The 72,089-nt window shown below is 39.7% G+C and overlaps 1 protein-coding gene across 1 annotated transcript; it reads right to left on the reverse strand.

Moving 5' to 3' along the window:
- Window positions 1-702: 702 nt before the first annotated feature.
- Window positions 703-37,958, reverse strand: LOC150089850 (H2.0-like homeobox protein). The gene is made up of 4 exons (XM_090368862.1): window positions 37,580-37,958; window positions 18,365-18,592; window positions 15,366-15,586; window positions 703-993 (listed from the first exon to the last, which is right to left on the reverse strand). The coding sequence occupies exons 1-4, from the start codon at window positions 37,929-37,931 to the stop codon at window positions 757-759; spliced, it is 1,038 nt and encodes a 345-aa protein (XP_090224988.1). The 5' UTR covers window positions 37,932-37,958; the 3' UTR covers window positions 703-756.
- Between the last annotated feature and the right edge of the window lie 34,131 nt (window positions 37,959-72,089).

Raw genomic sequence — 72,089 nt, forward strand, 5'->3', positions numbered from 1 at the left:
GATATAATCAAGGAGTATCCGATACTCCAAGAGGTATAAAATAAGAAAGTGAAAAATGTAACTGAATTTGTTTCTTCAAATTCAAACTACCTACTTCTACACCAGCAGATGGAAGTTTGTACCAGCAATCAACTACCCGCTGGCTGAAAGCAAATTTCCTTGCGGAAGTCCTGGGTCACATTGCATGTTGAAAGGCGCTAGATAATCCTTAATGACGAGTGGCGATTCTGTTTGATAGTTAACAACGAGCGCACTTGCATCTGGGGACACATGAACAATTGGGGTTGGGGATTGGTCATCCTGTATTAAAGAGCACCGTATCTAAACTTAAGAAAACTACTTGCCATTGGTTTCTTGGACATTTACAGAGAATAAATAATACTATAATACTAAAAAAAATTGAGCTATATAACACACACACACACACAGAGTGTAGCCCAACTTCAAATATCAACTTGTTTCCAAAAGCTCACAGCCAATTTCCCATTTCCGAAATTTACCTAAGTTAAGTTATGTTATTCCTTGTAATGGTTAGTAATTTTTTGTAATTCGAGCTATAAAAGTTTTGCAATTCGTTGTATTTCAGTATTGCTTAATTCAAACCAATAATTACACTCCGCTTTATTTAAAACATATTTATTGAATAAAATAAGTTCACATTTATAAATGCACAGGGACTGCATCATGATGGGAATGAAATTACATTGCTAGCGAGGATCTAATGAATGCTGTTTTAATGACAAGCCTTGGCGTCTATCACAAGATGTTCCTGCACACGCCCGTACTTTTCACTACTGTTTGCCTCGTCGTGGACTCCACTGTACGTTCTGTTGCAGCTCGAGAAATATTTCCCACGTTAGCTTCGGGAACTCGATGTTGGGCTTCTTCACCATTAGGATGCTTTTCACTGTGAGGGACAAGTCTGCCAATTTCCTCTCTCCCTTCTTTAGAATGTCGCCATTTCATTCTCCTATTCTGGAACCACACTTTGACCTGTAAATTGGTAGATGTACCATTACACAATAGAAATATTGAAATCATGATAAATAAAATGAAGACAGAAATCTGATTAATTTAGTAATAGGTGGTTGGATAACTGTGACATTGCTAAACGGCTCTGTCGGATAACCGAAATTATACACTCACTGGCTAAAAAATTAGAAATTTTTATTCAATATCTAGTAGGGCCACTTGTTACCTGAATTACAGTCCGTACAATTGTGGTATGGATTCCACTAGGTGTCTGAGGGGTCGAGCTCCAGATTTGATCACTCCACCATCAGAATATTAGTCAGCTGCTGTTGTATTGTGGTCAGTAGAGAACTGCGAAGCCCTAACTGCCCTTTCCAACATATCCCAGACATTCTCAATTGGATTCAGATCTGGGAAATCAGGAGACCAGAGTAAATGTTAGAAATCTTGGAAACGTTCCTCGAACGGTTCAGATACAGTCTTTGTATGTTGGATAGCTGCATTGTTGTCCTCAAAGAATCCATCGCAGCCGGATAAAAATGAAGCATTGCAGGGTGAAGTTGTTTCGATACGACAGAAAGATATTCACTGGAGGTAATAAGACCTTCTAATGGTATGGGCGGGCTCTGTCCGTATCAATAGAACCTACTCTAAACCATGATATCGCCTCCAGCCACTTGAGTAGTAAACATGAGACATTCTGGATGCATAGCTTCATGAGATCTATGCCACACTTTCACCCTACCATTGGTGCAAAAGAGTGTAAACAGACACTCGTCAGACCAGATGATCTTTTTCCACTGTTCCACAGTCTTGGTGTTGGTGGCACGGCTCCAGTCGAATCTTTAGATTTTTTAAAGAAAGAAGCACACGGCTATCGAATCCTAGATTTTTTTTTCAACTCCCCCCCCCCATATAATTCGGTTGGAAATGGGTCTTTGCCTAAATTGAATTTTTCACTCATTTTCACACGCTAGACCTTCTATTCTCACTCACAGTTTGCTCCAGTCTCGTTCTCCAGTTTCGTTCTTGGAGTATCGCCTTTCTGCATTTTTAGAGCAGCATTCTCCTTTCGTCTTCCACTCATTGTATACTTTTGAGATGGTTGCTCTCGCCATTTTTCTTTGATTTCTCAATTTTAGCTTCTGCTAAACGTGCTCCAACAATAACACCTATCTGAAAATCGCAAAGATCCCCTGTCTTTCCGATGTCCTGATCGACTAAGAAGCCGTAAGAAAGAGTAACAGTATTTATATAATATCAAGTAGCTTGTGATTATACCATGTGACAACTTATATAATTGCATACCATGCGTTTAATTATCTGTTAATACCAAAAGATTTTTAATTTTTTGGGCACTGAGTGTACATAATTTGAGTAAATGAAGGAAGTAAGGAAGGACGGAAAGAAGAAAGGATGGTTTATATCCTATGGATGGTTAATATCCTAATTAAAGGATGGTTAATATCCTAATTTTTAACAATGCCAGTTACCCAACAAATAAACATTTTCATGAGCCTAGTTTTGCCATAAATACTGTAACAAAGCAATCAAAATGCCAAATAAAATTTTATTGCTATACCACAGTTTGTTTTTTAAGGATTAACTGGATCGAGTTTTTAGAAACTGTGTCAAGAAAACTAGTTTTCTGCATTGTGTTTTAGATTGAGTGTATTTTATGGTCGGTTTGCCTGTTTTGAGACATTCTGGGGAAAAAATTTATGCAACCCGTTCGAGACTAATTAATTCGGCCACACATAGGAAATACTTCTATTTTTTTTTTTTTTTTTTTTTTTTTCCCTGTTCCTGATGTGCCCAGCGGATGAATTCTTTATACAGAGTCGTCTATAAAAGACAACAGTTTTAATTGCCTACATTTTTTGTGTTGGGCTGTCTGGCGTTAGTGAGTCTGGTGTCATTAAACGTAAGACACGCGAGAATATTTACACTAGTCAGTGATGCACCATAGTGGGGAAATTCTATAAAAATTCTGAATAATATGGTTTTGCGATAAGACAATGGAAGTGAGTTGTTGGCAGAACAAACTTTAGAAATGTTGGTTGCCAGTCACTGCCAAGTAGTTTTTACACTGTAAGCAGGAGAAAAATCATGTTTAAATATCGCGTATCTTTTCCTTCAGGGGGTTCATTCAATTCTGCACCATTTTGCGCTTGTCTTAAATCATTTTTTTCAAAAAAAATAAAAAAAGTTTAAAAGTTTAGGCAAAGAAAAGAGTTCTCTTTATTGTCTCACTCCATCGCCATATTCGCTATTCAACGCAAAAAGCTCCATTAGATATTTGCAAGCACTCATAATCAGAACTTATGAAAGTCTTACTATTAATAGATCATGGAGTATTTAAATTTATACGCTACTGTACGAAACTTTAGGACCAACATTATTTCTAAAGGTTACAACCACAAAATCAAACGAAACAGCCTGTGGCGATTTGCATAACTGTGGCGGTTCAGTAGAAAGCTGGTGCACATGCAAAAATTTGAATCGTGATGAGAGGGCTCACATAAACAGATAAAAGCAGCAGTTCTGCAGTTATGTGCAAATTACCGAATGGTGAGCAAGATAGTTACAGACGTTCTATTGGTTTCATGCAGTGCTGCAGACAACGAAATGGCCAGTAGACAATATCTGGATGACTTTACCCGGGGTCGAATAATTGGGAAGCTCGAGGAAGGTCGAAGTGCGAGGAGTGTGGCTGCAGAGTACGGTATCGCCCATAGCATCCTCTCACGTGCGTGGTCGGCCTTCAAAACGACAGGTACAGCTGTTCGAAGGACTAGTGTGGTCGTCCACGAAAAACAACGCCCAATGATGACCGCTATATACAGTACTCCTACAGGCCAAGAGGGACCAACACCAGACAGCGGGATCCATTGCAAACCAGCTGCACAAGACGCAGGATATCGCGGTTAACTGTGGCCAGGCGACTCCACAAAGGTGGACTGTTTGCCCGACGGTCAGTACGTTGTGTCCCTTTAACACCTGCCCATCGGAGACACGTTTACAGTGGTGCATCGAACACAAGGACTGGACAGCAGCGCAATGGGGTATTCTTTACTGATGAGAGTAGATTCAGTCTCAGCAGCGATTCTGGACATCAGCTCATCTGGCGAGAGGTTGGCACACGGTATCACCCCGCAAACATCACTGAAAGGGATCGATATGGCGGTCGAGGTGTTCTCGTCTGGGGAGGCGTTATCTTGGATGGACGTACACAACTCCAGATACTGGAAGGCGGTACTGTAACCAGTGCACGCTACTGTACTGAGGTAATCCTTCCCCATATGCGAGGTGCCATTGGCCCCGAGTTCGTGTTTTTGGATGATAACGTCATACCCCATCGCACTGCAGCTGTTAATATGCTTTTGGAAAGTGAGGACATTGTTCGTATGGATTGGCCTGCCCGTTCCCCGACCGATCTAAATCTCATCGAACACATATGGGACGCTCTGGGGAGACGCCTAGCGGTACGTCCACACCCACCAGAAAATGTTCACCAGCTGAAGATGGCGCTGACAGAGAAATGGACGATGTTAAGGCAAAAACTTATCAAGAACATTGTTCTAAATATGGACAGGCGGTGCAAACCCTGCATCGACATTAGGGGTGGCCATATCTCCTACTAAGGACCACCTCTTCCCTTTGTTCCATCTTTGGCAATGATGCATCTGTATCATGGCAGCCAGTGCTATGTTGCCATTTTTGAATAAAGTCCCTCTGTACCGTTTTGTTTCCTTCTTCATTTCTGTACCTCACAAGATTCCTTTGGTATGTATTTCCCATATCCAGGCCACTCCTGTGAGAAGCTACAGGTGAAAACCTGATTGGTCCTTAAGTTTTGCACACGTGTATATTCGGTACATGTTTCGCTACCTACTTGAACATTTTGAGAAACGAGCATTGACGGTATACCACAGAATTAACAAACAAAAAAAAACAAAAAAAATCAGTTTAACTCCATGACCATTACCAATATTCCAAGAGCCTCTAGCATAGAATTTTGAATTGGATAAGATTAATAAGACGTATTTGAATTAAATAAAAAATCGAAAAATGCTGAGCGAAATACTTGTAATTTATTCTATGGAAAAAAATAAAAAAGCGTGAGTGTAACGTTACGTAACTATCAATACGTGCTGCTCAAGACCTATAGCTTCTGCTAGTTTTTCAGTGACTTGTTCATCTTCAAGTCACTGAAAACTGTATAACAGTTTTCAGTGACTTCCCTAAAATTCCACTTCCCCATCGCATAGGCTGGATATAGCCGAGTGATCAAGAACGTGAGTGCCGTGATACGCGCTCTTTGAGTAGACCCTCGTTTAATCTTTGAGAAGACTGTTGTTTTCATCAAATATCCGGTTGTCTGTTTTCCTCTAAGCACTCTCCCTGTGACAGCAAAGTCTCTTGCTAAATGCCAGGAGTTTCTGCTTGAGGGTATCACGGTATTCTTCGATCCTCTGATTATAGGTCTCCTGTTTGCTGTAGATGTTGTCTTTCTTGAGGATGGCCTTCACTTTTCTGATCAGCTTCTTACTTCTGTTACCCCGTTTGTACTGGACTGGTTCAGTTGGCCTAATTTCACTCATCTCCCTTTCTATCTTCTGTTGTAGCATTCTTTCCCAGGCTGGTGGTTCCTTGTCGTTGCGTTTTGTGTTATGTGTTCTCTGGTTTATCTTCCATTCATCCTGGTTGCTGCTACAACAGCATAGTAAATGGCTGTGCGGATGGTGTCTAGTGTTACTTCGTTGTTGTTGAGATAATCCGATATTATCTGCCTATTCAGGTGGTCTGTGACTTGTCACAGGATCCTGTTGGGTCTCTGCTTCGGTATGATATGAGTCCTTGTGGAGTCCGTTCCCTCGAATTCTGCTAGTGCTTTCTTCTACTCTTCTTCTATTCTGGATATCACGATATTGTCTATTTCCATTTCGGCTGCTTCGGGTTGTAGTTCTTGTATTTGTTCCGTTGTGTCCGTATTCGTTGTTGTTTATAGTTGGTCGCTCACATCCTGCTTGATTTTTTTCAAGATTGCAGGAGCTATCAGGCTGTTCTTGACGATGGTCCGTCTCTATTCTGCTATTCGCTGTTGGGTGACCTAAACAGTCGGGAACCATTCCAACCATTTGGCGTGTAGGTTCGTCCTGTACATTGTCATGTCTGTCTCTAGCTTCGTTACTTCATTAGTATCGAAATGAATACATACATCATGCTCGCATGATGAATGTATTCATTTCGATACTCCACTTTTCGAACCGACTCCTCTGTGTAAGGCCTGAACGCGAGCGACTTTATCCTGTGCCACACTCAATGCAGTATGTTCAATAGTTCTACTTCTCATTTTCATCCAGCCATGGAGGTGGGCCTGCTTTAGCTTTGCCTTTTTGCATCCAGTGGTAGGTGGCAGTTATGGGCGCGACACTAGATGGCGCCACTCTTTGCCTCAGCCGTCACTTCGACCAATGGGAAAATTACAGCTGAAATAATAATAATAATTATTATTTTATTTAGGCTATCCATATACCGCATATTGCAGCTGAAGCCGCCGTAGCCTAGTGGTCAGGCGCGCGGGTGCCTAAGTACACGTGCCTTGAGTGACTGGGGTTCAAGCCTGTGACTGCTGAATACGGTGCTGTTTCTTGTATTCTGTTTATCTTGTGAATTCCTCTGACCGTCCCGGCGTATAAACAGTAAATTTAATTATGTATGCTGATTGGAACATGAGGGCCACGTCCAGTTCTTTTTTTTTTTTTTTTTTTTTTGTGAATCGGTTACGTAGTTTATGAATATTGCATTTTCTATAGTGGCAACAAATAAAGAGATTTCTTATCTCCTCCCCACCTCCCAGTCATCATTGCATTACATTAAATTTCATGAGCGCATATCCAATGCCATAGCACTCGTGGGCAGTATAGTAAGCATAATCGCCGTCCTTCCCACACTAGGCAGGAAAAACCTGCGTTCGCATCCATTTAATGGTGCCAGGAGTTTTTATTGTTTTTTTTTTTTTTTTTTTTTTTCGCAACGTGGCTGAGTAGGTTTCAAGCGAGTGAAGCATAGCTTTTAATTGTGTATAGTCGGGTTTTTCGTCCAGAAAATAAGTTCCGATAAATATCAAATCGACCACAGACATATTATATTATAGTATAAAATATGTTTGTAAATATGTCCTAGGTTGCTGATGCTTAAAAACTCTACAACAACCCAGTGCAGTGTACATAAGTTACCAGCTCCTATGTCGTTAAAAACTTATATCAAAACTGGGGAGGGTGGAAAAAAAAAAAGACACTCCAGCGACCATCCTTCAACCTTCCGTTGCAGTATAGCTGTTCCGTTATTTCCCCTCTTGTTTGGAAAAATGTATATACATTTTTATGTATTAAAATGTATTATACCAGATCGAAGCGGTTGCAGAGTTAGTCCATCATCAGAAGGTATACTCTGATTAATGAAGATCTGCAAGAACGGTCTACATCCTAATGATTTCTTTGTTAGCTTAATGTTGAAGAGGTGTAATCGAATAACTTTTCTCGAATAAATTTGGGGTTTGGAATTTTCGCCTGTGCAACTAAAGCCACGAGGAGTCAGTTAATCCTGTTTGTAAATTTCTCATATTCCTTTACTGCTACTGTTCTACATGTTTTACTAGGCGCAAACGGTAGGCATCAGTGGAGGGGACCCTAAACACTTAATTAAAAATGTTCATTGTCATATATCTGTATATGAATATTTTTATTAGTGAGAGACGTTTCCGCTTAATATATAAATGCATACAATCAGAACAGGCTCTTGTCCTGAATCATTTCACGTTGGTCGTGTGTTAAAAAAATAAGAAACAAGAAAGAAATCTGATTTCCTGCTTCTTGTTTTTTTTTTTTTTTTTTTTAACACACGTTCCGATAAATATTAAAAGAATTGTATTTTATTTTATGTTTTAGAAATCTAATGGTTAAGTTGACAATTGTATCTAATGTTCTTTTCCTGTAATGATATTCAATACGCACGATCACTACCGATTGGTCAGTACAAAATTACTCAGGCCACACGCCTGAATTTATACAATACCACAAGTTACAGTAATACTGTATTTCTGTACTTTCTATGCTATAAACTCATCTGACACTATGTGGACGTCTTGGAGTATAAAGAGAAAATTTGTTTTTATTTATTTATGTCTGTTATTTTCATTTTACTTTTTATAAGAAAAAAATCATCGGCAACACATATAATAATAATAAAAATAAAAAAACTAGTACTGCATTTACATTCTTATACACATACGCACGCATGTACGCACATTAAACAGCATATACATATGTAAGGGACAATCTGTGCTAGGTACTGATGATCCTAGAACAACCCAAGTAGCGAAGCCATAAAAGTGCTCTTCCGTTTATCTATTTGTATTTACATGTTATACTACAATGCATCCATTTCCATATTAAAGTTTAATGCTTCTAAAAGTTTTATACCTGGAAACAGGAATCCAGAAGTTACTTATAAGCTGGGGGAGGAGTTAAAATTTGTCTAAATATTTTTGATTTTGATGTCATTTTCCTCCGTACAAAACAACAGTGAAACCTCATTTGGAATATTGTGTTCAGGCAAGGAGGCCACACTTTAAAAAAGACAAAATTTGTAAAGACAGTTAAAGAAATGCGACCAGTTCAGTGAGCAGCACTAATCGATGCCCATATGAAAAACGACTTAGAAAGAGTAAACTTGATACCTCCGAGGGGGGGGGGTAGCTGATTGAGCTCTGTATAGGGCACTGAAGGGAATTAGTAAATTAACGAGGGAAAGAATATACTGTCACTGGTGGGAGTATATTCGTTCAAGAATGTACCCTTAAGAATATACTCCTCTCACTCCAAGAACTCGTTCTATTGACAAGAACCAAGAGGAGGTATAAATTTAAAACCTTATGGAGTAACAGAAAGCTGGATTTCATGAAGTTTACCTTTGGGCAGTGTGTTGTTGACTATCAGAATAAATTGCTGCCACGTGGCCGAGTTGGAGAGCTTGATTTGGGTGATTATTCAACTCAAAGTGGATTCGTATAATCACTTATTGGTGATGGGACCTTACCCACCGAATAAGTGATTGGATTTATTTTTGGCAGATGCAGAAAAAGTTCCTTGTCTTGCATTTTAGCAGTTCTAATACAGCAGGGGAGCTGGAATGTGCCATTGCTCGAGACGAAAAAATACCCCGTTCGGCCCTGCATTTCCATAAATATTGTTACAAAATCTATGTCGTTAAAGTGAACTTCGGTTGAATTTAACACCCATTAGAAACTAATTGATAAAGAAAATAAAAGTTTCTAGAAGCTCTTTTAGGGACGCGAAGCCCATGGGCTGCCTACCAGTTAGACAGCTCTAATCTAAATAATTCTAAATGTGATGCGAACGTGCGTAACGCAATGGCTTTGCTGCTTGCAACCTGTTCGAGGGAAGCGTTGTCTTGGTTTTCATCTCGTCGCTTACCGGAAGAACTCTATGAAGTATTTTTCTGCACGTTGGGCTGTAGTTAGCAGATATCAAGTGAAAGCATTGGTAAAACTAGAATTTCTGGACCTCTTGGCGAGATTTGCGAACAGTTCCCTCCGTAATTCCGACCTGCAGGTATGGTAGTTTCGCCACTCGAAGACAGTGTTTTCTGATGAGATTTATTTTATATTTTTCATCCCACAAAAATATGAGTCCCAATTTTTAGAACTAAAAGGGCTAAATTTGAGATCGCTCCTAAGGGCCCCATCAGAATAGGTGAATCCAAAATGCTCTAACCTGTAGGTTATCTTAACTTAGGATTGCTTGGGGTGGGTTGGGTTGGGTAATTGTAGAGAATGAAAGAAAGCTTTGCATTACACTTGATAGAAGTCTAAGCGGTCAGCAAAGATAGATGAGGCCATAAATTATGACGTAAAGTCTCGAGTTAATGGATGTTCTGTTTATGGAAATGATATGAAAGCAGAGATGTATAAATGAAGCGATCCATATCAAATACCTCGTAAAGTCATTTAAGTAGTGAAACTTCTCTGAATATCTCATTTTCCTTTTTCGCTTTCTTATTCGTAAAGAATAGAACTGCCGTTTTTACACTTAAGATGGTACTTGCTCACTAACACCACTAAGCTACTTTAAAGTGGAGATCGGATTACTGCACAGAGGTTTCTGTATTTAATGCGATGTTACAGGGGTCAGCGTGATAATAAAGGGACACAAATATTTTTATGCAGTTATAAAACTGTAAATAGGGTCATTAGGTGTGTGAGGGGTTTCTTTGTAACTGCACTTATCATGGTAGTATAGTCTGGAGCAGTAGCCTTGGCTCCCTGAAAGTGGCCAGCACTCGCGTTACATGCCGACTGGCCACAATAGCTCGCCCTCTCAAACCGCCCTGATTATGAATCTGCTGTCTTAGTCAAGGAGGAAAGGCGTCTTTGGGTCGGGTACTTCACAGTAGGATAAACAGTTTTTGTTCCTCTGTTGCCGAACAAAACCGCATTTCTGTCTGATAAAAGCAAAACAGGAAGAGTTTTGTGTGGACGATTTCATAGCGGTCTGCATGCCTTTTGACATCATATAGAATCGAAGAGGGACTGGCATAGCTACCTAAAATTTAAAAGCAAGGCGGTCAGACCTGCATTTGCGGAAATGATGCTCTAATTGGTCACTACAATTTAGTAAATGGACTAAGAGGTGATTATAATTAAAAAGCTAAGTCGAATAAAATATAATTATTTAATCACATGGGGTCGTGAATACGCTCTGTGATCTGAGATATGAAGAGCAGTGAGATTTGGAGCAAAGGAAAAAGGGGTTACTACGTAACTTAAGATTATTTCGTCCACTGAGTAAGAAAATAGTATGTGTAATAATCAATTGAGTCCAGGTGTGTACAGAGGCATTTTTCTCCACCTCATCCCACCCTGCCGGGAGATTTGTCCTCCTTGTATTCATCAATGGCAAACTTATATGAGTTGGGTCGCACTGTTCAGATAGGCGGGTATTATTGAAATAATTTAAATATCTTAGGTTATTGATCTGCTGAAAATTTAATGGTGATTCGCATAATTTATTAGCAGGATTAGCCCTGATTCCTTCTACCGGAATCAGGAATTTTTTGTCTTATAAAAAAAAAAAAAAAAAGCAATGGAATACACCCAATACGGGATATGCTGACGCCTCACAGTCTTGGCTAACTTTACAAAATTCCCATTGGTGAAGCAGGCAAGTCAGAATTCAACAATGGTGTTAATGCGTTAAATCTCATTTTACGTTCCGATTGGTCCAATTCTGGCCACGATTTTTTTTTTTTTTTTCTTTGAGTACACCACTTTCTGTGCCAAGTAAACAAACTAAATCAAAACACGCAAAACATGCAATACACGAATATACGGGAAAATACCAAGACTTAATTTCAACCATTAAAATTCTATAGCATTAATGCGAAATGGAGACTGCAGATCATGGTAATTATTATCTTCATACTTTTTTAAGCCTCAATCGAGATTCAGCAACCATCAATAGTTGTTTACAGAAATCTGGAAAAGAATGCTGGTTCGATTGTCCTTCGTACTTAGTGAGTTACGCTAACGAGAATATTGTCTCACAGAAACGAGCCCATTACAAAGCAAGAGCCGAGGAACACGATCATTTCACGTGATCGAGTGAAAAAGTCATCATGAAAGATGGGCTGCTAATTGGAAGTCTTGTAGGAAGTAACGTGTCAGCAGCTGTTCTCCGTGTCAAGCCCTTTGCCCTGGAACCATAAACACGATGTCTGACTGGCATTGCTTCTGAGGAACGTAGCTGTCACCAATTCTGAGAGACACGTGGTTCCTATCACGCGTAACCTTATCGTAGATTTATCCGAGTAAACGGCGTTCCCTGAAGACAGAACCAAACAAGGTCCGTGGCAATTACTTGCTTCGGATTGTTTACTGAAGATGAATCCCAAGTTAACACTCTGCACAGTTACAAACCATTCATCTATTTAATCTATCAATCGATCAAACTAATTTATCTTCCCATCTGTCTAAATTATTTCCACTTATTTGGTCGCAAAACTCTACACTGTTTAGACCAAATTTTTGCAAATGATATTTGTTCTAGAACGATGATTATGTTTCGAATAATTTGAACATTATTGTCTTTAATAGACAGAATACCAGCATATAAAGGGGTGATAAACCTTTACATGAACATGTAAAGATTTATCAACCAATTTGTATTAAGTTGTATTCAAACTTCCGTAAACAAGTCTAAAGCCGGGTTTGGGACGTAGCATCCTTGTGTCCCTTTCAGCCTGGACTAAAAGGGACACAAGAATTAAGGGATTTTATGGTGAAAGTTCATATGATTTGCCTCCATTTAATTTCTTTACCGCAAATCCTAGATATGCATGATAATTAAAAATTAAATTAATTAAATTAAAAATTCAATTAAAATACTAATAAATTGGAATTTTCATTTTCTGAAATAACAAAAAATAAAGGAATGGCAATAGAATAACAAAGTTTCTTGATTCATGGCCCACCGCGTTTTCATGTTATGTGAAAAAATATTTGTCGTAAAGTATTATTATAATGCATAAAAGGTTAGTTTATGTTACTTGAAAACAAATAAATAAAATTTTAAAAAATACATAAAAGTATATTATAATGAAGACAAAATAAAGTGATCAGTAGGCCTTATGTTGCCTAACGAAAAATTCAGGTTAGATAACATAAAAAAAATAAAAAATAATAATAATAAAAACAAACACAATAGCTATTTAGAAAATTTACGTTTACTGTTAGTACAGCAAAAAGATATACTAGCAGTGTCCATAAGATAAGGCAATTTTTGCATAATCATGAGGTATTTATCGGATGATTTATGCTTACACACAGCAAGATGCCAAAATATCGAATAGGCAGAAATGAGTATGGGAAACATCCGATAATACAAATATTACCAATAAATTGTTGGAAAACAGCAAACATTGAAGTAGATTCTTTGACTATTATCTTTATGAATTTCCTGGGTCATATTCTATACAGGATGTTCCAAAAGTTACTGCGTATTATCGTGAAATCCGGCGAATTTGAGACGAATGACTTAATAACACAATTATAAGTTTATTTTTATACAATATCCAGTTTGAAACAGAAAAAAAAAAATTGTTACATACAGAGGTCAAGTATTTAATTATAGCTTTCCACATGTGCCCCATCAGTGTCCCTGCAAATTTCAAATCGCTCAGCTGCGTTGCGGAACACATTTGCAAGCATTTCAGGGATAATTTCCTGTACTACCTCCCCAATGCATTGTCTAAGATCAGGTAAATCTTGAATCTTCTTGCGGTAAACCTTTGATTTTATGAAACCCCAAGCAAAAAAATCCAAGGGAGTTTTAAAATCCAAGAGAGTTAAAAATCCAAATCCGGAAAACGCGCCGCCCAAGGTCTAGGTCCTTCACGCCCTATCCACCGATTCGGAAAACGCCTGTTAAGGTATTCCTGGACAGTTCGAGCGTAATGACATGGTGCCCCATCCTGCTGAAACACTACACTTGAAATAACACCATCATCAAGAAGTTGGGGTTCAAAAACTGCTGAAGCATATCAAGGTACACTGTTCTTATGACTGTTGCGTCTGCAAAAAAAGTAAGGTCCATAAATTTTTGACTTCGTCATCCCAAGCCACACATTTCGTTTAAGGGAGTCTCTTTACCAACTTGTGAACTCAGATGGTTTTTTGGGAAGCCCAGATATGACAATTGTAGCGATTGATTTTACCACAAGTGTGAAAAGTCGCCTCAAAACTCAACAAGATGTGGTCCATTAAGCTGTTATTTTGGATTTGATCGACAAGTTCTGCGCACATTGCTACTCGACGTGGAAAATCTTCTTCATACAGGCACGAAACAGTTGGATGTGGTAAGGCTTTTTCATGTGTCGAACGCAAAATTCTGTGATGTCTTGGGTATGTTCAGTCTTCGAGATCTTTCCCTAACTGATAATTTTAGGTCTTCTTCGAACATTTCTAATTAATTCAATGCTTTCATCTCTCCTTCACGCACAGACCCAGTTCTTTTAAACTTATTCACTAATGCACGAATCGCATTGTCTGTAGAACCGGGACTATGAAATCTCCTTGAAAATCTTTCCCTAATTCCACAAAACTTCATTCCTTTGATGAGGGATATTACAACAAAAATTCGCTCTTGAATTATGGGTCTGAAAATAAAGCATTAAAAAATTAATAAAAATTATAATAACATCTCTAACACATTACAAATACAGTACTTCTGTATTTTGGAAAAAAAGAATACGCTTGTTGTAAAAAATTTATTTGAAAATCACACTGTTTCGCCAAAATATGTAACGACTTTTGGGACATCCTGTATATCATTTTTATATAAGCATGTAAATAGGTTTGCAATTCGAATTTAAATTCAGATATAGGGCTCTTTTTGCTTTTAATACATGTTTAAACTATTGCTCCATTCCTCATAGCAGAACAATTTTTATTTAAGCAAATAAGGAAAACCTGGGGCACAATGGAATAGATTTTTTCTTGTTGTTGTTGTTGTTATAACTATTATTGTCTTCAGAATTTTTTTTGTTGGGTTCTTTTTTCTTGTGAAACATGCTTTCAGATATAACTCCTGGTCCCCTACGTTTATAATTAGTTCACACCAGAATCCTTAATAAAAGAAAAAAAACCTTATTAGGTGTTTCATTTTACCCCTAGTGTTAGACATCTAACGCTATGTCTCATCCGTGAAAACCGAGGGAAAAAAAATTGATCATCGTGTGTATCTTTATGGATGACTTAGGCAGTAAAAAACTCTTTGCATGAAGCAAGCGGAGGGAACATTGAAGCAATGAGATCTGGTATGATGAAACGTTTCGTTGTACCCCAGTCTCTGTTTATAAAGCTATCGACGTCACTCTCCTGGGACAAACGGATTTCGGTTTATGCTTCAAATCATTAAAAAACAGATGCAAACATCATAAGCTTCATAAAAAGTCACACACACATAAATAGCATAAACAAACATGACAATTTAAAACAGGATCGCTTATGGATGTAACTTGTAAATGATATGCGTTAATCTTATGACTTCAGCAAGTAATTGAACTATTAGCCACTGAAGCGCTCCTGCTCTCCTATTGATTCCACAGAAATTAAACCATTTGTTTCATTGTGCCCAAAGTTTCACTGTGCGCATGTTCCTCTAATAATGGGAAACATTGCCACATTTTCCCTCTACTTTTGCTTACAAAACGATATAATGAAACGCACATCGCATTCATTCATTTTTCTGATTCATTTTTTTTTTAAATATCGGGGTGTCCGATATATATATAAATCTAATTTAACTGACCTGGGCATCTGTTAGTCCAAGGGTTGCTGCTAATTGTCGACGGTCTGGTTTGGTGATGTACTTCTGAATTGTGAACCTTTTCTCCAGTCCCTTTCTTTGTAGGTTGGAAAACACTGCACGTGACCAGGACCGTTTCCGTTTGCTGCCCGTTGTGTGACCCGACGATGGGTTGTCGCATGCAATATCACTGTCAGCTGATGTAGTTCCTGGGTGTGGATACACTGTCAATATACAATAACAGAATTGTTATACAAGTTATCATGCAATTAATTTTAAAACTTTAAACAATAAATATCACCGAACGAACTAGGGTGGCACGCTTCAGATTAGCAGCACATTAATGTCTTAAGGATAGGATTAATAGTCATGGTAAGACGTTCAGAGCGTTTAAGAATCAGGTGGGGAGAGGGGACTTCTCCCCGTAAGTTATTCTTTGGTTTTCAGTCTGCATAACTTATATCTGTGAACACACACACACACACACACACACACACACACACTTGTATAGACATAACACACTGCAAAATCGTATTAGTCCTAAGGACTGGTGCGCTAGGGTCTGAGTAGCCAACGCACCAAAATTTTTCAAGAACAAGACATGATAATGAATTTACGAAAGTGCGCACATCACGTGTGGCTAGGAGGACTCATAGAATTTTCGGAGTGAGGTACAAACTAACTATGCGGGCTGGAGATTAATATTCAGAAACTAGTCAGAGTCCAATAGGATTACCAGCTTGGAGCAATAAAATTCGATCCAGCAAACAGCGAAATTTAAGAGGCCACAAAGAGACCTATAAGCTTACAAATATGTGGGGGGGGGGAATGTTTTTGGATAAAAATTACCCTAGGATTCTATGAAAAAAGATTTTTGGCCCATTTCTAATGCCAACTGTTCCTGCGTATGCTGTTTACAAACTTGTTCATTATCCCAAAATTAATTAATTTAAATAAAATTACGCATTCCTTTCTCGTATACATCTTTGCAGAGGAAACATAGCACACTCAGGGAAGACCCTAAGTGTGCTATGTTTCCGATATCATTGAGTTGAGTGTAGCCGATTCCCCAAAATCTTCTTGAATGTTTATTTACACCATTAAACGTATTATCTACTAGACAGCGTTGTAAAAGAAAATTCAATAATGAGGTACAGTATTTCGTTTTGCAAAGAACTATGGCGAATAACTTTTTTAATTTGAACTCTGATGAAATAACTCTGAATCATTTTAAATTACAGTACTTTGGTTTATAAAAAAATTCAATTTTTGTGGGATTCTTTATTGCTAAAAATTAATTTGTTCAATGCTGTTTATTATGAAAAATTACTACAATAACTTGTTTGTTAACTGTTTACATGTAAGGATGTATGCCTCGGCAACCAAAAGTTATTAGATATTGATACTGATGAAAATAGATCTGCGAAAATCTCTTAATCAATTTTCTGGTTTAAAATTAGGAAAAGTATCCTCAAATAATGCCGCAACTATTATTCTTTGTTTTTGAAATATTATTTTTATGATAAGCTTAAAAAATACAAATATTTTCCTTAATTTTACTTTTAGGATTAGTATTAGTAGTGGTAAATGATGAAAGAAAGCAAGCTATTAGTATTATACACAACCACCAAAATAAAAATCAACAACACATTCAATTTCACCAATCCATTCCCTTCAATAGTTTGTCTAGTTCTTTCTTGAATTTATTCAAACTATCCACTTCCATAAAAACAGGTGGAAGTTTGTTCCAGCTATCCGCTGGCTGAAGGTAAACTTCCGCACATCTGTTCTGCAACCATCCTTCCTCAATTTGAATTTTTACCCTCATGTGTACAGTCTGAGCAAGAGGAAGAATCCCATCAGCATTGAGCTTGCTCAAACCATTCAAAGCCTTAAACACCTCAATCAGATCACCTCGCAGGTGCCTAGTCTCCAGATTCTGCAATTTGCAGAACTGAAATCTTTCTTGATAAAAGCACTCCTTTGTTCCCCTCACCAATCTCGTTGCCCTTCTCTGTACTCGTTCCAGCAGCTCTTACATTCTAAAATGAAGCTTCCACACCTGAATGTAGTACTCAAGATGTCACCTGACTATTGCCTCATACAGTGGGATAATCACCTTCTTATCCCTGCTAGCAAAATTCCTGTATATCATTGACAAAACCTCTTGAGCTCTCCTGGCAGCCTGTGCGAATTAATTCTACCCATACATACCATGCATTTGTCAATGTTCAACTTCCTACCATTTATCACCCCATCTGTCTAACTTTTCTTGTTAGTAGCTTAAGTAGATTGGCGAGGAATGGCAGTTGAAGTTTATATTTAATAAGCAAAAATAATTTTTGTAGCAAATAAAAAAAAAAACGATACAAAAGAATTTCTTCCTGATGTTTAAGACTGTAAATATCTGAATGGTCTTTTCTTTTTTTCGTTGTTAGCTTTTCAATTTATATAACTTGTTAAAAGACAAATAAATGAGCAAAAATACTATTTAAGCTGTCCTCATAAAAATTTCTGATAAAATTGTGGGGGGACGCTAAAATGGGTCATTGCTTGATATACCAAAATACTGCGACTAACTACACAGTTATAATAATATGGTCTTTCTTGATTACAGTGACACTTCTCTATGACGTAGCCCAGTGGTCAGGAGCGAGAGTGCATAGCACGCGTTCCATGAGTGGACTGGGGTTCAAGCCCGTGACTACTAAATACGATAAATATTTGTATTGACGATTTATTGTAAACTCTACTGACTTGGTTGTCGTGCCGGAGTATAAACAGAAAATTTATTTATTTACTGATAACCAAAATCAAAAATACTCGTGGAATAATTTGTGATCTGAAATGATTTTCTGTCCACTTCAAATTTATATGGAGGACAAATTATGCCTGAAAACATAAATTCCATGTGTATCTCACAGTGACAGAATGAAACATATCATCATTAGTAAACTGATAATGGAAGGATCTTGGGATTTTCGAATATTTCTTATACTTACCATGGCTGAAACTGGAAACGAAGTGAGTACTACAAGGAAAGGAATAGCGATAGCTTGTTCGTATAATATCATTGTATGGCTGTCCACAATGGCAGGAACTGATGTCTAGCTGACTTGGGACGGTCAGGACTGTGGATCTGGCAGCAGAGTTGATGGCTGTTGTAAAAAGGACGGAAGGCGATGGACAAATTGGACAGTGGCTGTAGTCTACCAGGTTACTTTTGGACACTGAGGGAAAAAACAATACCTCTAATTAATGAAAATTAATTAGTTAATGAAATTAATAGAAATTAATAAGTTAATGAAATCAATAAAAAAATACCTCTAATTAATGAAATTAATGAAAAATACCTCTAATTAATGAAAATTTATTAGTTAATTAAATTGATGAAAATTGATTAGTTAATGAAATTAATGAAAAATACCTCTAATTAATCAATACTTCTAAATGCATTAATAAAATGTAATTAATTAATTAATTACAGGATCCATTTCATTCATAACTTACACTTTCATGAGTCGCAGGTGAAGCTGATTGGAACATAATGAGAATACTTCTATAGCTTTGTGTGATAATGGAAAGTAAGTTCTAATGTAATTTTTATCTTTAACAGTTAACAGTCTTACAGCTTAAACTGAACTAACTATGAGTTAACTAACTATTAAATATGAACTAACTATGAGTTAACTAACTATTAAATATGAACTAACTAACTATTAAATATCAGCTAACTAACTATTAAATATGAACTAACTAACTATTAAATATCAGCTAACTAACTATTAAATTAACTATGAGGAAGGCTTCTGCCGAGATGGGGGTAACTGCAAGGCTAAAGTGTTGTTGCTGTATGCTGTGTTTTTAAGCTCTCTAGAGAAGAGGGTAACATCTCAGCATAAGTTGCTGATAATGAACGTGTACTTTAAGGTAAGCATCCATTGGCCCTCGTGGGCAGTACAGTTGGTATTCAGACCCGAGCTCGAATCCCGTCAATGATGCGAGGAATTTTTATAGGTCTTTTTTACGAATGTGGCTGAGTTAGTCGGTCTCAGGCGAGGGTAGCATGATGTTTTCTCAGTAAACTCGGATGTTTCGTCCATCAAATAGCAAATCGACCACAGGGCAGACACACGCAATTTATAGACATTATATTCAGCGCAATATGGCCTAAGTTGCTGATGTGCCTAAAACCCTACAACAACCAACCAACCAAGCATCCATTTCTAGCTCGTGGGAGTTTATGCTTTGCATGGGTTTTATGCTTTGCTGGAGTTTATGCTCCAGCAAAGAAGATGATGTTCAGGGAGAAGATACTGGAACCTGCAATGAAGATGATAATGAAAGGTGGACAAATGGCTGAATGCATGAAATCGGTGGCTAAAGTAGTGGGAGTCCAAACAGCAAAGACATACACAAGAGCCTGAATGGCGGCTGAGGAATTGCAAAAGCGGATAACGATCTCTTCTCTTTGATCTTGTTTGGCAAAGATCAAGAGAAGTGGAGGATTTGGAGAGTATAGGAGCGCTAAGAAGAAGAAAGCAAACAAAACAATGAACGAAGCAAAGTAAAAAGCATAAATATAATAAGCTGACAATGCAGGAGGAGGAGGAGGCAAAGAAAGGAAAAATGGAGATCTTGAACAGATTAGGTGGATCGAGAATGAAAATGAAATAATCGTGAAGAAATGAAAGAAAATAAACAACGTGTAGAAGAATTACTTCCAGCAATTGCTGAGAGACGACAACACAAGAAAAACAATAAGTGAAGTAGAACTGAATACGGGTTTGATTAAACAAGTTTCAGCTTTCAAAGTTAAAGATAAAAACAGGAAAAGCTGTAGGTCCAGACGGTACATGTGCGCAAAGTATGGAGAAGAAGGGACTGGTTGTTTGGTTAATTAGTCTGTTTAACAAGGTACTGAATGCATAAAGAATGCCCGATGAATGAAGAAAGAGTGCAGTGGTTCCTATATATATATATGTGTATGTATATATAAAAGGATATTCGGCGTTGTGTCAACTGCCAAGGAATTAAGCTTATATGTCATTCAATGAAGTTGTGGGAAATAAATTTAAGGCACGACATTTAAGGCAAATCTCGGAAAACAGTTCAGTTTTATAGCAGGACGGTCGACTATTGAAGAAACTCTTATATTGACCCAATTAATAGAGAAATTTAGAGAGAAACGGGAAAGTTTCCCTACAGACACTTCCGGGTTGCATTAAATCCATATCTGTTTATTGCGATTTTGTGTGGGTAACAGGGAAGATACAGAAGGAAATCCCATGGTGTTTGATATTTGCCGATGATATTGTACTAATCGATAAGAGCGAAGAGGGATAAAATAAATTAAAGAAGTGGAAGAGTCTAATGGTTTGAAGATTAGTAGAACAAATACAGAGTATGTGGAGTTTAAGTAGAAATAGGAGAATAGAGCATGCAGAGTGTGATGAGAACGGAAGATCAGAATGTGGCACAGAAGAATAAATTTCGGTATTGGTGGTACAGCTGGGTGGAGAGATTAAATGGCGTAACGAGTAGAATAGCAGCAGAGCGGATCAAATGGATCAAGACAAGTGTGGCGCTCTGAAATCGGCGGGTACCAGTAAGCTTAAAGAAAATTTTGTAGGACAGTGGCGAGACCAGCACTGACGTATGAAGTGGAGTTGATAGGTAAAGCGACAACAGGAACAGGGGTAAGATGTAGCAGAGATGAGAATGCTAAGGTAGATGTGTGGTATTACAAGGAAGAACGAAGTCAGGAATGGATATGTCAGACTGAAGCTAGGCGTGAGGTCGACTGAAGGGAAAATGCAGTTATGTAGACCAATATAGTTTAGTCGCATAAATGGCCAAAGATGGCTGAGTGAATAATATCATAGAGATGCTAGTGGAGGAAGAGGCGCTGTTGTTGTTGTTGTTGTTGTTGTAGGGTTTTAGGCGTGTCAGAAACTTAAGCCATATTGCGTTTATTGTCATATATATTGCATATTTGTATTATGCTTGTAAATGGCGTGTGTTCTGTGGTCGATTAGCTGTTTGCTGGACGAAAAACCCAAGTTTACAAAAACCATCCTACCCACGCCTGAGACCGATTATGTTGCGAAAAAGACCCATAAAAATTCCTCATGTCATCGACGGGACTCTTAACTCAAGTCTTTTCCACCCAGTGTGGGGAAGGTTCTACCAACTGTGCTACCCACGAGGGCAGGAGTTGGCGCAATATTATTATTATTAGTAGTAGTAGTGACAACTGATGCAAGTAAGCAAGCTTATACAGCATCAGCCATAAAAATTAATAAATAAAGAAAGAAAGAAAGAAACCCAGTACCCACCTCATCTGTCTATTCCTTCTAATAATAATGTCTAATTCTTCCTCATTTTTATTCAAACTACCCACTTCCACAACACCAGGTGGCAATTTGTTCCAACAATCAATTTCTCTGGCTGAAATCACTTTTCGCACATCTATTCTGCAGCCAATCTTTTGAATTTAAATTAATGTCCCCTTGTGTGTGTGTTGTCTGAGAAAGAGTTAGACTGCCATCATCATTAAATGCATCGCAATCCATTCAAAGCCCCAAATGCTTCAATCGAGTCTCCTCGATTGAAGCATTTGGGGCTTTGAATGGATCCTTGAAGCGTTTTAGGCTAGTTTCCTAGTTTTCTAGCGCTGCAGTTTGAAGAATGAAATATTCCCTAGTAAGAGTTGTCCTTTTGTGTTCTTGACTTAGTTGCTTCTTTGTATCCATTCATTCCAAAAAAAAAAAAAAAAAAAAAAAAAGCTATTATTTTTAGGCCACCCGAATAATTAAATTCATTTGCCGTGCTGTGTCTTATGTCTGTTAATTGCGTGTGCGTGTGTTCTATGGTCGATTTATCTGTTTTGCTGAACGAAAAACCCGTTTTTGGGAAAAAAAAACTGCTATCTACGCCTGAGACCGACTAACTCAGCCACGGAGTGAAAAAGCCCATTAAAGTTCCTCGCGTCATCGATTCGAACCCGGGCTTTTCCACCCGGTGAAACAATACTCCAGACGAAGCCTAACCATTGCCTTATACAGTGGGATACTTACTTCTCCGTCCCCACCGCCCTCGTGCTAGCACAGTTGGTAGAATCGTCGTCCTCCCACAAAGGGTGGAAAAGTAATTTTTATGGGCCTTTTTCATAATGTGGCTGAGTTAGTTGATCTGAAGCGAGGGTAGCATGGTTTTCTCCCGAAAACTCGGGTTTTGAGTCCAGCAAATAGAAAATCGACCTCAGAACACACGCAATTTACAGACAGTACACACAAATAATTCAAATTATTATATTAGGGCCACCTGTAATTTCTTACTATACCTGTATATGTATTATGTCTGTAAATTGCATGTGTTCTCTGGTCGATTTGCCTATTTTGCTGGACGAAAAAAAAACCTTGCTGTCAACTCTTGAGACCGACTAACTCAGCTACGAGTGAAAAAAGTCCTTTAAAGTTCCTCGGGTCATCGACGAGATTCGAACCCAGGCCTTTTGCCTTTTCCACCCGCTGTGGGGAGGGTGGTGACGATACTACTGTGCTACCACACAGATAGAGAATATAAACATTTTCATTATCTACAAGCACACTATTACTGCGCTGCAAGGGCAGCGCAGTAATAGTGTGCTTTTCCATTACAAGAGCTTTATTGCTCTTGTAATGGAAAATATTAGTTTTCGATCTTTAGTCGCATTCTCCCATCTGAAAAGTCAGACATTGGAGGGCACGTTACCGCCCCTGCCCCGTGGAGGCCAATCTCTACTATCTAAACTTTAACTCTCTTTTTTAAACTTTTAATTTAAAGCATTTGAATCTCAAAATCATCATGAACTCAATGCATTTACAACTCGTTGAGACAATTTGTTTCTAAAAAAAAAAAAAAAAATGTATAAAACTTTCAACGCTATAAAACCCACATTTTATTATTTTATAATGTTTTTTTTATATTTAAAATTTTATATTTTTGCATATTTAAAATTTTATACTTTTTATATATATTTTTCTATATCATAAAACTCATAACATAAATCTGTAAAGTTTAAAAACTCACAAACTTCTAAAATATAAACTCACTATTTACATATATACATATTTACAATTCCTCTCCCTTCCTTCTCAAGTGAACGGCACCCATTTCACTTTACTTTGAAAATGCTCATGGCAGCTATATAAGTCCGTGCCAAGCCTTCCTACAAATTCTCTTCTTATATCATCATACCTTGGACAATATTTCATAATGTGCTCCATATCCACAGTGCACCCACATGTAGATTATTCATTAGACTCTACTCCAAGCTCTATCAATCTTTTTCTAAGCCACAAACATGCTGAGACTAGGCCAATGTTTTAACTTCATCTTATTAATTGTGCCAACTCCAGGAATAAACTCGTGAGTGACACGGCCGAACTCAGAACCGTCCCACCTTTGGCTACATAATTCAACTTGTAACCTCTTTTTCTCCTCCTTTAGATCTAACCTACTATACTGTCTTGTCATATCTATACAAGACTTCATATCCATAATTTCAATACATAAGTTTTTCTTAGTGGCATACTCTAAAGATTTCTTGGCAATTACTAAATCAATAGGTTCTTTGCCTTCAACAAGTTGCAAGCATCGTTTGAGACAGTTCTATAGGCCCGCTTCACTCCGAGCAGGACAAATCTCTGTGCAGAAAGGAGACTCCTTCGAACTTGGCTATTGTTCACTCTATAACCCCACGCCCCACAAACATATACCATGATAGGTATACAAACACATTTATATAGACGATCAAGAGATTTTCCCTTGATCCTCCAATCGACTCGCATTACTTTCTTTAACTTCATATAAACCGATTTCATTTTATCCTTTATATACCGGAAATATACACAAATAAAAAATCTAATTACAGTATTATATTAGGGTTACCCGTAAATGATTACATTAACGCGTATTCGTGTCTGTAAATTGCGTGCGTTTTCTGGTCGATTTGCCTGTTTTGCTGGACGAAAAAACCTTGAGATCTACGCCTGAAACCGACTAACTCAGCCACAGAGTGAAAAAAGCCCACTAAAGTTTTTCGCGTCATCGATGGGATTCGAACCCGGGCCTTTTCCACCCGGCGTGGGGAGGATGGTGACGATACCACTCTGCTACCCACGGAGACTACCGGAAATATACACAGAGCAATATGGCTTTAGTGTTCCTAAAACCTTATTACAACAGTTGATGTTCCTAAAACCCTATTACAACAACAACAACCGTCCTCACCTGCAAAGTTCCTGTATATCATTCACAGAACCACGTGAGCTATCCTAGCAACCTGTCCACAACTCAGAGAACGTCATGTTGCACTGCACAATTATCTCTAGGTCTTCCCTATTCTCCACCTCCTTGAGTGTGGTATTCCTGCCTATAAGCAGTACCTTGCATTTACCAATGTCAAACTCCAATGGCCAACTCCTAGCCCATCTGCCTAATTTTTGCAGGTCTTGCTGCTGTAATTCCTGTCATTAACCATCATGCCAACCCTTGTATCATCTGCAAACTTAGACAATAAGCTTGATATTCCTTCATCAATGTCGTTTGTAAATATTGTAAACAATGAGGTTCCTAGCACTGAACCTTTGGGGACTCCACTAATAACATTAGTCCACGAGGAGTACAGCCCATTTATAACTATTTGTCTTCTGCCGCTCAACCGTCCCTTTATCCATAGTAGTAATATTCCCCTGATGCCAACCCTTGTATCATCTACAAACTTAGACAATAAGCTTGATATTCCTTCATCAATGTCGTTTGTAAATATTGTAAACAATGAGGTTCCTAGCACTGAACCCTTAGGGACTCCACTCACGAGGAGCAGAGCCCATTTATAACTATTTGTCTTCTGCCGCTCTACCGTCCCTTTATCCATTGTAGTAATATTCCCCTGATGCCACGCTACTTCAATTTATTATAAGAGTCTTTCGTGTGGAACAGCGAAAAAAGCTTTTCTAAATACGCGCATATGATGTCAAAATTATCATTTGCATCCCGTTCCTTTGGTACTGCATTATAAGTAATGAAATACAGTACTGTATTTCCATTCCTGTTATTTCTTTATTACTGAGGTAGATGACTTTTTGAGTGATAATCGTACAACGGGCCATACAATGTAAGAAGGCAGAAAAACTATGAACACAGCAACTCTTTGAAATACCTTGTGCCATTAAACCTCAATCTCAACAACAACAACATCTCAACAGCTAATGGAGAGGGTACAACGAAGAGGAAGACCAAAGAAAACCTGGTGTGAAACGGTGAAGAAGGGTATGAAAGAAAGCGGAGTGGATTAGGATTTGTCCCACAGCGGAAAAAAGTGAAGAGACAGAGCTCGAAAAAAAGCTCACCAAGAAGTATATGGGATAAAGCTTAAGAAAGAAACAGAATACACCGCAGGACCGGTGGTACTCATACCTTCCAATGAGAGCACTTTCATATGCATTTCCCACACCGGGTGGAAAAGGCCTGGGTTCGAATCCCGTCGATGACACGAGGAACTTTAATGGACTGTTTTCACTCCGTGGCAAGTGACCTAAAAATATATTAAGTTTCATATGCATTTTTACGTACGAGAAAAATCCAGGAAAAAATCGACGTTAACATTAAAAACAAGAAAAAGTTAAATGACAAAAGTACCGACACGTTTCATTTTAAAGGAATTTCCTTACATACGATATGGGGTATGTCTGCAAACATCATCATTTAAGCAATTCTTGTAACCTTTAAAAATGAGAATTTAAACTGACGTATAGTAAGTTAAGACGACTGAACTATAGTGATTTCTGGAAGTGGACAGTGAAAGCATTCATGCATATTTCGTTCTACTCTTTTATTTTCGAGGTCATTACCTCATTGTGGGTTACAGCGTTTTATGAAAACTTAGTTTTCGCATACAAACCGATTCACTCATCCTTTCATTTATGACGGAGACTCGGAACCGTTTTTCCAACTGGTTTCCAAGAAGAAATCCTTGCAGTCAAACTAGATCCCACAAAACTTTTTTGGTACAAATTAGGATTCTTAGCACAATGCCTTAATGTAATCTTGGTTCGTAATGCGTCTTATATTTCTACTTTACGGAGATATTCTAAAGAAAATTAATTTCTTTTTCACGCTTCTTTCATTCGATTTTGAAGAATAACAAACACAAGAAAGGAAAAACTTTTTATCTCAAATTTTGTCAGTAATGAAACAAAAAAAATAATAATAAATAAATAATTAAAATCTATAAGAGTTAAAAAAAAGTTAACAAAATATAAATCCTACATGTCCTACATTAAATCCTACATATAAATCCTGCATGGGCGGGGGAAAAATCATCATGGCATGTTGTTGGGTGGGCGAATGTTATTTATTGTTACTGTCAGCTATTACGTAAGAAGAAGATTAGAGTGATGAGTGATGAACAGAACTGTCAGCAGAGTGTAAATACCGCGGAAGACAAAAAATAAGAACAGTCAGCCAGCAAAATTTCACTCTTCTGCTATAGCAGAACCAGAGACTGACTTTTGGCTGTTGGTTGGGTGTTGGTTGGGTGTTAACACTTCATGAGCGAATTTGCACATGGCAAAATATGCATCGATTAATTTGCACAAAAACAAGTCGAATTTATTTACTGACATTTTCTATCAAAAATATTAGTAAATGCGAAAAATCTGTCTGCTATATCACAACACCGGTCTTCTTTTTTTTTTTTCTTTTTTTACTTTTGTGTGTATGTGTGACCACTCGGCCATGGCAACTTTGCACTTAGTAATGATAAATGCCAATTGCCATTTTAAAACGCATCTGATTTCTAGTTTATCTAGATATCTGTTTATCTAGCTCTTTTTGAAGCACCATACCCAAATTACTGTCATTAACCAATGTTTCCACTCTTGAATCGGCAACAGCAGCAAACTTATACACGAAACTTGAAATATCTGCATCAATATTAAAACAGTAAGTGGCCCAAAACACCAAACCTAGGAGATTCCACTAATAACCTTAATACATGAAGAACGGTGGCCATTAATAACATCTTTGTCTCTTGCCACTCAACCTCCCTTTGTTCAACAGTAACCTGCCTCTAATGCAACACTGCTCCAATTTGAACAGCAGTTATTCATGTAAAACAGTATCAAAAGCTTTACTGAAATCTAAGTAAATAATGTCAAAATTATCTTTACATCTAAAGGCCTCACAGCAGTTGGTCTGGCATGGTCTACCTTTAAAAATCTGTTGTGATTGCCTTATGACGCTACTCCTGTTGCATATTTCGAATTCCTCCAGGGTATCTGGCGGATCAATACATTTCCTTCTAGAGTTAACACAAACAAAGAATTCTTTGCTAGTTTTCTTTGAATTCTTAGGCTCAAAGATCCCTCATAATCTACTTTAGCTTGCCTAACCCCCCCCCCCCCCCCCAATCTCTTGATTGCAGACTAGTTTATACTTATGTAGGACTCTGTGTCCCATGATTATCTATCATGGGGCACGGAAAGAAAATGCATGGGATGATATATAATCGTCCCATGCATTTTCTTCACTGCCACTAATCTCATCAGCTCATCTGACATTCATTTAGGTCTAAGTGCCGTTATCAAATACAGTACAGTATAATATTACGTACCGTGCCCCTTGCTGTTTTTAATAAATATTAATAAATTGCTGTTTTTAATAAATATTAAAAACAGCAAGGGGCTCAACACTGGCCCCCGCGGAACCACCGACCACATTAATCCATTAAAATGGCCACCGACCACAGTGGCCATTTTAAACCACTTTTAAATGTTTTTTTTTTTTTTTCTCCTGCCACTTAACCATCCCCATCCAGAGCAACAACCCGCCTCCAATGTCACATTCCTCCCATTTATACAACAGCCATATACAATATATGGTACAATATAAAATGTCTTACTGAAATCAAAGTATGTGATGCCAAAATGATATTTACTCACTCAGTTTTCCTCAACAACCTCACAGCAACCAACCAGATTGGTGAGGCACGATATATTTAACAAATCCATGATATGGTTGCTTTTGGCTAGTCTCCAACCAAAATTATCCAGCAGTACTTTTCAACCACTTACACCACTATCCTCCTTGGCACATTGGTCAAACTCACAGGCATGTAATAACCCAATTCGTCCCCCTAGAACCACCTTTGTGAATATTGGAGTTTGCAGATATAGCTTCTTACAAGCAATTTGGGGCATATTGTAACACCACCTAGATTCACCATTTAGCTGGTCGTTTTAGCGCCACTTGCAAAGTTCTGCAAAATTAATTAAATTCTGTAAATTGCTCCAGCTGAAGATTACTCAAGTGTTTCGGCTTCTGCTATTAAAAAAATGAAGGTCGAAATTCAGGAAAAGGTATCGTTTTCGACGTCTGCCAATAAGCGGCCATGGATTGCCTCTACCCTAGCGTTGAGAAGCAGAAGCTTCTCAACGCTAGGGCAGAAGCTTCGGAGATATTGTGTCTCCTTGTCGAACTCCTTTCTCAATTTTAAATTTGCTACTGTCTTTCTCTGGTCTAATAAAGGAGGTAGCGTTCTCATATATTTTCTTCAAAATCATAATATATTGGGTATCTATGCCTTGTCTTTCCAGTGCCCAAAACATTGCCTTATGCTGTACGGAGTCAAATGCCTTTTCATAATCCACAAATGCCAGGCATAATGGTGTTTTATATTCATTTGCTTTCTCCATTAGCTGTGATATTACGTGAAGGTGATCCATAGTTGAGAATCCTGTCCTAAAGCCAGCTTGCTCTTTCGGTTGATTCTCATCAAATATTCTTTCTAATCTATTAGTAATGACCCTTGTGAACAACTTTTAGATGTGGGATAACAAGCTAATTGGTCTATAATTTCCAATTTCTGATTTATTTCCTTTCTTATGCAGCAAAACTATGATTACATTATTCCACTCCTTAGGCATCACAACTTTTCTAATGCACTTTGTGAAGAGCCTCATGTCTCTTCCTCCCAATTTTAACAACTCTACAGTAACTTCATCTTCCCCTGGAGCTTTCTGATGCTCCAGGGGAATGATGCCAGCAGTGGGGAAGATCCATCTTCCCCACTGCTGGCATCATTCCTTGCTCCTTGTGTAATTCTCTAGTCTTCTGCTATTTGAATTATGCCTTCTCTGCTATTTATAAGTACACCATCGTTATTCTTCAGTTTCAGTATCATTTGTCTTTCTGTATTACGGTTCATGGCTGCTGATTTAAGTCCTTTGTTTTCCCTCAATGCTTGTTCTACTTTTTTTATGTTAAATCTTCTTATATCCTCTCTTCTGAGTCTCTTTCTAATGGCTTTGCATAACTCAGTATACTCAATTTTCTCCTTGTCAGTGTTTACCTTGCTCTTCATTTGTCGTCTTCGGTTCATCATGAGAAGTGTTTCTTGACTAATTTTTTCTTCTTTGGATTTCTTTTTACCTATAGGTTTCTTGGGTTTTATCACTTTCAGAAAGTTGTAATATTCCTCGTCGATATTTTGGTCCTGAGCGGTCTGCAGAAGCTCAAACTTGTTCTTAAATGTCGGTACAACATGCAATACTGGTGATAATTGGAGGGTGTAGTGTTTTTGTGGTGAATGTACAAATGCTCACAAAGTTCATATCTGTAACTACAAACGTCACCCAAGACCAAAATCAATTCCTAGGTGAACATTTTAATTACCACGATTATCTTTTTCATAGTAAATTATGCATATAAACGTAAGGACGCACTTCATAAACCAAATCACTGTGATATTTATTTGGTGTGTGTGTCGAATGATGTGAGAGTCGTTATCTTTGGGTTCGGATCGAGTATAAAGAAGAATATGACGGAAAGGCACACCTGGTGAGGCTCTGATCCGAGCGCATTGCTGGCTGTCGATTTTAAATATTTCATTTGGCTGTGTGCAGGTGTACTCAAAGATAAGACATGAGTTGGACGTCCAGGTACATCCTGAACAATGGCTGAATTGGTAAGAGATCCTTTTGGAACGAATCCTAGAATGTTAACTCGCACAGTGTCATCTGGACTGAAAATATTGAAAGTAACCGCTCAAAAAAATTAAAAAAACATTTAATAAAAAGAAGGACGACATTCACGTTTTATATGATTTTCATGACGAGGTTCATTGTGCTCCCCGAGTTACGTAAGGTTGCGTTCCGTGGAATTATGCGTAAGTCGGAATTTCCCTAAAAGCTTATGCAGCACTCGCAACTATGCTGGCTGAATTTGATTGAAGCAAAAAAGAGATGTTCGACGAACATGTAAATAGAATTATTTATTCAATTTTTTTTTTATCTCATGCGTAGGAAATATTACAAAAATTTCAAAATTATAAAATTACAAAAAAAGGGGGAGGGGATAGGCATAACGTCAGCAAGTTTTACCTTTCGAGCATCGTTGCCAGAATCAACGTCCCCAGCTGATAAGTACGCTGCTGCAGAGGTTGAGGGCTGTGGAAATTTAGAAGGGGTTTTTCGAACACACGAAATTTCTCTGCTGCTGTAGAATCGGCACTGGCGACTTCACTGCATACTTTAACGTTGTGGAAACCAGCGCGATGCTTGAACCTATTAAACCACCCGTTGCTTGCCACGAACTTGATTTGACGTTCACTGTACTTATCCTATCTTCATAAATACATGTTGCTTTTTCTTGAATGGGCCATTAGACTCAGGGGCACTCGCTTCTGAATCTGATTTTCAATCATATTATTAATAGCTTTTCCGTCTTCGTTATAGCACCTGAACGCTGTTTTGTGATCACTGTTGATCCTTTAATTAGCATGTTCTTTTACACTCGCACTGTCCTTTAAAATAGCATTCACTGTCGAAGCAGTGAGACCTATGAGACGTGCAATAGATGACAAAGTTTGTCATCTGTTGCATGGGAATAGATGACAAAGATGTCTTCGTTTCTAAATCAATTTTGTTTGGTTTCCTAGCACTGTCACCACTTGCACTTTCCGTTGGTTGCTTTCTCTTCACAATTGTAATAAGTAAATAGGAATGAAGATAAGATTCTGAAAATTTATTTATGTTTTTTATATGATTGAAGATTTCATTGAAGGGGAAACACATTTCACCCACAATAACGTGAAAACCTACACAATTCCAGTTATCGGGATTATCGCAAATGCAATAAAATTGAGTTTACTATACCCAATTATAATTAGATACACTAATAGAAAAGCCCAATAAACCGGAAAGTGCGAATTGTTTTATGGTTGCAACCTCCAGAAATGTTTTAAAAAAATATCAACAAAGCCGTTCAAAATTGATTCTTATAACGGTATTGATAACGATGAAAGGGTAGCGCTCCATTATAAAAATGACCTTTTAGAGAGGTAAATAGCTTAGTTATATATCGGAAATTTCAACTTCCGAGATCTTGGAACGAATTACAAAAAAAAAACAATGTGTTATTGGGTTCACATTGCGATATTTTCACAATACTTATTCCTACGCGACGCAAAATACGTTTCCACGCTTTTATTTCAGTTTGCACCGGCCGGCAAAACCTTACGTAAAGTCGAATTTACGAAGTCGAGTATTACGTAAGTCGGGGGATTCCTGTATTTGTGCAGAACTGAACTCTCGATCAGTTCAATACAAGGTTCTAGCAAAATTAGTCTAAGTAACAAATTTTTCCTTTGCAGAAACTTTTGATTCCCTCTGGTGCGAAAGCGCCTTCGATTGTCTACGCTGAGCCAATTGCTCAGAACAGCTACACAAAGTTATTCAACTACCTTTAAATAGGTCCATCCAGGTTGTTTCTAAACAACAAAATTTTTCAAAACCTGGTTCTAGAAGGGTGCACTTAGGGCTCAGTTCTGGAGCCCCTCTTCTGTAACATTGTGTTGGATACCTGGCTTCGTCAACAGCTTGACTACAGCACTATCATCGCCTATGCTGACAACCCGGTTCTTATCTTCCCTTGCAGGTGTCGCCTAGATATTGAGCAGAGAACCAACAACACTCTTCACAATCTTGCAAAATAAATGTCATACTAAGGTCACCCGGAACATTAGTTCACCTACCCAAGTCTATTCTGTTCGACGAGAGAACACACGCAGTGTGTTCTCTCGTCGATTTGCATATTTTGCTGGAAGAAAAATCCGAGTTTCTAGGGAGGGGGGAACTTGCTGTCACGTGAGACCGACTAACTCAACCACGAAGTGGAAAAAGGCCATAAAAGCTCCTCGCGTCATTGACGGGATTCGAACGAATGCCTTTTCCACCGATGTGGGGAGGACGGTAACGATGCCACTGCGCTACCGCGCAGACTTCATATTCGGTAAATTGAGCAAGTCATATATCCCCAGTCAAAACGAAAACGATGATATTTCGAGGTGAACTCGACTACACAAGATTGCCAAATATCAAAATTTAAGGTAAACAAATTTCATTAGTTCGGCAACTAAAATATTTAGGTATCCTCCTAGACGATCGACTAAATTTTACTCCGCATATTAACAATCTTATTATAAAGATCACAAAGTTTACAGCTGCTGTTATGAGAATTACCGGTACCAAGTGGGCCTGAACAGGGAAACATTGCTTCTTTATTATAATGTGGTACAGTATTCATTCTGATTGTTTCCTTTGCACCGGATCCTGGTTCCACAGGGCTACTCTAGAAAATCTACAAGATAAACTGATGCCCTTACAGCGATTCATGCTTCTTGCCATGGTTAGGGCCTGCAGAACAGTATCTTCTGCTCTTCCGAAGTTTTACCTCTAGACCTCCATGTGATATATATAAAGGCCTTTCCTACAGAATAAAACATGCAAATCCAAATGGAATTTTAGACGTTATTTGTAATATAACAATAGATATTAAAAGAGAAAAGAGTCGCATCTGAAATGAACTACTAAACATCTGGCAAACTCTTTGGATAGTAGAGCTACAGGACAGGTTACACTCTCATTTATCTCGCAAGTCATTTTTGCAACGAAGAAAACTAAACTGTTGTTTTCCTCCAAATGTAAACATCTCTTTATGTCTTAACAGGAAATGGATCTATAAATTGTAAGTTATTCCAATTAGGCTTTATCAACTTGTAGGTTAGTGCAAAAGCATCATTTTAACGTAGCATGAGTTAGTCATTCTATCTCGTAGCATGAGGCCTTTTCCCTTAAATATTTTATAGCTTTATCAACATTATTGCTCTTGTGGTGAAGAAGAAACATGGTTCTCATATATTGTATTACTACAACAATTATACTGAATCAAGAAATATTTTATGGAAATTTGTAATAGAATTTTCTGAAAGTAATGAATCAGTTTTTATTGAAAACGCTGCATATTTTTAAGCCCTACAACAATTCTCTACTGAAGTTTTCAACGAAAGGAAATTAGTGCTTCCTGCTACTTTACAACACAAATTCAAACTACAACTGCAGGATCCTCTTTTGTACATTAAAATCTCATCTACTCCACCATGTCTATTATGATGTTATCTACCTTACCTTATCTACCTTATTTTGTGCCACGGTTTACTGAATGTTTCTCGCCTAAACACGACGATTCATTAAACTCTGTCTGCTGATATTCACCTGGATTACTTCTTTATCTAATGGTAACTATCTACTGACGACCGTAAATTTGTATGAGTTTTGGATGCTGACCACCTGATTTGTGTCCATTTCCAATGGATGTTATATTACTTAGTTTGTTTACCTACTTATGACTACCTGTGATGGTTTCCGAAAAAAAAAAAAAAATCTGAATTACCCTGAGAGAGAGAGAGAGAGAGAGAGAGAGAGAGAGAGAGAGAGAGAGAGAGAGAGAGAGAGAGAGAGAGAGAAGAAGAAGAAGAAGAATAATCAAAAGGGAATCACCAAGAAAGAGAAGAATGATGATATCCAGCTCAGAACCCTGGGTGCGCCAAGCCCATACTCACCAGATGTGAGCCCCTGGGGTTAAATATACAAGGTGTCTCAAAAATACACGGCATAACTTCATGAATGAGTTCCTCATATATAGACAATAAAAATATTTTATATCAACTTAGTTCCGGAAATGCTTGGTTCCCGAGTTATTAACCGGAATGTCTTATCTCCCGCAGGTGATTTCCTTCATCACAAGGTATTGACAGAATCTGGTGGTTTTCCATTCCGACCATGTACTCGGTTGGAATGGAATTTCGGCCATCTAGCCCGCAATTACCTGAATTGAAGGTTTCCTGGTTGGTGAATAGGCAGAGGTGGACCAACTGCCTGGCCTCCACACTGAACTGATTTAAACCCACTAGATTTCTTCTTGTGGGGCTATTTAAAGTCATTGATGTATTCGACTCCGGTAGCTGATGTGGAAACGCTCCGCAATCGAATTGTGGCAGGTTGTGAGACAATACTAAACATGTCAGGAATTTGGCATCGTCTTCGCGAGTCCATGAGACGTCGATGTGAGACCTGTATTCAGGCAGAAGGTGGACATTTTGAACAATTACTATAAGGTGATGTGAACGGTTAAGTGTTCACATCACCTTCAAACCTTCAAACCTCGGAAACCAAGGTTTGAAGATAGACAGACTTCAAAACTCGGAAACCAAGCATTTCCGGAACTATGTTGATATAAAATATTTTTATTTTCTACATATAAGGAACTCATTCCTGAAGTTATGCCGTGTATTTTTGAGACACCCTATATATATATATATATATACCGGTACTTCTGGTACCGTTAGTCTGGACAGCTATGGGTGCAGGATTTAGTCCTTTAGGGCAGACAATGATTGTAGTGCCACCACGATTCACGCCTTGTTGTGGCCGACCTTCTCGTGGTGTAGACGGGCACTGGGCAGACTTTTCAGTTAATCGCCTTCCTGATGGTAAAGTGGTTAGAAACAACTAAACAAAACACACACACACACACACACACACACACACACACACACACACACACACACACACACACACACACACACAGTTTTCACAATTTTTTATATTATCACGGTGTACCAAGGCAGAGTTTTACTAACGCTCTGAAGCTGCTGTACATAAGATACTATACATGTTTACATATTTGCAGATGCCACAGCAAGAGGGCCTGCTACATTTAACATGTTTTGGCTAGAGATTCTTTCAAGGAGTTCCATCTTCTCAAGACAAGATGGGTTTCCTTGCCATTACAGAATCATCGTTTGGTATCTTGATCAAACGCTATTTTAATCGCGGGATTGGTAGTAGGCCTTGTGTCTCATGAGTTCCGAACACAGAGATTTCCTTGTATGAGGTGTAATGAGTAAGAGGTGCACAAAGTATCAGGACAAAAATAACTCCATACATGATAGTAAATATGCTTTTCAGTGCAGTCGACAGATTTGAAATGTGCGGCGACTGGTGTTCATGGTCAATTAACTTGACCTGAATTTGGCGCATTATAGCCTTAGTTGCTAATGGACCAATAAAATCCAAATCAAATCAAATCAAATGGTCAGTTAACCAAACATCGAAGTTTGGTTAATAAATATTCATGTTTTTTTTTTTTTTTAATTAAACTCATAATTTTCGTAAAACGGTAAAGAGAAATGGATTTTATAGACACCTCGTATTTAAAAATCAGTGAATTGGTACTTTTTTTTTTTTAAAAAGCAGTACGTTCCCTGAGTTAAAGTAGATTTCTAAGTTTGCAGTCATCATTTCTTCAACTGTACATAGTTTCTTCTGTTGGTTTTATTGCCTTAAACGGTATCACACAGAATTTAAAAAAAATAATAAAAAGTTCACATGTTGTGTCAAAAATGTACATCCCATACTCAAAATAAGCATATTCTTGAGTAGTCGCAATAAAAAGCCCCTGAGTAACCATTAGTAGCTCTCTCTCTCTCTCTCTCTCTCTCTCTCTCTTTGACCACTCTCCTAAAAGAAAAAAGGTAGGGGACTGGCTTTGAGAGGTCACTCAAACACATCCTAAATAAAAACCAACATTTAGTCATGTTCGGTCAAATAATCAAAAATAGAACTAAAAAGAAGAGAAATTGAAGTAGGGGTCTGCTGTTTTGGTGATCTAAAATATGCAAGAAAAATCATTTCGAATCTCTGTGATCTTGTCATAAGTAATCAGGGCCGACCGAAATCAGGGCCGGCCGAAGGTCGGCCCTGATTACTTAATAACTTAACTTAATGTTGTTGCTGCTGCTGCTTGGTAAAGCTAGAAAACATTACCAAAATGTCCATCTCACAATATGCGAAACCAAGTATAACTAACCATCGTATCTCGAAATTCCGCAATAATGGAGACCCACTGCCCAAAGGATGGGCTCTATGTTCATCCTATTCTTTGCGATTGCAAAAAATGCCATGAGTTTTAAGGCAGCTTTGCTTTTCCTTTTCGTCAGGCGATATAATTTTAACACTTTTTTTTTGCATATTTAGAGTGTTATAGTTCACACAATCTATTTATCGTACCACATAGCAGGGACAACTTCTTATTCATTTGTTAAGCACATACCCTTGCACATCCGATAATTTTAAAGGCGTTCCTAGACAGTTTGTTAACCGTATGTAAATAAAGTATTCGCCAGATGACTATGCCATTATAATTCAGCATCGGGTCCACACTTTTTCTAGGGGAGAGAGGTGATATAACAATGATGATATATGTTGACAGTAATTGAATTAATACAATAACAAGACAGAGTATTTGTTTCAATCTACTCAGGCTCCAAGATGGGGTGGGGGGGGTGATCGATGCGGTCGCCTTCCCTAGAGCCTGAATACGCCACTACTGGTATTTTCGCAGATACCTGCAATTCGACAATTGAGTTATAAGTTATCTGCAAAGTGGACATTTGCAAGTTCCTGTAGTTTCAGTAATCGACGGAGTAAGGATGCTCCAAATTATTGCTCTCAAGATTTTCAAAAACAGTCGGTCGACCGTGTAAGTCAGATTTAGCAGAGTTTCAGATCAAAACTTTATGGTTAGTACACACGCACATCAGGGAGATATGCTGAGATCTTTTTCAAAGCAAGATTCGCCTCGGGACTTCATTTTGCACGCGTATTGTGGTATTAGCGCCCTAATAGATTCCTCCCCCTCTTTTTCAGTTATTACTGCATTATTTCAGTTATTTCAGTCATTCGAATAATAACATAACAAAAGTAACCTTTGAAGATGTTAAATTTTCAATCAGACTTCATCCCATCCGTCTTAAAAATACCGAAACTCACCTTTCTGTTTAACAGGTAGAATGTCCGAAGACAAGATGCGGTCGATTCCAAATTTTAAATCTCTTCTGGAAGACTTCGTTGCGGCAACGTTGGTTGTGGTTACAGGATGTGCTTCCGGGTGGTGAACAGCCGGTGACATTTCCTGACTTTCACTTGGGGGTTCTGCGATAGAGGTCGTGCGTAATTCTGCCGGGCAACACTGTGAGCTGACGCTTCGTAGTGAATTGCCGCTATCGGCAGAACTTGCCGAAGTAGGTGTCGAATCGCTGTAACGCGCTGCTTGTGCTGGCACCGACTGCACTAGGGATGATAAAACGGAAGGGCAAATGATGGGAGTACCGGCGATAAACATTGCCCGCCTTTCGTAACACGGGGACCACTAACCGCCGACGGAGAACACAACGACCGTTGCAGTGTGGCCAGTGAGTAGATGTCAATCTGGCTTATGAGCATCTGTTTGGACCACTTATACGGACGCTTAAATGGTCCAAAAGAGGCACATTCATCTCCCTCAATAAGGCTATTATAGTTTGTTAGGGAATATACGAGGCATGCGAACCTCTTGTATCTGATGATGGACGAGACAAAGAAAGTCTAAAACATAACAGTAAATAATTCTGTGATAATTTCAGATTTTTTTTTTTTTTTTTTTAGCTTTGCGAGCTTTTAACCTACAAGTAAAATAAATTGGTTGCCAGAATCAGATATAGTAAATTTCAGTTTTATGAGAAGATACTGTGTTTCAGAAAGAACTAATTATGCCTATTTATTTATTTTTTATTTTAAGTATGTTTGATGATAAACGATTCCTTTTATTGGATTAGATAGTAAATAACTAATTATCCTGTTACCAATTAATTGATTGAATTAATTAAATGACACTGAATTATTAATTAACATAACCCACAACGTAATATTCACTCAGCGTTTTGTATACTCTACTTATTCCCTCCTGGATTTTTAAGAATAAAAACGGAAATGCAACGTGTATTTTATGGATCTTCTGTCATAATAAAACAAAAAAAATACTCCAAATTATGGTATTCAATTGACATTTTTGCAATGTACTTATTTTTTCCTTATTTTAATAAAAATTGAAAGGTAGCGTGTATTTTAAGTTTCCACTATGTTTAGTGGAAACGTAAAATATTTTAATTACTTGTTTCCACAAGTAAATTAAAGATTATTTTTATTTACTTGTTTCCACAAGTAAATAAAAATAATCCCAGGTGCTCACGTCTGGTGAGCACGGGCTTGGCACACCCAGGGTTCTGAGCTGGATATCATTCTCTTCTACTTTTGACTCTCTCTCTCTCTCTCAGGGTAACTCGGGAATTTTTTTTTTTTTTTTTTTTTTGGCTGGTGCAGCATAAGCCTCAGGCTTTCTTGCACCATGTAGCTAATAATAATAATAATAATAATAATAATAATAATAATAATAATAATAATAATTCATTATTTATATACAGTATTCAGTAAACTGATATCAAAAAACGGAGCTCATCGTAAAAGCAACCACTTCATTTGAATGAATCCAGAGCATTTCTTTTCTACACATGTGATAATGTCTATTCATTCCTCCAATCAATACATAGTATCCATTGCTAAAATATACTGTGTACGGATAGCTGATGTGATATGTATGAAAAAAAATAATAAATAAATAAAATAATAATAAAATAAATAATAACGCTATTTGCCAGGTTTATATTGATCTGATTTTTATGAAATTTTGAATGTTCGATAAATCTTTTTAAAAGAGCCAAATATAAAATTGTACGAAACTCCATCCATTGGGAGTCAAGTTATTACACGCGGACGGACATGGTGAAAACAAGTAGGCGCTTTACGCATATATTTATCTTAAAAATATGTTGTCAGCATGTGCGAGTATATTTCATTTAAATATGAAATATATATGCTGACAACAGTTGACAAATATCAAATACGCTATATAGGTAATAAAAGTAACATATCGGTAATATACAGGACGTTTCAATTAAAAGGCACCGGGTTTATCCGCTTATATTTTTGAATTTAATGCTAAAATTGTCGAAAGTATTAAATTTAGACTTCACGATTTCAAAATTTAAATTTGTCTATTCAGTTTCTTTTTTCTCAAAGGGGAAAGCTATTGCCCGTCCTTAGTTTAGCTAAACACGTCATTAACGAACATAAACTGATTTTATTTGGTGGGGGTGGGGTAATGCTCGCTCTTCAGTACACATTTAATTAAGTAGAACTGCTAACTGCTGGCTATGCGAGCACAGTTTGTATCACTTCTACTTGCGCTAACTACCGTGGTTTTTTAATTAATAAATAAATTTTCTGTTTATACTCAGAGAAGGCCACATGGGTAAGAGAAATCCACAAAACAGAAAGAAAACAAGAACATCACCTTACATAGCAGTCATGCGGGCTCGAACCACGATCAACTCAAACACGCATGAAAATATTACCTCGCGCTTCACCACTTTTATTTTTGTTCTTCAAATAAAATCGGTTTACGTTCGTTTTGGAAGTATACCGATGATGTTTTAGGCTAAGTAGAGGGCGGGGAACAACTTCCTCACTGAGTGGGAAAGTTGTTCCTTTTGGCTGATTTGAATTCAAAAATCTAACACTTAGTCCAATTTTAACACTAAATTCAAAAATATCGGCACAAATAAGACAAAAAGGTCCAGATGATAAAATAATCTAAACCTAAAAAAAGCAAACCCCTTGTCTTTTAACTGAAACACCCTATATTTAAAGTAATACGTATTTATCTAAAAGTTTTTAGTATAAAAAAACAGCACACTACAAAGTAATTTAAGATTTTTTATTAAGCATTGAAAAATTTAAGGCAAAATATATTTAAATGATTAATATTAATAACTATACTAATTTTTCATCAAAATACCCTCCATGAGATTTTATCACTCACTGCCTTATACAGACGTGGCATACTGGCGATTAATTTTATAATAGTGTCTTGACTAATAATATTCCTAGCGATATGCAAGGTTCCCATAAACTTTGTGAAGATGGATAGACTTCACGGACTTGACGGTATTGGGCCACACAATAATTTACAATAATCCCCTTCCTGTTGTTGTTTTTTTTTTTTTTGCTAGAAAGTTCCTGCACAGCTTAGAGCTGTGCTTCGGGTTATTATCTTGTAATTTAAAATTTCTTCCACAAAGTCGAAGTCCAGAGGATATTGAAATATTCAAGAATGTTTTTATAGCCTGCTTTTCTTAAAATTCCTTCAATTCTAACGTCACCCACTCCAGGAAAAACAAAAAGCAACTCCAGATCATGACGGAACCATCACAATGTGGCACCATTTTTCCTTCTGTTTATCGTCTCACATAAACTCTACGCATGAATCCAAAAATTTCAAATTTGGACTCAATCTGTCCACAGTACATTTTTCCATTTTTCAATTGTCCGATGTTGATGGCTCATAGCAAAAGTTAACCGTTTCTTTCATTTTCAGTTTTAATGAGGGTTTTCGGACCGCTACAACCATGAAGTCCTGCTTGTTAAGACGAAGTTTTACAATGGATGTAGACACAAGAGTTATCTATTCCTATTGAACACAGTTCGCATTTCAGGTGCAAGTCGCCGAATGCGTTTAGAAATCAGTGTTATGGTCTTATCTTGCACTTCTGTTGTTACGCGCGGTCCTGATTGTGGTTTTTCCTTTAAACTTTCAGTCTCCTTGAATCGTTGGTTGGTAGTTTGTAGTCCTCTAAGTCAAAATGATCCGCCTGCGTAGTTTATTGCCAATATATTCCCAGGCATGGAAAAACTTTCTTTATACAGAGTTATAATGGCACTTCTTTTTTCAATATTCAGTTCCTTATTTTCTGCCATATTTATCACGAAACACACAAAACTTACATCGAACACTTTCTGGATGATGGGTGTTTGATTTTATAAGTTACAGCTCTTGTACTTCAATTTATATTATTGCAAAACAGCCTAGAATCATTTAAAATTTTCTATAATATTAAAAGATTACTCCCACTTTCTATAATATTCTAGAATCATCTACAACATTCTATCACATTCAGGAGTCATTTACACCTTTCTGGAATATTCTCGAATAGTCTAGGAATTTCTTAAATATTATTTAAAGTTTTTGATTTTTATACATAACAGAAAGTATTTTAATAAAAATTGGTAAACAAGTTGATATTGTTAAAAAAAACTTTGAAAATTAGGACAAATGGAACGTGATTCCAAACTTTTAATTAGGAGCTCATGCCCTCAAATCTGTCGTCAAGCGAACAGTATGACATGGAGCATTGTCTTCATACAAGTATGGGCCTTCCCAGAAGTGTTGCCACAACGAAACATACAAAACTAATAACGTAAGTCTTTATTCTGGCAATTTGTAAAAAATAATGCCTTACGCAATATTTTTTACAGATTGCATCAGATAAGATTGACACGAGTAGGTGATGACGTAATATTGCAAGAGTTGCAGCCATTCTTTGCTTGTGTCAGGATGGCGAGTTACGTGCAGAGAGAGTTACGTATTATATCCAGTACGTCTAGATAGACCAGGCCTAACTACGAAAAACAGTCCATCCCAACCATTCACTAACAGACCATGTACCGTAATTCGTCAATTCGAAACGTAGCTTTCCATTGGTTTATAGTCCAAGAATGGCAGGCCTTACACCAAGCTAGACGGCGTCTAGCATGAGGCAGGGTGATTAGTGGCGTGGCTTGTGGATGCTTGAACGACGGTGGTAACCTATAATATGCAGCTTCCTGCACACTATACTGGTGCTGAAATGTGTCCTAATCGTCTAACTGAAAGAGTGAGGGCGTTTCTGGAATATGAATCTGCCTCTTGAGGGATGATTCTTCTCAGGGCTCTCTCTCTCTCTCTCTCTCTCCTGACATGTTAAGTCAGCTTCTGAGGGTTTTGGATTGTTTCGTGACGGATCCAGCACCATTTGCAGATCATCACGAATCGTCGACCTGGGGAACCTCAGTGCCATTGAAATGTCACGTGCAGATCGAATTGTCATGTGGCACCCTATTATCATTCCTCGCTGGAAGTGTGTTAACTTTCGAGCTCGGGATCTTGCATTTACAATCGTACTACTGTCTCCTCAGGCCCTTCCGTAGCCAGGTGGGCAGAAGCAGCAGTGCGTAGTCACGCTTCTTGATTAGACCGGGGTTCGAACCCGTGGCCACCAAAGACGGATGATGCGGAAAGGTCAGGGAATGACCACCGCATATTCCCCGGAGCAATATGGCCTTAATTGCTAATGCTCCTAAAAACCAAATAACAACTGTCTTCTCGAAGGCCTAAAGCATATTTATAGTTGTATTTAACACGTGATGCTAAATACAACAGTAGTAGTAGTAGTAGTAGCGGCATGTGATGCAAGAAAGCAAGCGTATAAGCTTATGTAGCATCAGCCAAAAAAAGACAACAATTTCACACATCGATTCCCTCTAAAAGTTTGTCCAGTTCCTCCTTGAATTTATTTAAGCTGTCAACTTCCACAACTAGTAGGATGTGACCAACTATCAATGGGGAGAGGGGTCCGGAATATTAATGGTAGGGCAGTATATAGTGATCACTGAATTATGACCACGCCATCCGTAATAGACTTGCCACATAGCTCACTGTAAAAAGCCGAACAGCTTTGTACGCTAGAGCAGCGGTAATTTGCATATGATCGTGCAAGTCAAAGTGATAAAAGCAGCAGTTATGAGACGTAGTAAAGACATCACGAAGTTTCAGAAGGGTGAGATTGTGGGAATTCGTGCGTCGGATGTTTTCATATCGGAAACGGCACGTCTTGTCGGCTGCTCAAGGCTTACTGTGGTTAAGGTGCACAACGAATGAGATCGAAAGAGTCAAATCACCTCAGGGGCGGACTGGTCATAAGACTTGTCAGGGAAATCTCGGTGGGCCGGAGGCCGGTGTGATTTTGAATATTACACTCTGAGCTCCTATACATTCTATTTGTTTTCCCCAGTCAAAATTTTTGACCCAGTCCGCCTCTGAACCACCTCCCCCGATAGAACCGTAAAGCATTACGCAAGGTGGATGTTCGTGTGGAGTGAAGGGTTCCGCGCGTTTAGGGGCACAACGGCAGATTACTGTGCTACAGTTGATGTCGCAATAAAATATGGGAATGCAAGAATAATGTCTCAAATGACGATGCGCCGCACGCTCAGACGTATGAGGTTGCACATACGTCTGACACCCTCCTCTCACCGCTGATCATCATCGACGGCGGATGCTATGGTGTCAGCGTCACGCTAGTTGGACTGGAGGAATAGAAACGAGTGTGCTGGTCGTCGGATCACTTCAAATATCTAATGCAACAAGCCGACGGACGCTTCGTGTGTCACGAGTCCATGGACACATCGTCCATGGTGCCCACTATTCAGGAAGATGGTTGCTTAATATGGGGCATGTTTTTCTGGCAAGAACTAAGGCCCCCTGGTGAGTATGGACCAACGTTTCACTGGTGATGTCTACCGGCAACTCTTAGGAGACCATGTGCACCCTGGCACGTCGCATTTTTTCCCGGCCAGAAAAGGGATCTTTCAAGACGAAATGCGTTTTGTCGTTAGTCCTACACTGTGCGCGAATGGTTCGAGGAACACAGTGAAGATATCCCCATCTTCATATTCCTCCAAATTTGCCTGACCTCAATTCAATTAAACACCTGCGGGATGTTTTGGAACGGGTAGTGAGGTGTATCTGTCATGTATTCTGCAGATCTCTACGGACGTTTTCAGACATGTAGTGGAATCAGTGCTTAGGCGAATAGTGGCTGTTATCCGTGGGAACGGTGGCCCAACACGGTATCAGGTAGGTGGTCATAATTCAGTGATCAACTGAATATATACACAGCGAGTTGACGTTGTATTAGCAATACCTACCTCGGGCTGTATTACAGGCAAAAGGTAGGATAACAAAATTATTTTTTGCATTCGGTTCGATTTTTTCTGCAACATTCTAATTGTGTGCGTGTGTGTGTGTTTAAATCATAAATCGAATAGCTGAAAATAATGCAAATGAGACGAGAATAATCTCTCTCTCTCTCTCTTACTCTAGTATTAGCTAGGACTGAATCCATCTGCTTGTGGAAGTAAAACTAATGTAATAAAGATCAATACATAAATCTTTCAGAAAGTTCACATGATGAAGCCCCCACACACAAACTGCTGCTTTCTCGTGAACATATGGCTGATCTGTTTCTCGTCAAATGGCAGCCTGTGGTCCTTGATAGCGGTGTTAAAATCGTTAGTGTTACGGCTGATATCCGGCTCGTGCTTCCTTTCGCCTGTGTTTACGCCAGATTTTGCTAGATGAGTAGTTTTGTTCTTGCACCTGAAGCCACATCTAAAGTAAACTTTGATACTTCAAGCCAGTAATGCATGTCGTCTCTCAGGCACTCAACCTTGTTCTCAAGTCAGCACCCAAGTGCATGTTATATTTATAACTCTTCTTAACCCTACTAGAATTTTACTCGTGTAAACAGTGAGTTTATAACCTTTTTTAAAACCTCCTATTAGTTTCGTTGTTTTCAGTTCTAACACTCCTTTTTACAGAATTACTGTAATCCGTATTTTTATTTTTTTATATCTAAACTCCATTTAATGGGTCCGAGAGCTTAGCAGGAAATTTCAATCTTCCAGAATGGGATTAGTCATCCAACATTGGCGAATCAAGTGCAAAGCAAATGTCTGGGAATCCAATATGTCATAAGGCAGACGGTCGAAATTCATTTCAATGTACTGCATAAAAATATGAGCCAAAAAGTCAGAACATTTAAAACAAAATCGCAGCTTATTTATGTGAGGTATAAACAAAATTGCTGCCGTTGCTTCACATAGAAAAAAGAGACAGTAAAGAAATTGTTCGGGATGCCCATAGCCAACATGCTTGACTTCTTCTGACCATTGGTTCTTACTATACTGAAATTAAGTCTAAGGTTACTAATGATTTTGCGTTTAATTTGCCTTGAGCTTGTGTTCCACGGACTTGACCTTATTCCAAGGGAGAGGATTAAATCCATGGCACTCAATAAACTCGTAACTGTTCCTAAAGAACCTCGGTTACTGTCACTGGGATCAGATTTGAACATGGCTTCCGGTGTTGGATTTGGCTGATTGAGTTAGACTTAGAAAGGTCGTAGCACTTTATAATACCCTGCTCGTGGTGGTCATTGTTTCCAGACAACATTAACCATTTTTTTTTAAAATGGTTTTACTGATTTTGATGAAATTTTATATTTAGTTCTTTTTTATTTTTATATTTTGTATGTAACCGGCGCCGCTGGCGCCCTTATGCTTAAGGCCAGCGGCTCCCAAACTATTGAGAACTACAGACCCCTTCAAAAATCAAAAAAGTTTGCAGACCCCTATATATATATATTTATATGTTTTATTTATTTGTCGTTATTTTTTAACTTTTAAATCCGAAAAATCAGGGAGTACGAAACTGATTTTGCAGTATTTATCTATTTATTGTTAATTTCTGTGAGGCTAGGAAGCGCAAAATTTTTATTTCGCTCCAGTGCAGGAATATCTAGGTTATCACTCTGTGTGGCCCCACAAGTAAAAGTCTGTAAGCATAAGATTTTCTGGACTACAGGGGCCACAATCAATCTGTTTTGTGCTATCCATCGATGTGAGTGGTGAGCATCCAACAAATATTTCGCCTGATTGGTTAAATGAGCAGGGGCTCCGCTATGAATAAACCGTATAATTTGTTTGTCAATGATGCATCGCCCAATGCCCAAATTAAAAACATGTAACCAGGAGGACTCTGAGGCAATCAAGTTGGTCTTTGTAAGGTCTTATGAAGAGGCCTGCCGATTATTGAAAATATAATTCCGTGTGAAGCATACGTACCTCATCCGCGACAAGGACTTGGCTGAGAAAGTATTAGAGTTATGCTGCAAAAGCCAGTGAGCAAGCAACTTATAAAGCTGGGATCCATTGGATTGAGAGCTTGAACAGGATGTATATGCTATGGTTACAACTGCTCATGCAACGCCATCCACGCAGTTGACTAAGAACCACTATGACGAGAAATCAACGCCAAGGATTTGTTTCACCAAATGGAAAATGCATTCTCCAATATCGATACCAGCGTTTGCCATGATTGATTTCTTAGTAACATTATTTGCTGAATAATTAGGTGTATATGTATGTGTATGCACGCGCTATATTTTTATTGTGTAATTTGAAGTGCATACAACACACTCCACTACTGATATTTTTATAAATTGCTCATATTCTCCTAAAAGGTACCATTAGTTTTCTAGATTTAAAACTATTTTTTAAACCCCTCTCTCTCTCTCTCTCTCTCTCTCTCTCTCTCTCTCTCTCTCTCTCTCTCTCTCTCTCTCCATCAACATCGCGTTGCCAGACGCAGGAAAAAAAAACAATAAAATAAATAAATAAATAGACGTCCTTTTTCGATTTCCGAATTATCTTTTATCGCGAGTTACTATTGTTGTTATTATTATCTATATCTTTAATACGGAAGCCATTTTCTTTCATCAGTCAGTGTGAACTGACTGTCTACATTTCTTTAGAACATCTAGGTTAAGTTAGGCTTAACCGATCGGGCTGGAAGCGGTCTCAAATTGAAGCTATTTCTTCCTAGGTGTATACAAAGTTCTTAAAATTTAAAAATTCCGAATAGTTTTATTTTATGAAACGGGCCAGTTTTGTATTACAAACGAGAATAGTTCAACATTCACTTCATAGATGGAAGGTGAGGTGTTAACTGGAAGATGTTAACTGTTAAATAAACAGTTGGTTAAGTTGATAAGACATTTTTTTCAGATTAACAATTTGCACTTTAACTATTTAACTGATTAACAATTTACACGTTCGCACAATCGCGTCCTTTGTTCCGAAAAAAAAAAAATAATAAATAAATAATAAATAAATAATAATTCTCTACTAGCTCTGCCTACCTTAAAAGAAATAACTAATCGTTAGGATTTCATGATCTCTGCTCGCTCACTATATGTCCCCACGTTGTGCACGCGAGCTCATACACTCATTGCCGTTCATTACGTTTAAAACATTCAGAACTCATCATTTTATCGTTATCAACTTCGAGTTTGGTTTTTAAGGTGAGTAATAATTTAAGGATTTAAAATTATGTCACAGTCAGAAAGACGTGTCCGCCGCAATGCTACTCTGAATGGTCGTGTTAAATGTACCTTGCGGCAAAGAAGATACACGCCTTTTCGTGTTTTTGAAATTGTATTCAGGAATCGGTCTTAAGTGGTGTATCTGTGCTAACAAGATAACAATACTGCATTAAAACTACATTTAATAATGTGGTTTTAATGAAGTATTGTTATCTTTAGATAATCTATGCATGCTTCGTGTGTGTGTGTGTGTGTGTGTATATATATATATATATATATATATATATATACACAAAATCGAGAGTCTACTGTATATATATATATATATATACACAAAATCGAGAGTCTACTGTATATATATATATATATATAGAATATCATTAGAAAAAGTAAATCAATCCAATAATAAGAATACCATCAAGGACTTAAGAAAACGCAAAAAAAAAAAAAAAAAATTATTATTATCGCTTTTTACCGACAATCTAGATGACTTCAACTGGGGGGGCCAACCACCCAGAATGAAGGCAAAAAACGACAAGAAGTTCTCTGTTTCTCTATTAATATATATATATATATATATATATATATATATATATATATATATACAGTAGGCTCTCGATTTTCCGGGATAGATGGTAAAACACAAATCTCGGATAATCGATTTCCCGGTTAATCAAAAAATACAGAAGTCCCCGACATACGTAAGAGATACGTTCCAGGACTTCTAATTCGTCGATTTTTACGTAACTCAGGACCTTGCCACACAGCAAAATTGGTAAGTTTTATGCTATTTAGATTTAATGATGAGTTTGTCTTCTTGTCTCACAAGGCTTAAAACATGCATACAAGGGCAGAGGTGTATTGCTAAAAAAAATAGTACCGGAACGCTCGTTCTCCAGAAGACTATATCATAACGCCACATCGACTGTACAGTAGCTGAATCAGACTTCAGACTCACGGTTCATAGAATAATCAGTTCTAGCGTTCAGCTCATGGCGAATCAAAATTCAGCATTTGCACGCATCACAGTATATCTCATTCGCTGGATCTTTTCATCTAACACATTGTACCTTAGTAAGAAACGTCTCCATTGCGAAATTTATATTTATTTTTTAAATAAATTTTTAAAGAAATCTATTAATTTTAAAGATTACTATTAATATAAACTGTGCTGCCACTTTATTAGGTACACCCCTGCTGTGCACACAAATGGTTTATCCCACAACGTTGAAAGTCACATGACCACAGTTGTGGATATAAATGCAGCAGAACAACCTTTCTAGTATCAGTTAAGCGTACAAATCGTAGCAATAATGGGATGAAAGGAGTGATATAACAGACTTCGAACGTGGCATGGTAGTAGGTGCAAGAAATGCAGGACAAAGCATCTCTGAAACTTTTCATGCACCACACCACAGTTTCAAGGGTGTATTGAGAATGATGCAACGAACAGAAAACATCCTCTCAACGGCACTCCTGTGGACGAAAATTGCTTGTTGATGAGAGGTCAGAGGAGGACGGCTAGAATTGTGCAAGCAAACAGACGGGCCACAATGTCGCACATCACGTCACAATACAACCTTCCCCACTAGTCGCACTTTGTCGCACATGGGCTACAACAGCCGACGGCCACATCGCGTACTTTTGTTATCAATGAAGAACAAGAGAGCATGCTTCCTGTGGGCACAGCAACACCAGATTGGACTATCGAGGATTGGAAAACAGTTGCTTGGTCTGACGAGTCGAAGTTCTTGGTGCATCATGTTGATGGAAGGCTCAGAATTTGGCGAAAATAACATGAATCTATGGACCCGGCATGTCTGACAACTACTGTGCAAGGTGGTGGGGGCAGTGTTATGGTGTGGGGAATGTTTTCTTGGCACACGTTGGGTCCATTGATACCCATAGATTCACGTCTGAATGCCACATCATACCTAAACAGCGTTGCTAACCAAGTGCATCCGTTCATGTTGACAGTTTATCCTCATGAGATGGTTATTTTCAGCAGGATAATGCGCCGGTGCACAAAGCCCGAATCACTATGGAATGGTTCCAGGAACATGACAATGACTTTTCTTTGCTGCAGTGGCCCGCTCAGTCCTCGGATCTCAATCCTATTGAGCATCTTTTGGGATGAGCTAGAAAGTGCTGTTCGCTGCAGGCCTACACCTCCGTCGAATATCAAGGAACTGCGTGACACACACACTCTTGTCTGCATGGTACTCCATTCCTGCACAACGTTTTCAATATCTTGTTCAATCCATGCCTAGACGAATTCAGGCTGTTTTGAAGGCTAAAGGAGGCTCAACACGCTACTAGCGAGGTGTACCTAATAAAGTGGTAGCACAGTGTATATGGCGCCTCCGTAGCCAGGTGGGAAGGAGCAGCAGTGCGTAGCACACGCTTCTTGATTAGACCGGGGTTCGAGCCTGTCACCACCAAATACGGAGGATGCGGCAAGGTTCAGAGAATGACCACCGCCTATCCCGGAGCAATATGGCCTTAGTTGCTAATGATATACACAGAGATATACACTGAGTGATCACTGAATTATGACCACCCCTATGAAAACTGAATTCGACCCGTTGACCACATGATGTACGAGAGTGCCGAGTTAATCGACCTAGCATAAATAAGGTGGCAGTGGTTCAGTAGGTAGTAAAATTCCGAGAGTGATGGGTGAAAGGAAGGATTTATCGGACTTTTATGAAGGACAGATTGCGGGTGCTTGACGAGCTGGCCTCGATTTCCCAAACTGCTGAACTGGTGGGGTGTTCGAGAGCTGCCGTAGTTAAAGTGTACCAGGACTGGCGTCAAAATAGTCAAACAACGATCCGACGGCAAAACTGCAAAGGTCAGCGAAAAGTTGAAGTTAGAGATGAGCGCCGGGTCCGACGACTCGTACAGGCGAAAAGGCGCAGCACTGTTGAACAGTTGACTACCCAATATAACATGGACCAACCTGGCACAATATCTGGCATTACCATGTGTCGCACGCTCGCATGTGTGGGCTATACTAGCAGATGACCCCCTACGGCATCCTCTCCTAACCAAGGTTCATTGGCGTAAAAGACTTGCCTGGTGCAAAGAGCATGCAAGTTGGACGTTAGAAGACTGGAAGGTGTGCTGGTCGGATGAGTCACATTATTTACTCCACACCGTGGACGGTCATGTACAGATTTGGCGTCAACAACGTGGGGCTCTTGATCCATCATGCATGGTATCAAAAGTGCAGGTTTGTGGAGGTGGTTGTATGGCGTGGGTCATGTTTCACTGGCAGGAACTTGACCCCTAATGCATGTGGAACAACGTATCAGTGGTCTCCGCCATCGTCAACTGCTTGCTAACTGTGTACACCCCGCTATGTTACAGTTTTTCCCGATGGTATTTTCCAAGATGACAATGTGCCGAGTCATCGGGCAGGAATGGTTTGAGCACAGTTCTGACTTCCAGCATATCGATTGGCCAAGCACAGATGTGGGAAACCACAGGTGGAGCCTAACCCTAAATACTATGCCACTATATCGATTGGCCTCCGAACTCCCTCGATATCAATTCCATAGAGCACTTGTGGGACACTATGGAAAGGCATATCAGTCGTCTGGATACACCAATAACCTCCATATCTGCATTTTTTGCCATATCTCCCGAACGCTTTCGACATCTTGTTGAATCAATGCCACGTCGATAGCTGCTGTACTGAGGGCAATGATAGCTGCTGTACTGAGGGCAAAAGGAGGACCTACGAAGTATTAGGTAAGTGGTCAAAATCAAGTAATCACTGTGTATATTCCATCTAAGAAATGCATTTCGAACATTTCTGCAACCAACAATGCAGCGCAAAACACATTATTTGCAAAATTCACAAGTGATGCAGTTTTTTTTTCCGCCACTGTATATGCATTTATTACAAACACGAGGACAGAAAGATTTACTAGCTCTAGGAAGCTACAGCAGGGCCAGCTCTAGATTCCTAGAGCTGGACCCGCTCTCTCTCTCTCTCTCTGTTTTTCGATTTTTAAGACGCCTATTTAACCAATTTAATACACTAAGAAGCACTTCTATAGCCTATTTGGCCCTGTCTAATGACTCTTTGCAGCCATTAGACAGGGCCATCACTCAATGATTTTTTTCATTGTGATTGCGAATACTGTATTCTCTTTTACAAAAACATGAAACTTATTTTACGGAGCTGACAGAAGGGGAAAGGGTAGCTACATTTATATTGCTATTTACTCACTACAATGGTATTTTACTCAGTTATGAAAACCGATAATTGCACACAGCAGTATTTATATTTCCAAGGACAAAGCGTTCATATTTCAAGAAATTATGATAGTTCCACTTATTGGCGTGCGTCATGACCCCCCTCCCCCCATCGCTCCGAGTGTACTTGCATTAAATAGCCGCAGGCATGTCCTAAGAATAAATGTGGAAACAACGGGGTTAGTTTAGCCGTGGGTGGTGGATAGGATCAAGAAAGGAGGTCTCTAATAGCATAGTAAACAGCCGAGATTGGCTACATCAACCACAAGTGGCCAGCTGATGGCTGTTCAAGGTTGTGACCCCGGTGACTAAATGTAGGTGTCCACTTATGGTTCGCGCAGATACCATAAATCACTCGTTATGACAGACGACAATTAGACTACAGCAAGCATGTCGGATATCTTTATATTAAGTAATTATTACGAAATTAACATCAGATACCAGTTTATATGTTCCCTTTTTAAACATATCTGCTATTCCTGTGATTAATGGATTAACATTATCCTTCTGTGCTAAATCCACCTATCGTCGAATGCCTAATGAACGTCTAAGTTAATTACGAATGTAATTACGTTTTTTTTTTTTTTTTTTTTGTAGCCGAGAATGACCCTCGAAACATTTTGGAAAAATTTCTTTTTTTTTTTTTTTTTTTTTAGTTAAATAACTACCCAACATGATTTTTACCTCCAAGCAAATCAATGGTTGTTTCTGGTCAAGTTTTATGTATAGAATTTAAAATCAATCATAAAAATTTCCTATCACGTCTCAGTTTTAAGATATAGATTCTGTACAAAGATATCATTACTGTTTGAAATACAATTTTAAACTTATTAACTTTTGGGTGGTTTTGTTTATTGGGCTAAAAGTTCAGCAGGAACATCATTCCTGTTCTTGCAGTATAGTATATTTTAATTTTGATACACTTTTCCAGACAAATCAGTATTTTTATTAATTTTATTACACCATTCAACTGTTCAATATATAGTGTATGATAAACTACACTACAAGAATTCACCTTCTGTTCAAATTTACCAATTGCTTTTACTGTTTTTAGGTTAATGCATTGTTAAAATGGAGAAGACAAAGCACAGAACTTGCGTCAATCACCCAGACAACTTCTGCTATATTTGTGGACACTTAACCCCAAAAACTCAGAGGAAGAAAATACATGTATACAATGTCACAAAATTTGCATATTCATTGTACTTCGGCTGCAAGATCGGTGTCCAAGAAAAAAACTGGGCTCCACATATCAGTTGTATTATTGTACAGCTAACTTAAGGCTGTGGTTACCTTTTGCCGTTCCTATGGTGTGGCGCGAGCCCAAGAATTATTGTGACGACTGCTATTTCTGCATGACAAAAATAAAAGGTACTTCCAAAAAGAGCAAGCACTTTTTGAAAGTACCTTTAATCAAGCACTAATTGCTGATGGGATATTTGGATATTTGCATCAAAATATCCCATCAGCAATTAGGCCAGTGCCACACGGTAAAGAACTGCCAGTACCTGTGCCACCAAAATCTTGGGGTATTTGAGTAGTGATGAAGGTACAGAAGAAATTGTTTTACCAGATGTCGGGGAACCATGTACTTCACATGATTTGGACTACGAGCCAGAAAAAGAAAAGGCCCCACACTACATTGAACAAGAAGAATTAAGGCACTTGATCAGAGACTTGGGCTTACCCAAAGAGAAGGCTGAATTACTCGGATCCAGACTACAACAGCGGAAATTAATCGCCAAAGGTACAAACATTACAATAAACCGTAAGTGAAATGAAGAGTTTTCAAGATATTTTGCAATGGAAAACAACATGTGTGTCTGCCAAAGACGTCGTTGGTCTTATGCACGAACTAAACATTGATCACAATACCTCTGAATGGCGTTTGTTCATTGATGCGTCAAAGCTAAGTTTGAATGCACTATTGCTTCATAATGGAAATACTTTACCATCAGTTTCTCTTGTTCATGCTGTTCTCCTGAAAGAAAGTTACGATAGTATGTCCCAGATTCTTGCTGCTATACGTTACAATGACTATGATTGGAATATTTGTGGTGATCTCAAAGTGATTGGACTGCTTGTTGGGTTGCAAGGTGGCTTCACTAAATACTGTTGTTTCCTGTGTTTGTAGGATAGTCGTTCAACGGCCAAACACTACGTCGTACAACACTGGGACAAGAGAGAGAGAGAGATGAATATATTCCCGGCAAAAGCAACGTAAAGTATGATCCATTGGTTGATCCACAAAAGGTTTTTCTTCCTCCTTTACACATCAAGCTTGGACTGATTAAGAATTTCACTAAGGCACTGGATACAGAAAGCAGAGGATTTGTATATTTACTGAAAATGTTTCCAAATTTATCTCACGCAAAGCTGAAGGAAGGAATTTTCATAGGTCCTCAAATAAGAAAGCTCCTAAAAGATGAAGAATTTCAAAGAAATCTGAATGATGTTGAACTGGTTGTATGGAGATCTTTCAAGGCTGTGGTACATGAATTCCTCGAAAAGAGAAAAGATAACTATGACAACTGGTGACAAACTTACTGAAATATTACAAGAACATGGGGCGCCGAATGTCATTGAAAATGCATTTTATTCATTCCCATCTGGATTTATTTCCTGAAAACTTAGCAGATGTCAGTGATGAACAACGAAAGCGCTTCCACCAGGACGTATCTGCAATGGAAAAACGATACCAAGGTCGTTGGGACTCTGCCATGATGGGAGATTACTGTTGGTTCCTTAAACGGCAAAGCAATCGGAAGTATAAAAGGAAATCATTGAGTGGGAAATACGTCCAAGTAACGTACACTGAGTGATCACTGAATTATGACCACTCCTATGAAAACTGAATGCGACCCGTTGACCACGTGAGGTACGAGAGTGCGGAGTTAGTCGACCTACGTAGCATAGATAACGTGTCAGTGGGTCAGTAGACAGTAAAATTCCGAGCGTGATGGGTAAAAGGAAGGATTTATCGGACTTTGATAAAGGACAAATTGTGGGTGCTTGACGAGCTGGTGCCTCGATTTTCCAAACGGCTGAACTGGTTGAGTGTTCGAGAGCCGCCGTAGTTAAAGTGTACCAGGACTGGCGTCAAAATGGTCAAACAACGAACCGACGGTAAAACTGCAAAGGTCAGCGAAAGGTTGATGTTAGAGGTGACGGCTCGAACAGGCGCAGCACTATTGAACAGTTGACTACCCAATAGAACATGGGCCAACCTAGAACAATATCTGGCATGACCATGCATCGCACGCTCGCACGTATACTAGAAGACGACCCCTATGGCATCCTCTCCTAACCAAGGTTCATTGGCGTAAACGACTCGCCTGGTTAAAGTTGGACGTTAGAAGACTGGAAGATGTGCTGGTTGGATGAGTGACGTTATTTATTCCACACCGTGGATGATGATGGTGTACGGATTTGACGTCAACAACATCAGGCTCTTGATCCATCATGCATGGTATCAAAAGTGCAGGCCGGTGAAGGCTGTTGTATAGTGTGGGGCATGTTTCACTGGCAGGAACTTGGATCCCTGGTGCATGTGGAACAACGTATCAGTGGTCTCTGCTATCGTGAACTGCTTGCTGACTGTGTACACCACGTTATGTTACACGTTTTCCCGAATGCGATGGTGTCTTCCAAGATGACAATGCGCCGAGCCATCGGGCACTTGTTGTGCAGGAATGGTTTTCGGAGCACAGTTCTGACTTTCAGCATATCGATTAGCCTCCGAACTTACCCCGATATCAATCCATAGCGCACTTGTGGGACACTATGGAAAGGTATATCAGGCGTCTGGATACACCTATCACCTCCATACCTGCATTGCTGACCGCATTACACACAGCTTGGTTGGCCATACCTCCCGAACGTTTCCGACATCTTGTTGAATCAATGCCACGTCGGATAGCTGCTGTACTGAGGGCAAAAGGACCTACGAAGTACTAGGTAGATGGTCATAAATCAGTGATCACTCAGTGTATAATGTGTGTAATAATTACAACCATGTATGCTGATATTGTATAAAAACAAGGAATTTAAAATATGCGTATATCTTTTGATGTAGACGTGATAGAAGTAAAATATTGATAATTTTTTTATCAATATTAATGTATAAATCAATATAAATTAATGTCCATAATCACGGCATTAATTTTGTTCAGAAAAACCAACTTTCGTTCCAGAGGTATGACGAAAATAAAATTTTGTCGGCTAGTGTATTCGGAATGCTTTTACAAAAGTGGATTTACCAACCCTGTGAATTAAAAACCTTGCGATGGCTAAGAGATATATCCCTGCAGGAAGTAGCCAAGTTTGACTGCCTTATAATCATAGGCGGACTGTGTAAAAAATTCTCACCGGAGAAAACTTGTAGCGGCTTCATACTAATGTTTATGGCTAAAATCACACCGGCCTTCGGTTGTTATTTGGTTTTTAGGAGCATTAGCAACTAAGGCCATGTTGCTCCGGGATATGCGGTGGTCATTCGCTGACCTTTCCGCATCCTCCGTATTTGGTGGTGACGGGTTGGCCTTCGGGATTACCCGGTAATTCTTATAGCCAATCCTTATTATGGGCGTTAATTCTGGCCGTAATATATTACTTAAACCTACGTATTATAGATTGGAAATCATGGAGGGCCAATACCCATGGGAAAACAGACTTCTGAGCAAAAATGGGTGATTGTCATTTATTCCATGTCAGAGAAACCAAGGATCTAACCTACATCCAAATTTTGACAGTGCGGGAGCCAGGAGGAGGTAGTTACCACAATGTCATAAAATGGGTATTGTCGAAAGAGATTTCTCTGGTCAAGGGAAAAGGAGGGGACTATAATGGATTAAAGTATTTCTTGGGCTCAATTAATTGGTGAGACAACAATTTGCTGGAAACGACTTCGTTATAGGAATTTATTCTGGAAACTACGAATACATTTGTTTCACTGCAGAAGTTTCGCTAAAGAAAGATGCCCGAGTTGATGACCAGAGAGAGAGAGAGAGAGAGAGAGAGAGAGGTCAAGGGTTTAACTGAACTAAAGAAAGAAGCATGGGACAGGCTTCTTTCTTTACTTTTGGAATAAACGCATTTGTTTATTCCAAACGTAAGCTATAATTTCAACGATACATCAAAAGGGGACCGGTCGGGCTAGCCAGGTGGTGAAGTACCTGCCTGGCAACCCAAAGGTCGCGAGTTCGAATCACGCCTCGGACTTGGATCAGAGTAAAATGCAAAAACTTTGAGAGGTGCATTATGGCCACAGAAGCCGATGCGCCAACAACTAACTAAAAAAAAAAAAAAACATCAAAAGGGTGGTTTTATCCCTACATGTAGACTTCCTATGTAATCACTGGTCGTGGCTCATTAAAAAATAAGTTATTTCAACTGGATCTAGTAGAACCATATTGTATTTGTGGTATGCTGGAAACGTTGGATCATGTACTATATGACTGTTCCATTTATGAAGAGTATTGATGTACATTAAGATCTTTGATACTAAATTTTGGTAGAGGGTCTAAAACTTTGTTAATGTTAACTCCAGATTACTTTTTTGGCATTACAAGAATTTTGTAGAAAGACTTTTACAAAAAGAAAGTTAATTCCTATAATAACTGATGTTAGCTAATTAACTGTGCATTTCTTTATTTATTATTATTTTTTTAATTGTGTGCTGGGGTGCGTTCTTTAAGACTTCCTCCCACGAATTTTTTTTTTTTTTCATTACTACTTTATTTATTATTATTTATTTCCTGTACTGTGCACCGACTGTGAACTTGTTCTACAGTTTCTGTACTCTATCAGTAACAAACTCGCTCGGTTTTTTTTTTTTTTTCTTTTTTTTTTGCTGGCACCAGGGCTATTGCCAAAGCTATTGGCCGCAACTTTTGCCCATCTCTGCTCCCACCTCTGTCCAAACCAGATGGTTCTGTTGTCACTTCAGCCAAGGATAAAGCTGACCTGCTAGCATCCCATTTTTCTTCCAGCTCATGTATTAATTATCTTGGTAAAACACCTCCCACCATTCCTAACACGCTCCATTCAATGCCTCCTGTGGTCTTCCGTCAAAAGGATATAAGAAGGATTTTGATGAATCTTGATGCTAAGAAAGCTCCAGGTCCTGATGGTATTTCTCCACTTGTTCTCAAAACCTGTGCTCCTGAACTTACTCCTATTCTTTGCCGCCTTTTTTCACTTTCTTATTCCAAAGGTGTTTTTCCTTCTGCTTGGAAATTTGCTCATATCCAGCCAGTTCCTAAAAAGGGTGACAAATCCCTCCCGTCCAATTATCGTCCCATTGCAATTACTTCTACTCTTTCTAAAGTAATGGAGAAATCAATTAACCGCCAACTCTTAAACTACCTAGAAACCTTCCATCTGATCAACGATCGCCAGTATGGATTCCGTCAGTGTAGATCCACTGGTGATATTCTGGCTTATGTTACCCATTTATGGACTAATTCAATGGAAAGGTTCGGTGAAACACAAGTAGTTGCTCTTGACATCTCAAAGGCTTTTGATCGTGTTTGGCATAAAGGTCTTCTAAACAAGCTTCCATCTTATGGTTTGCCAACTGTTTTTAGTAATTGGTTATCCAGTTTTCTCTCTGATCGCTCACTCAGGGTGATGGTAGATGGCTCTCTGTCTTCTAACTTCTCCACTAATGCCGGTGTCCCCCAAGGTTCAGTTCTTTCCCCCACTCTTTTCCTCTTGTATATCAATGACCTTCTTCCATTGACTGGAAATCCTATCCATAGTTTTGCCGATGAAAGCACATTGCATTCAACTTTCCATTTTGAGAAACCTTGTTCAGTTCAATCAGTTTCAAGTTCTCGAAAATCTGCTGCCAATTCCTTAAATGCCGATCTTCAGGTAATTCTCCAGTGGGGCAAAGACAACTTAGTTGATTTCAACCCTTCTAAAACTCAATCTTGTCTTATATCTCGCAAAAAGGATTCTTCTGCTTCTATGCTTATCTTTAGTGACACTCCGATTTCTAGGCAAAATGATATATCTCTTTTGGGGATTACCCTGACTTCTAATCTCTCTTGGCACAAGCACATTACAAATATTGCTTCCTCTGCATCTAAAAAACTTGGTTTTCTCTTTCGCTCTCGGCGTTACAAATTTTGTACTTTTCTTCCAAACAGCTGCTCACTCTGTATAAATCGCAAATCCGCCCTGCCATGGAATATTGTTCCCACATCTGGTGTGATTTCCCAAAACCTCTCTCAGGCTTCTTGATTCCATTCAGAAGAGGGCAGTTAGGTTAATTAATGACTGCTCTCTAACAGAGTCTCTCCACTCGCTTTCTCATAGACGCAATGTTTCTGCTGCATGCCTCTTCTACAGATACTTCCATGGGCACTGTTCTTCTGAATTGGCTTCTATAATTCCCGCTCTCTCTTTCAAAACAGTCCGAACACGTGCTGCCACCAGCCAACACCCATTTACTGTCCAACTTCAAACCCACAGAACCAACTTTTCATCTTCCTCATTTATTCATTCAACTGCCGTTTTCTGGAACAACCTTCCTTCATACTATGTATATAAAGTGCTTAGCATCATAATACACAGCCATTTCTGTACAAACAGAAAATTTTTAAGGTGGCCTCGTTTTAGGTTATATCTCATATTGTGAATACCTTCACAACGAGTTGCCATGATATTGCACTACTTCGAATAAGTAACGCTTCACCTAAGGAGAAGACTAGTGTTACTTATTCTCAGATAGGTACCACCACCCAGACAGCACTGTTTCAGGGCTATTTGGCCCTTCGTCAGTGAGTGGGTAGGTACCCAAGTGATGCAATGATGGCAAAAACAGTTATGAAGTATAACTCCACAATATGAGAGATGCCTGATGGTGTATGATGTATTTAGACTAAGGCGCATTTAGGGCTAGAGCCTCAAGCTGCGAACAAATTTAGACTATGTATATAAAGTGCTTAGCATCATAATACACAGCCATTTCTGTATAAACAGAAATTTTTAAGGTGGCATCGTTTTAGGTTATATCTCATATTGTGAATACCTTCACAACGAGTTGCCATGATATTGCACTACTTCGAATAAGTAACGCTTCACCTAAGGAGAAGACTAGTGTTACTTATTCTCAGATAGGTACCACCACCCAGACAGCACTGTTTCAGGGCTATTTTGAATTTAATGTGAAAAAACCCATTGGACCAGATCTAGTAAACAAGACCAATGAATGATATCATTCAAATCTAAATCATAAAAATCTAAACCTAGACGATCGTCTCAAACTATTGTAAATTAAAGATGAAAAACCCAGAGCTATTTAACCAAACAAATTGAGTTATAAAATTCAAACCTATATCATGCAACTGTTTTGATAAGAACCTAAGACGTCTGGATTTAATCGAGAAAACTGAATTTTGTAATAAACGAAAAGAAACCCAGGTGCTGCTTTTTTTTTTTTTTTTTTCCTTCCTCCAAATAACTAGAACCAGTACTTTAGATGAACCTCATCTCCAACCAAACTGCACAAAAGAGGTGGCTCTCCCCACCTTTTCAGAAACTGATCAGACCCTAAACGCCATTTTTCCAATTGTAAAAACCTTTGCATGGAAGCAGACATTGTTTGTTTCAAGTCCCAAAGAGATCCCCTGAAGGTCCCGAACCTTTTCCGTTTTCGGAGCTTCCACACATGATATTTTGCCTCTGTAATTAAAAATATGGTGAACATTTTTTTCTTGCCCAAGAGATGATCGAGTTGCAAGTAAATTACCTCCTCCAACGTGAACTGTCTTATAATTAGAAATCGACAAATTCTCTTCCAAACTTCCTGCGCGAATCGACAGTAATAAAATAAATGGTACACTGTTTCATTTTCGGTACAAAATTCGCATAATCTGTTGCCTGTCTGACTAAATCTATACGTGAAATCGTTCACCGGTATATTTCCATAACCAACCCTCCACGAAAAATCAATACGTGATGGGTAATTTCAGCCAATTTTTAGATTTTTAAAAAACAACTGTGCATTAAGGTTTCCTAAATTTGGTTTTTCTGGATTTTCCGAGTTAAACAGTGCCCAGTATAGATGTTTTAAACCACCCTTAAAAGGATCTATATCTTTCTCTCTGAACTGTGTGCACATATCCCGAATTTTTTTGTAATATATAGGTCCCGAAACAAGCTTATGCACGGAGACATTTATAATACTGTTGTGTCTGAGGGAGAGGAGACTGATAATTGGTATGATACTGTGGAACAAATAATTAAGAATCTTTTCCCCGAGGATCAGACTGAATTGGATACGCAGGAACAATCCAGAATACGTATGGATAACGTCATGTACGAGGGCCCAGCGGAGGCAAGTCTTTTTTCCTTGTCAGAGCTTGAAGCTGCTATTGCTAAGTTAAGTGTTAAAAAATGCCCGGGTTTGGATTTGATTGAAAATAAAATGATAATTAAGTTCTTTGATAATTGTCCTCAAATATTATTACAAATGTACAATAAATGCTTTCTCGAGATGACCTTCCCGAGATCCTGGAAGATAGCACTGCTCAAGATCCTTCACAAGCCTGGGAAACCTAAGGCTGATCCTCGGGCATATAGACCCATCTCTTTGTTGGCAAATCTTGGGAAATTATTTGAAAGACTGTTGGTCCCTCGAATCGTTGGAGGCTTAACGGAGGGTCACATGGTGTCGGATTCTCAGTTTGGCTTCAAAAAGGGTCATTCAACAGAGGAAGCAATTCTAGTATTAATTAACTACATAAATTCTTCTCCTGAGAAGTATGTACTGGCTGTTTTTGTTGATTTTGAAGGTGCTTTTGACTCTGTTTGGTGGGAGAGTGTGCTGGTGTCTCTGAGGGATTCTGGTTGTGATAGATATATTTATGGAGTTATCCGTTCTTACTTCAGTGATCGGCTTGTGAGAGTTTGTGCAAAACACCTTATGTTTGATAAGTATGTTAACAGGGGATGTCCACAGGGTTCTGTCCTTGGGCCGATATTCTGGAACTCGGTTCTTGATCAATGGCTAAACAGATTGCAGGTTCCTCAGTGTTTGCAGGTGGCTTATGCGGATGACTTGGTTCTGGGAGTTGCTGGGGATTCTAGAGCCATATTGGAGCTGAAAATTCAGGAAATTTTGAACAATCTCTCAGAGTGGGCTGTGTTGAACAAATTAAAGATTTCATCTAAGAAAACCAGGATGATGGTATTTAAAAAGCACTTTGATTACAAGCGCCCGCCCAGAGTACTGTTGAATGGAAGGCAGGTTCCTTTTGTGTCTAGTATTAAGCATTTGGGTTTGATTTTGGATGACCGGCTGGGTTTTCATCTGCACGTGTCACATTTGAGGGATAAACTAAAGAAATTTACTTCTTTCGTGATGCGTATTTCCAGGAAAGAGTGGGGTCTTAATAAACGCACGATGCTATTATACTACAAGACCATTTTCTTGCCGATTGTCGCATATGCTGCGGGAGTTTGGATGAATGCTGTGATCAAGGTCAAAATTAAAAATCAACTTATGTCGCTGCAGAGATCTATGTTGCTAGCATTGCTGTATGCTCCTCGGACTGTCTCGACGGTTGCACTGCAGGTGATCGCAGGTGCTCTTCCAGTTGATTTATATGTATTGTACCGTGGTATGTTATATGCACTAAGAAAAGGAATTTCGGCTCAGTGCCTGGGCATCTCTATTGACCTGACTGCCAACATTAAAGAGGAAAAAGTCAGAATTTGGAACTCCCTCATTGCCATGTGGAGGATTCGATGGAGCTCTTCTGCATTTGGCGAGACAACAAGAAGAATTATTCCAGCGGCGGATTTTGCTATGTCAAAGACAGTGTCTTCTTGGTTTTGTCCTACGATGTTTACAAGTTATATATTGACCGGACACGGATCTTTTCGTGACAAACTATTTTCAAAAGGATTGGAGCCTGATCCGTGGTGTTCTTGTGGTGATGCAGAAACTTGGACGCACGTGTTGTTTGTTTGTCCTTATTATGGATCAGAGCGTCGTCGACTTTTCGACGAGGTTTCTCCCTTTACTGAGGATAACGTGGAGATCCTTTTACAAGATGCATCTAGCTTCCGGGCTCTGCAGAGATTTGCTGCCGCTGTGTTTGCCAGAAGAACAATCATAAGGAACTTTTCAGATCTAGAGTTGGCAGCATATGTGAATCATGCATGATTGCATCTGGGTTCGGGTGCTTCAGTCTGGGAAGCTATTTGTCCGGTCTGTGGCTCCTGAACATGTACCACTACGGTGGTTTTTTTTTTTTTTTTTCCTTGGTTCTCGGGTTTGGGCGGCCTGAGACCAGGGATGTTGGCACCCAACAGTATTGCACTTCCTCTGTTGGGTGCAGGTTAGTGCCTTGCACTTCAGTATACAATAGTAGAGACAGGTCCGGCTCCACGTGCCCAGGGTCGGGCATCAGCCTACAGCTGAAGATATCAGCTGTTTCCTGATGGCAGAGTGACCTGACATAAACAACATACTAAGTTCATAAACATTTCTTTAATACAAGTTTAACCTTTCCTATACAAAATTTGACTATTTTTCTTTAGATATAATTAGTGTAATTTATATCTAAAAATGCTCTTGTTTTGAATATTCAATTTCTTAGCTATGTTTCAGGCCCACTTTACAGTTATCTGTTTTATTTAAAGAATTAGGTGGAGATGGGCATATGCCTGGGAACCACCCCGACACAGTACACACACACACACACACACACACAGACCCTGTTTACAAGTTATATATTGACCGGACACGGATCTTTTCGTGACAAACTATTTTCAAAAGGATTGGAGCCTGATCCGTGGTGTTCTTGTGGTGATGCAGAAACTTGGACGCACGTGTTGTTTGTTTTTCCTTTTTATGGATCAGAGCGTCGTCGACTTTTCGACGAGGTTTCTCCCTTTACTGAGGATAACGTGGAGATCCTTTTACAAGATGCATCTAGCTTCCGGGCTCTGCAGAGATTTGCTGCCGCTGTGTTTGCCAGAAGAACAATCATAAGGAACTTTTCAGATCTAGAGTTGGCAGCATATGTGAATCATGCATGATTGCATCTGGGTTCGGGTGCTTCAGTCTGGGAAGCTATTTGTCCGGTCTGTGGCTCCTGAACATGTACCACTACGGTGGTTTTTTTTTTTTTTTTTTTTCCTTGGTTCTCGGGTTTGGGCGGCCTGAGACCAGGGATGTTGGCACCCAACAGTATTGCACTTCCTCTGTTGGGTGCAGGTTAGTGCCTTGCACTTCAGTATACAATAGTAGAGACAGGTCCGGCTCCACGTGCCCAGGGTCGGGCATCAGCCTACAGCTGAAGATATCAGCTGTTTCCTGATGGCAGAGTGACCTGACATAAACAACATACTAAGTTCATAAACATTTCTTTAATACAAGTTTAACCTTTCCTATACAAAATTTGACTATTTTTCTTTAGATATAATTAGTGTAATTTATATCTAAAAATGCTCTTGTTTTGAATATTCAATTTCTTAGCTATGTTTCAGGCCCACTTTACAGTTATCTGTTTTATTTAAAGAATTAGGTGGAGATGGGCATATGCCTGGGAACCACCCCGACACAGTACACACACACACACACACACACACACACACACACACACACACACACACACACACACACACAGACCCTGTACGGGAGGGATGACAGTATGGCCGCCGTCTAGTGTGGACGCACGTTCTCCGCGCTCCTGGATCTTGTTCACTAATATGTGGTAACAGTGTCTACTAGTTTTTGAAAAGTTTACTCCTTAGTATAACTACTACAGTGGATCTCAGGGTGAGAAACGTTTGATTATTTAACGGGAACTTTGCAGATTATTTGCGTTTTTTATCTATATCCTTTGTTGCCAGACCGTACTGGTCACCATGCGGCTGACAGCAGGGCTATAGAGAGGCACCAATTATACTGTGGTTGCCACGCAAATACCCTGCACTAGACTTGGGAGGAATGTGTAGCACTCCCCTCCGGCGCAGGGATTAGTGAATTATCTACCCCTTCAGCTGTGACCTTGATTGGGGACGGCAATTCCACCTGTGAAACCTTGAACTGTGATAACGTCCAATATCTTCAAACTATGTTAGGGAACAATTTTCGGTGAAATCATGATTTCAGTGACCCCCCCCCCCGCTGCAATAGACTTACCATGGACAGCTTTTACTTTCGTTCCTGCTTGTATAGTGGAAAAACAGACTTTACCATAAGCTTCTGCGGCTGCGAAAACGCTAGAAGAAAGTAGCACAGGTTCTCCAAGGCTATCTTACGGCTGTGCGTTCCCCCCCCCACGTTACAGTGGGGGATAGCCCAAATCGACATCCGTGCACTATCTGGCTTCAAATTTAGCCACAAACCTGTGGTTGGCACCAAACTTCGTCATTCCTCAACCTCTATCAAACTGTGCAGCAATAATCTGTTATCCGAATATTCCCGATAAACCGATATTTCCAACTAATCTGAGAATATGGATACACCCAGTACAAATCCCACTGAATTGATTTGTTCATCGAGCGCTCAACAAACCACTGATAATACAAAAAGTGACCAACCTGACATTGAAATCACGGATAATTTTGAGGATGTCTGGCTGACACCGGTATCCAAAAAGAAACATAGAAAACGGGTAGTTCCCCAATCGGACAGGGAAACCCGCTCGCAAAGTGAGCCTCAAGAGCCCCAGGGATCCCAGGGCCCCATACAAGACAACCGCGAAAAGACGACAAAACAGCAAGAGTCGACTAACATCGACCCAACTCTTCCAGAGGGCACCGTTAATGAGCAGGTATTGGCCCTGCGAGTTGAACTAGAAAATAAACTAAAAGAGTCTTCCAGCCGCATTACCTCAACCCTTCGGGGCGAGATTGTTGGTATCTGGGCAAAGCTTGAAACCATCCTGCGCAACGTTCACCTTGCTTCTGAGAGGAATGAGGCCAAACTCGAGGCATACCTCGAATGTAGGGGCACACAAATGCTACAGCGCGCCCCAACCTTTGCTGATGCGCTGAGGAACACAAAGCCAAATACGAGAACGGACCCGCCACCGAAAAGAAAGACATTACTACCAACACCACACCTGGTAGTTCTCAAGCCGGCCACAGCCAATGCACCAAAAACAAGCGAGGAGATTAAGAAGACTGTAATCGCTTCCCTTACTGATGACCTGAGAAACACTAAAATAAAATCCATTCGAAAGACCCGAAATACTGGCATCATCATAGAAACTGACTCGAAGGACGACGCTGATATGATATTAACAAATGCTAAGATACCTACCCTGGGCCTTCTAGCTGAGCCCCCAAGGAAAAAGGCACCCTCAATAGTAATTTATGACATCGACAAGGGCCTGGACCCCAACAACATACGAGATGAATTGTACAGGCGCAACCTCCAACATGCACTCCCAAAAGAGAACCCAGCTAACCTAATAAAGCCAAAGTACCAAACAAAGTCTAGAAGTGGCACTTCCTTCAACTGGGTTGTAGAACTGGCACCAACAGCCTGGCACATACTGACCCACCACAATCGAGTGTACATAAATTGGGGCTCTCACCGCTACAAGGAGCATGTAGCTGTCCCAAAATGCTTCAGATGCTGTCGTTTCGGTCACACGACCCACACGTGCACCCAGACAGAACAGACCTGTGGTCACTGTGCCGATAAAGGCCACAGCTATGAAACCTGCCCGAACAAGGCCAATGAACCAATCTGTGCTAACTGTAAAAGCCAGAAACTACCTCATGCCCACTCACTTCGGGATAATAAATGCCCTGTCTACATCAAGGCCAAGAGCACGCTCCAACAACGAATAAATTATGGGGACACTGCATAAACAGTATAACAGCAACAAGATAAAATTCCTGCAAATAAACGCGCAGCGGGCAAAGGCCGTTGTGGCACAACTCCGACAGAAGGCAGATGAGGAAAACATCGATATTCTCTTAATACAAGAACCCTACACTCATTCAAACAAAATAAGGGGATACCCTTTGTCCTACAAAATTGTCCAGGCTCCTGGTGTGACACCCTGGGCGGCGATCGCTGTGAGGAATCCTCACTTGACTGTGATGCAGATATCTCATCTCTGTTCTCCATGGGCCGCCTGTGCCCACATCATCTCCTCTCTGGGCGACTTCTATGCCGTTTCTCTGTACTGCAGGCCGGGAGAGGACATTCTACCTGCAGTCCAGTACCTACAACATGTCTTAACAGAACTGGCGGGTGCAAAGATTGTCATTTGTGCTGACGTAAATTGCCGCTCTGCCCTCTGGCACAGTGAGACCCCAGGGCGTAGAAGTGCTGCAAATGGACAGCGGTTGGAGGAGTTCCTGGCCAATAGTGGTCTGGAAGTCATAAATAGGCCCAACAGCCTGCCGACGTTTTCCAGCTCACTTTGGGAATCTACGATTGACGTGACTCTCTCCACTAGGTCCTTTGCTAGATTTCTGTCGGATTGGACCGTACGGGAGGGCTGGTCCACCTCAGACCATCGGGCCATAACTTTCAACATGTACAGATCGATTACTCAGTCCACAATTATCAGACAGAAGCAACACAGATACGCTTTGAACAAAGCTGACTGGAACCTGTTTAAAGAAACACTCATCAATGGGATATTGCACTTACAAACCGAGAATGTGCAAGTTCAGCATCCAGACTCCAATCAGCGCAAGGTCACGGACATAATTACGAACGCTGCAAACACAGCAATAAAACGGAAAAATCCCATCCCTGGAGCAGTCCCCTGGTGGTCAGGAGAGCTTCAGGCCCTCAGACGTGAAGTAAACCAAAAGAGGCGTGCATTCCAACGAGCCAGGCGATCCTGGCCCCCTGCAGAAATTGAATACCTCCGGCAGGAGTACAGAGAAACTCGAAACGCCTACAACGCGATGATCAGGCAGCGTAAAAGACTGTCCTGGGAGCACCTGGTATCAACAGTTGGTAACTCTGACCCCTGGGGTGTCGTGTTCAAGGTAACAACAAACAAACTGCCAAGGGGAGAAGTTATTCGCTCCACAATCACCCCACAAGGCCACATGACCTCCACCTGGCAGCATTCAATTTCAAACATACTTGATTACTCTTTCAAACAGCCACCAGATGACAACTCACCAGAACAACAGCAGCTTTGCCTCGACAATAACAACTATAACTCAACACTCGTGGAAGAGCCTTTCAACGTCGAGGATCTCTCTATGGCCATTGGGAGACTGAGAAATAACAAGTCACCAGGCCTGGACATGCTCGAGCCCGAAATAATTAAAAAAGTTGCTGAATTCGCTCCAGAAACCCTGCTAAACCTCTTCAACCATTGCCTGCTAAAGGGATGGTTCCCAACTGATTGGAAAACTGCGTCCATTCGGCTCATACTCAAAAATCCAACTAAACCGTATGATCGCCCTGACTCGTACAGGCCTATTGCTCTCCTTCCTGTGCTGAGTAAGGTTTTTGAGCAGCTCCTTAGACGGAGACTGGAAAACCATTACAATACTGCACAGCTACCAGCAAGAAATCAATTTGGATTCAAACCGGGCATGTCTACGGTCGATGCGCTGGAGGCTATTACAAATGCTGCCAGGAACTGCACCCAGAAGTACCTCCTTGTCATCTCGATCGACTTTGCTGGGGCGTTCGACACCTTATGGTGGCCTAGCGTCCTCGGACGGCTGAGACGCGCTGAGCTCCCAGAAAATCTCTACAACTGCATTGCCAACTATCTCAGTGACAGGAGCATTGTGGTTCAGGCTCCCTTCTCCAGCGTGGAACGTCGTGTCCACCGAGGTTGCCCTCAGGGCTCTGTCCTGGGCCCCCTTTTCTGGAACTCTGTACTCGACGAGCTTCTCAGTACTGACTTAGGCGATGTCCAGACCTTGGCATATGCTGATGATCTCTCCCTGATCCTGGCAGGGGACTCCAGGGCTCAGCTTGAAGTATCTGCCAACAGAGCTCTTACCACCCTTCAAGCGTGGGTCCGGAAAAACCATCTGACCATCTCATCCACAAAAACTCAATCCATTCTCCTGAAGGGCTATCTTGATCCGCAGAGGCCGCCTCAAATCAAGATACATGGCACAACCATCAAGCTTGTTACTCAGCTGAAACTCCTTGGCATTATCATCGACAGCAAACTAACATTTCTCCCACATCTCAACTATCTACAAAAGAAAATTAGAAATTACATTACACTGATTGCCAGGGTTACCCGCCGAGATTGGGGGCTCAAAAAACGCACTCTAGCCTTACTGTATGAAGCCATATTCATACCAGCTATCACCTACGGTTCTGGCATATGGTTCACCAAAGCCTCCACTGTGGTAGGACGAAGAAAGCTGATCATCATTCAACGGCCAATTCTCCTTACGATAACCAGAGCATGTTGCACCTCCAGCACGCACGCCCTACAAGTCCTCGCCGGTGTACTGCCCCTAGACCTTGAGGTGGCCCATGTGGGGGATGATGTATCAACTCAGCAGAGGAAAGTCTACCACCTTTATTGATTTTACCACGGATCCTGCTAACACCTATTCCAGCGAAAAAAGCAGACTCCTAACCTACTTACAACAGACCTGGCAAGCCAGATGGTCTGAATCCACCAAAGGGGCCATCACCCGCAAATTTATACCAGACATATGCAAAGTATATCCCAAATCACCATCCTGGTTCTCCCCAGGCCTTCTAACCACGTACCTCCTAACAGGGCATGGTGCCTTTCGCAGCAAACTGAACCTTCTTGGACTTTCCGACAGCCCCCTTTGCACCTGTGGTGCCCAGGAAACCTGGGACCACTTGATGCATGACTGCCTACTATATGATGACCTCAGATCTTCTCTCATCACACAAATTCATTTCATCCCGAGAGATCAGGAGCAACATCTCCTGGAAGACCACCATACCTATACAGCCTTTTCGAACTTTGCTCAGGGCCTCTTCACGAGGCGGAAAACCCTACCACAACCACAGAATCAGACCCAACCAGACAATGAAACGGCCTAAACAGCCATGTGTTCAGACCACTACTTGCTTCAGCACACTGCAATCCCCGTGAAGACTTTCAACCTGCACAATAATTGTGCCTTTACAATGTAGTCTCAACATCACCTTCATCTACCATGACTGCCGCTCCGGCTTCGCCTCCCACCAAGTTGACTCACCACTGAAATGACTCTACTATCTGGACGGGACTTCTTTGTCCCAGGATTGACACTACTCGGATTTGATCCTCTCTGATTGACTCTACCAAATACATCTTCATGCAGCTCACTACTGAAATGACTTCACCACCCGGCCGGGACCTGTCTGTCCCAGGACTGCACTACTCGAATCTTACCTTCTCGGAGTGGACTCTGCCAACTATGACTTCACGCAGCATTGCTGCCAATGCCACGTGGCGATCCTGAACCCGTGCTCCCTTGCGCGGCCCTGTTTCTCCCCTGTCCTGGCGGGGAGGAGGTGAAGGTCCCCTTGTCTCCTCCCCGCCACCCCCCCTTTCCTTCTGGTGTGGCATGGGCCTGCCTCACTGATTTTGGGGTCATCTACTCTATCGACCCTATACTTCTGTCTCTCACCCCCCAGCCTTTAGTCTCCCCTCCCCCCTCTAGCTTTCCAACTAGCGTTCATCCCATGTCAAAATTATCCTAGCCCTACACCCAAAATTCTTAATTCCACACTGTATAACTTAAAACTCCTTGGCCTGACCCAACCTCTAGCGCACCCCCCATTTTTTTTTTTTTTTTGTCCTAGCCACTGAAATCCCAGGAAATTAGGTGGCAGGACCTGCCAGAGTACTTATTTAAAAATACTGGTGTACCTGGCTTGCCTCCACGGGGCTAAGTGTGGGCAACGTTGGGCCTCAGTAGGGGTCCAGCGGCTAAATAGCCAGATGAACAACGGTACACGACACTACATCCAACAATATCCATACACTTTTAAATCTCTGGCCTTTACAGTGTTCTGTAACACGCGACAATGTCGACTACACGGAGATGGGGGTAACCCCTGGTGCCGTTAGACCCTAAACACACTTTACACTTAGACCCTGTACGTTTAACGACATAAATGTTATTCCTGACATTATGAGCAGAACTTTACTAAAACTTCTGCTAAAGAATTCCTATGTTCGGCATTTAACTTTAATTTGTTACTGGTAAGTAACACAGTGAGATCTCCAACATTTTTGTTTTTAATATTAGAAATAACGAAATCACCCCAGGTGAACTGAATATTAACTACCTGACCCTGCTCGTTTTCATTCCAAAGAAAATTCGGTTCTCCTCGAGTTTTAACAATTTCCGCCAAGCTGCGCCTATATTCCCTGTATTCTTTTGTGTTTCCTACTACATTTAACCATTCTATCCCTTCGTATTTCCTCGTTTGTATGCCATCTGAATCCGAATCAGACCCGGAAAGTGTTTTGCAATCTTTCTTACCGCCTGACAAAATTGATAAATCTTCCCCCTCTATTTGTTTTATTTTAGTCTCTTCTTGAATTTCCTCTGTTCCCCCTTTTGCTCTTTTAGTTTTACCGCATATTTCTTCCTTCTCCCCCCGTTTATGTACATTCCGTACTGTATTTTCCGCTTCCATATCCTCTACTAGTTCTACGTTTTCCGAAGGTGTTGGCGATATATCGTACTCTATTGTAAACGTTGGTGTGATTTCTTTAATCTGCATCTCACCCCTCTGTGCCCCTATAGTTTCCTCACTCTTAGCGTTAGACAAATCTCTTGGTGGCTCGCTCGCTTCCTGCTGTCCTCCCCCACCAGCAACTCTTTCGGCAAAGGTGCGTTCCGGGCATTGAATGAATTTATGCGTGGAAGCTCCGCATTTTTTACAATTATTAAGGCAGTTGGCCGTAATATGACCGGTGCCATTACAATTAAAACAACGTGATTTTTGGCAGTCTGCTCCCAAATGGTCTTTACCTCCACACCTCAAACAAACTTTTTGAACTCCTGGGTAATTTATTAGTAACCTATGACCCATCAAATCGATGATGTTTGGCACGGGCGTTTTCATGTCCATATGTATTCGCACCGTACCTGTTTCCACACCTGGCCATTCCTCATATTCTTTTCTATGAATCTTA

This window comes from Mastigoproctus giganteus, chromosome 2 (assembly GCF_048544385.1).
Source record: "Mastigoproctus giganteus isolate SK-2022 chromosome 2, ASM4854438v1, whole genome shotgun sequence".
NCBI classification, from domain to species: Eukaryota; Metazoa; Arthropoda; class Arachnida; order Uropygi; family Thelyphonidae; genus Mastigoproctus; species Mastigoproctus giganteus.

Excerpts from the sequence above, each read along its gene's own strand:
- LOC150089850 (XM_090368862.1), bottom strand. The coding sequence starts at position 37,931 with ATGTTTATCGCCGGTACTCCCATCATTTGCCCTTCCGTTTTATCATCC. Across the intron at positions 15,587-18,364 it reads CGTTTCCAGTTTCAGCCATG|TGTATCCACACCCAGGAACT; the intron begins GTAAGTATAAGA and ends GTATATTGACAG. Across the intron at positions 994-15,365 it reads TTGGACTAACAGATGCCCAG|GTCAAAGTGTGGTTCCAGAA; the intron begins GTCAGTTAAATT and ends ACCAATTTACAG.